At 36.9% G+C, this 71,927-nt stretch overlaps 4 protein-coding genes, 2 long non-coding RNA genes, 1 other non-coding gene and 2 pseudogenes across 7 annotated transcripts; 4 read left to right on the top strand and 5 right to left on the bottom strand.

The window, feature by feature from the left end:
• Window positions 1-20,612: 20,612 nt before the first annotated feature.
• Window positions 20,613-25,861, top strand: LOC107630805 (putative copper-transporting ATPase HMA5). The gene is made up of 6 exons (XM_016334047.3): window positions 20,613-20,975; window positions 22,566-23,960; window positions 24,045-24,299; window positions 24,415-24,537; window positions 24,609-25,085; window positions 25,224-25,861. Exons 1-6 carry the CDS (start codon window positions 20,670-20,672, stop codon window positions 25,638-25,640), a joined length of 2,973 nt encoding a protein of 990 aa, XP_016189533.1. The 5' UTR covers window positions 20,613-20,669; the 3' UTR covers window positions 25,641-25,861.
• Window positions 25,862-25,949: 88 nt separating this feature from the next.
• Window positions 25,950-28,579, bottom strand: LOC107630806 (glutathione S-transferase T1). Its single transcript, XM_016334048.3, has 7 exons — window positions 28,269-28,579; window positions 28,100-28,173; window positions 27,876-27,936; window positions 27,500-27,553; window positions 27,173-27,252; window positions 26,790-26,998; window positions 25,950-26,538 (listed from the first exon to the last, which is right to left on the bottom strand). The coding sequence occupies exons 1-7, from the start codon at window positions 28,334-28,336 to the stop codon at window positions 26,326-26,328; spliced, it is 759 nt and encodes a 252-aa protein (XP_016189534.1). The 5' UTR covers window positions 28,337-28,579; the 3' UTR covers window positions 25,950-26,325.
• A 1,292-nt stretch (window positions 28,580-29,871) lies between these two features.
• LOC107633485 (uncharacterized) lies at window positions 29,872-31,544 on the bottom strand. The gene is made up of 3 exons (XM_016337105.1): window positions 31,460-31,544; window positions 30,639-31,261; window positions 29,872-30,546 (listed from the first exon to the last, which is right to left on the bottom strand). Exons 1-3 carry the CDS (start codon window positions 31,542-31,544, stop codon window positions 29,872-29,874), a joined length of 1,383 nt encoding a protein of 460 aa, XP_016192591.1.
• Window positions 31,545-32,723: 1,179 nt separating this feature from the next.
• Window positions 32,724-34,658, bottom strand: LOC107630804 (uncharacterized). Its single transcript, XR_001618401.3, has 3 exons — window positions 34,317-34,658; window positions 33,886-34,023; window positions 32,724-33,564 (listed from the first exon to the last, which is right to left on the bottom strand). It is a non-coding gene; the product is annotated as an uncharacterized LOC107630804 (long non-coding RNA).
• Window positions 34,659-40,644: 5,986 nt separating this feature from the next.
• LOC107633482 (uncharacterized) lies at window positions 40,645-41,043 on the top strand. The gene has a single exon (XM_016337103.1). It carries the CDS (start codon window positions 40,645-40,647, stop codon window positions 41,041-41,043), a length of 399 nt encoding a protein of 132 aa, XP_016192589.1.
• Window positions 41,044-42,339: 1,296 nt separating this feature from the next.
• On the bottom strand, window positions 42,340-43,208 carry LOC148572175 (uncharacterized; annotated as a pseudogene).
• An 8,653-nt stretch (window positions 43,209-51,861) lies between these two features.
• LOC148572174 (small nucleolar RNA R71) lies at window positions 51,862-51,969 on the top strand. The gene has a single exon (XR_015909055.1). It is a non-coding gene; the product is annotated as a small nucleolar RNA R71 (small nucleolar RNA).
• A 6,708-nt stretch (window positions 51,970-58,677) lies between these two features.
• LOC148572173 (uncharacterized) lies at window positions 58,678-59,223 on the top strand (annotated as a pseudogene).
• Window positions 59,224-64,749: 5,526 nt separating this feature from the next.
• On the bottom strand, window positions 64,750-66,784 carry LOC110269774 (uncharacterized). The gene is made up of 3 exons (XR_015907143.1): window positions 66,724-66,784; window positions 66,562-66,618; window positions 64,750-64,793 (listed from the first exon to the last, which is right to left on the bottom strand). It is a non-coding gene; the product is annotated as an uncharacterized LOC110269774 (long non-coding RNA).
• Window positions 66,785-71,927: the final 5,143 nt, after the last annotated feature.

Below are 71,927 nucleotides of genomic sequence, written 5' to 3'. Positions count from 1 at the left end.
ACTAATTGAGGTTTCAGCTCAAAGTTGTTTGCTCCAATGGCAGGGATGGAGATGCTTCTTCCATGTAAATTGGAATTAGGTGCAGTAAAGTCACCAAGCATCCTCCTTGCATTATTATTATTTTCGGCTGCCATCTCCTCTTCCTGTTCAAAAATTCCTATAAGGTTGTCTCTGGATTGCTGTATTTTAGCTTCTCTTAGTTTCCTTTTTAGAGTCCTTTCAGGTTCAGGATCTGCTTCAACAAGAATGTTCTTGTCCTTGCTCCTGCTCATATGACAAAGAAGGGAATAACAAAGAAAATATGGAATCCTCTATGTCACAGTATAGAGATTCCTTTGTGTGAGTAGAAGAAGAAAAGAATGTAATGTAAATAAGAGAAGAGGAAAAACTCGAACACAGAGAGGGAGGTGGTGTTCGAATTTTTGGATGGGAGAGAAGTGTTAGTAGATGAATAAATAAATAGAAGGAGATGAGAGAGAGAATTTCAAAATTTAATTAAAATAAAAATTAAAATTTAAAGTTAGATTTCGAAAATTAAAGTTGAAATTAAATTAAAATTAAAATAATTAGTTAATTAAAAAGGAATTTTGAAAAAGGAGAGAGAGAATTTTCAAAAATAAGAGAGAGAGGATTAGTTAGGTAGTTTTGAAAAAGATATGATTGAAATTTAAAAAGATATGATTGAAACAAAAAGATAAGATTTGAAAATCAATTTTAAAAAGATAAGAAGTTAGAAAAGATTTTAAAATTGAATTTGAAAAAGATTTGAAAAGAAAATTAAAAAGATTTGATTTTGAAAACTAAAGTTGATTACTTGACTAACAAGAAACTAAAAAGATATGATTCTAGAGTTTAAAGATTGAATCTTTCTTAATAAGCAAGTAACAACTTAAAATTTTTCAATCAATCATATTAAATGTTAGTAAAGATTTTGAAAATTAAGAAATAAAATAAGAAAAAGATTTTGAAAATCAAATTTAAAAAATTTTCGAAAATATGAAGGTAAAATGAAAAAGATTTGATTTTTGAAAAAGATTTTGAAAATATAAGATTTTTAAATTGAAAATTTGATTTGATTCATAAGGAACAATTAAATTTAAAAACTTTTTGACTAAATCAAATCATATTTTCGAAAATTTTGAGTAAAATAAGGAAAAGATATTTTTTTTTTGAATTTTTAATGAAGAAAGAGAAAAATATGAAAAAGACTCATAACATAAAAATTATGAATCAAAACACTCAATGCATGCAAGAACACTACGAATGTCAAGATAAACACCAAGAAAACTTTGAATGTCAAGATGAACACCAAGAACACTTTGAAGATCAAGATGAACATCAAGACTTATTTTTGAAAATTTTTAAGAAAAGAAAAACATGCAAGACACCAAACTTAAAGATTTTTAATTTTTTAGACATTAATGTTTCAAGAATGCATATGAAAAACAAGAAAAGACACAACACAAGAAAATATGAAGATCAAACAAGAAGACTGGCCAGGAACAACTTGAAGATCATGAAGAACATATGCATGAGTTTTCAAAAATTCTTGAGAAAAAAAAAAAGAAACACATGCAAGACACCAAACTTAAAAATTGACTCTAGACTCAAACAAGAAACATCAAAATATTTTTGGTTTTATGAATTTGTAAAAAATTTTTTTTGGATTTTTCGAAAATAAATTTTAGAAAAACAAAAAAGAAGAAATTTTTTTGTATTTTTCGAAAATAAGAAATAATAAAAAAAACTTAAAATTAAAATAAAATTACTTAATCTGAGCAACAAGATGAACCGTCAGTTGTCCAAACTCGAACAATCCCCGACAACGGCGGCAAAAACTTGGTGTGCGAAATCGTGATCATTCCATTCCTTGGTAACGGCGCTAAAAACTCAATACGCACGTTCATGATCTTATATCTATTTCACAACTTCGTACAACTAACCAGCAAGTGCACTGGGTCGTCCAAGTAATAAACCTTACGTGAGTAAGGGTCGATCCCACGGAGATTGTCGGCTTGAAGCAAGCTATGGTCACCTTGTAAATCTCAATCAGGCGGATTAAATTGTATTAAGAAACTATAGTGGATGAAAATAAATAAAATATAAAATAGGATAGTGGTACTTATGTAATTCATTGGTGAGAATTTCAGATAAGCGTATGGAGATGCTTTCGTTCCTCTGATCTCTGCTTTCCTGCTGTCTTCATCCAATCAATCCTACTCCTTTCCATGGCAAGCTTTATGTAGGGCATCACCGTTGTCAATGGCTACATCCCATCCTCCTGTGAAAATGGTCCAATGCGCTGTCACTGCATGGCTAATCATCTGTCGGTTCTCGATCATACTGGAATAGGATTTACTATCCTTTTGTGTCTGTCACTACGCCCAGCACTCGCGAGTTTGAAGCTCGTCACAGCCATCCCTTCCCAGATCCTACTCGGAATACCACAGACAAGGTTTAGACTTTCCGGATCTCAGGAATGGCCATCCATGGGTTCTAACTTATACCACGAAGACACTAATAACTCGGACTCGGTCCCCTGTATTAGATATCCAAGAGATATCCATTCAATCTGAGGTAGAACGGAAGTGGTTGTCAGGCACGCGTTCATAAGTTGAGAATGATGATGACTATCACGATCATCACATCCACCATGTTGAAGTGCGAATGAATATCTTAGAAGCGGAATAAGTTGAATTGAATAGAAAAACAGTAGTACTTTGTATTAATTTATGAGGAACAGCAGAGCTCCACACCTTAATCTATGGTGTGTAAAAACTCTACCGTTGAAAATACATAAGTGATAAAGGTTCAGGCATGACCGAATGGCCAGCCCCCATAAAGGTCTAAGATAGCATAAAACTAATCAAAGATGTAAATACAATAGTAAAAAGTCCTATTTATACTAAACTAGTTACTAGGGTTTACAGAAATGAGTAAATGATGTAGAAATCCACTTTCGGGGCCTACTTGGTGTGTGCTTGGGCTGAGCTTGAAGTTTACACGTGGAGAGGTCATTCTTGGAGTTGAACGCCAGTTTGTAACGTGTTTCTGGCATTGAACTCCACTTTGCAACTTGTTTCTGGCGCTGAACGCCAGACTGCAACATAGAACTGGCGTTCAATGACAGTTTGCGTCATCTAAACTCAGGAAAAGTATGAACTATTATATATTGATGGAAAGCCCTGGATGTCTACTTTCCAACGCAATTTGAAGCGCGCCATTTGGAGTTTTGTAGCTCCGGAAAATCCACTTTGAGTGCAGGGAGGTCAGAATCCCACAGCATCTGCAGTCCTTCTTCAACCTCTGAATCTGATTTTTGCTCAGGTCCCTCAATTTCAGCCAGAAAATATCTGAAATCACAAAAAAACACACAAACTCATAGTAAAGTTCAGAAATATGAATTTTAATTAAAAACTAATAAAAATATACTAAAAACTAACTAAATCATATTGAAAACTATGTAAAAATAATGTCAAAAAGCGTATAAATTATCCGCTCATCAGGCTGGGTCTGGTTCTGCTATTGATAGGAAGGGTTTTGCTGATTTCGGTGCTGCTGATTGTTATTATTATTCCACCTCTGATTTTCCTGGTTGTTTCTATCTCCTCTATTATAGTTGTCCCTCCGTCCTTGGTTGGAGTTGTCTTGCCAACCTTGGTTATAGTTCCCGCCTTGGTTATGATTGCCGCCTTGTTGATAGTATCCTTGATTTGGGTGGTCATAGAAGTTATGAGTAGCTGCCAAGGTGTTGTCTTCTTGTTGGAGCTGCGGACACTCATTAGTGTAATGATTATAATCGGCACATATCCCGCACACTCTCTGAGGAACCAGTTGTTGACTATGTTGTAGTGAGGGAGGCTGAGATTGTTGTTGATTCAGTTGGAGCTGCTTCAGTATGTTGGTCATCTCTCCTAGAGTCTGTGTGAGAACAGCAGTCTCACTGCTAGAGGAAACCTCCGCAACAACCTTGGGATGATTGGTCCTATGCCTAGCATTCCGGGTAGATTCAGCTAGATCGGCGATAAGTTGCCACGCTTCTGTCGCCGTCTTGTACTTCTTCAGAGAGCCATTACTTGCAGCATCTAATGTAGTCTTATCCTGAGGCTTCATGCCTTGTGTGAAGTAGCTGATCAACACCATCTCATCAATCTTGTGGTGGGGGCATGAATCTAAGAGGTTCCTGAAGCATTCCCAATACTCATAAAGGGTTTCTGACTCTCCTTGGATAATACAGGAGATCTCTTTCCTTAGTCTATCTGTAACTTCAACTGGAAAGTATTTGTCCAGGAACTCCCTTCTGAGAAGATCCCAGTTGGTAACGACTGCTTCCGGTTGAGTGTAGAACCACTCCCTTGCCTTTCCCTCAAGAGAAACGAGAAGGCATACAGCCAAATAGTAGTCTCTTCTGCACCATGACTCCTAGTAGTAGAGCAGACTGTCTGAAAATCCCTAAGGTGCTTGATAGGCTCTTGAGCAGGTAAGCCATGAAACTTAGGCAGTAAGTTGATTAGCGCAGTCTTCAGTTCAAAATCTGCAGCCAGATTTGGGTGACGCGCTTGATACGGTTGCAGTGTAAAGTCTGGAGCTCCTGCCTCTTGTAGTGTAATCCTTCTGGGCTCCGCCATATTACCTGCATGTGATTTAACAGAATTAGTAGAAAAGGAGCTTGTTTCTTCCTCAGATGGCGCTTCAGATTCGCCCTCTGATGAAATTGGTGAATTGGCGAGAACCACTTCACCACCCTCAGAAGCTAACCAACACCGAGCTCACCTAATACGTGAAATAGTTCTTTCAATTTCAGGATCAAACGCAGCTAAGCTTGGGTCAGGCAGTGAACGCGTCATTCAATGAAAGAAACATACAGCTCATGGTAATAAAATAAAATAAAATAAAATATGCAAAAATTAAAAATATGTACACTAACTAATAATTTAGCACACAATTGCAACTCCCCGGCAACGGTGCCAAAAATTGATGCAGCGGAAAATGGCCGATTAAGAAATTAATATAAGAAATACGTTGCAAGTACAGTTCTTAACCGACAAAAATCCGCTTATCAATTTAGAAAGGGTTGTCACAAACTTTAGAATAAAATACTGGGAGTATGGATCCCAGGTCGTCTCCCAACGAGTTGACAAAAGAGTGCTATTTTATTAGTCAGGGGTTTTTCCGAGAAATTTTAAGAGTTGAATAACAGAAAAATAAAGGATTGTGAATTAAAGTAATGTAAATTAAAAGAGATTTATATAATTAGAATAAAAGCCTTGACCGGGGAATGATTAATTGGAAGTTCTATCCTTGTTGGATTTTCCCAAGTGTAATATTAAGAGGTTGTTATTCTACTTAGTCATCCCTTACCTGATAAGGGAAAGTCAAGTAACTAACTAACCAACTATAGACCTCAGGTCCTAATCCTCTCCCCAAGGAAGGATTAGAGTTAGAGACTAGAGAGCCAGCCAACAGCTTCCAATTAAAATTAACACTTAAGTATTCCAACTCAAGGGTCTCCTTTTAATCAATCCCCAAGTCAAGTTAGGAGTCTACTCCATTGACATGAATATAACGTTTACAGAAATATAAGAAGAAGACATGATAAATAAAATAGGAATTGAAAATTAATTAGAAGTAAAAATGGTTCTTTGCATTAATAAATCCCTAAATGCAACATACGTATCTGAACAGGGTTAATAAGTAGTCAAAAGAGTAAAGGAATAAGAAAGCAAACTAGAATGATAGAGACTTCAACGGAGGTAGTGATTCTTCTCAATATCCAAAGTAAAAGTATAAAAAGCATAAAACTAGAACTATGAATGTGAAAAAAACCTAGAGGAAGAGTGATTTTCTCTCGAAGATTCCAATCTAAAACTAAAAGCTATGCGAATGAGAATGTGTGTTGAGTCTCTACTTGTCCCCTGACTCTAGTCTGTGTATCTGGGCCGGAAACTGGGTCAAAACTCGGCCCAAAATCGTCCCCAGCGTTTTCTGCAAATTCTGCAGGTAGTGCATGTCACGCGTACGCGTCAGTCACATGTACGCGTCGCTGGTCATCTTCGCATGTCACACGTATGCGTCAGGCACGCGCACGCGTCGCTTTGCAAAACTCCAATTCACGCGCACGCGTGAGTTATGCGTGCGCGTCGCTTCTCGCTGGTTATCTCCTTTATTTCTTGTGCTCCTTCCATTTTTGCAAGCTTCCTCTCCATCCTCTAAGTCATTCCTGCCCTATAAAGCCCGAAAACACTTAACACACAGATCACGGTATCGAATGGTATAACGGGGAATTAAAAATACACTATTTAAAGGCTTAGGAAACAAGTTTTCATTCATAGAACAGAATTAGAAAGGGAATTGTAAAATCATGCAAATTATATGAATAAGTGTGCAAAGACTTGATAAAAACCACTCAATTGAGTACAAGATAAATCATAAAATAGTGGTTTATCACGGTTCTTACAGAGACCGTGCTTACTATCGTCGGCAGCAAGAAGCACTTCTGGACAAAGACGACAAAAGTCCTCTTGAATTTCAGCCGGTTCTCCTCCCCTTCAACACTCATATCAATGATAGATTTTGTCAAAGATGCCAAAGTAGCACCTTTCAAGCTGTCAATTATCTTCTTCTGTTCCTCACTCAGTTTGATGTACTCAATTTTTTCAAAAAAACGATCTCCTACAATATTTTAATATAAACAAATTAGTCAAAAAGGCTCAGTTTCATTTTCTGTATTCAAATGAACCTAAAATAAAGCAAGGAATGAACCGAGATAAATTAAGGAATAACAAAAAGATTAAAAAAGGAAAAATACAAATGTAAAAGGTGAAAAGTATAATACCGCCTAAATTTAAGCACATCTCTTATCTTGGTAGGGGTTATGTATATTTTTTCATAGAGAGTGTTCAAGCATCCATGATAGGCATCATAGCAATGAATCAATTCCCTTAAGAGCTTGTGAGAGATGTTCATTTCCAGGATATGTGCCAGCGCACCAAATCCCATTTCTTCCACAATATTTTTCTTTTCTTCACTCATTTCTTTGAGCATCCTAGCTATTGATTTTGTTTGGCATCTTAGATCGTGAATTTTCTGCAAGAATTTGAAACAATATGTTATGATATATTTATAATACAAAAGTAGAGTTTATTTAATGTGTATATGCTTACGTTATAGTGCGGCTTCTCCTTTTTTGTGACCGTCATCTTTTTTAATTTTGCTGTAAGGACAAAAAAATTTGGTCAATATTTAACAGGTGAACTTCACTCAATTCACAAATGAACCAAATTTTGTTTGAATTTGTTGAACAGTTAACCGTAGAATCAAGTGAACCTAACTCAATTCCCAAATGAACTGAATTCGATTCAGATTTGAACAAAAGGTGATAAACATTCAATCAACAAGAAAATTACATTTCAAATCATTTTGTTTACAAATGAACTCAATTAAACTAAGGAATAACAGTTTTGGTGAACAGTTAACAGGAGATTCAAGTGAACCTAACTCAATTTTTCAATGAACCGAATTCTATTCATATTTGAACAAAACGTGATAAACATTCAATCAGCAAGAAAGTCACATTTCAAATCATTTCTGCTTGCAAATAAACTCAAGTGAACACTTAACAATAGAATCAAGTGAACCTAACTCAGATCCGCAATGAACCGAATTCTATTCATATTTGAACAAAACGTGATAAACATTCAATTAGCAAAAAAAATATTTCTGTATGTAAATAAACTCAATTAAATTAAGTGATGAACCGAATTATTTATCAGAACCAATAAACTAACAACACATTTTCATTCTTATGTCCTAGTTATGGAGAAAAAATGGAATTAGAAAAACTCGATCTACTAAACGAACTAACTCAATCTACAAAACCTTAAATCGAACTAGGAGAAACGCGAGATTTACGAGAAATTAAATGAACATAATAACAATAATTTTTTTCATACCTTGCGGATCGGAGTCTCTGTTTTTGTTTTTTTTTTTTTTTTTCTTCATATCGAAAGCTTCACGCGAATTTGTAGGAGTTTCTACAGAGAATACGATCGAATTTTAAGAGATTTTGAGAAAAATTTAAAATCCACCAGTAGCAGTTTCGAGTGTGAAAAAGAAATATTTTTTTATATTCAAACGTAAAGTGAATTAGTAATATTTGGAGAGTTTTCGTGAGTGTAATATCCGTTCATTAATGAGATTGAGTTTTATTTGGTATTAGACCTACTTGATTGAACTTGAATAGAAAATTATTTAAATATGTAGTGTAATATAAAATTTAAAAGATTATAAACATAAAAAATTTTAAAGTCGGGCAGAAGGGAGCGGAGAGGGATTGCCCCTCTTAGAACGTACGAGGTTCCGCCCCTTATTGAACTGTGATGCTAACACAAATTTAATTTACGATGCTAACTCGTCATCCCTAATAATATTATCGGATATGCAGCCAAATCTAGCCACCTGTATGTATCATTATATTTGTTTATTATATTGCGTGATGATAGTAACATATAGCAACGCCGCCGAGCAAATAAGACAAGCCATGCATGTAATCATCAGATCAACCTCCCCCAGGTATCTTGAGACCAGTTGGTACATAATTTTAATCATAATAACTAGCTACGTGCCACCACAATCTTTTAAGTTTTAATTATTAGCGGCCCACAAAAAGTTATTGAATAACTTATCTACCCAATGATATAATTTAGTACAATAGATTAAATCTTCCAAACGATAAACTATCCCATTTTCAATTAATTGTCCGCTTGTAAATTGGTATAATGGTATATTAATTTACTAAGTGAATATATAATTATTTATAAAAAAAGCGAAAAGTTAATTAAAAACCAAATAGAAATTACAAAATATACTTATCATTTCAAATTAAAAAATTATCTGAACAAAATAATAGAAAATAGATCAAAAACACAAAATTGTCATAATTCTTCTATTCCAAATTTTTAATATCTCAAATTTATCTTTTTTAATAGTAGAGATACTTCATACTTGCAAAAACTCCAGTACTTAGCATAAGTTGTGAAAGGCACTAAAATAAAAATTATATTTATACACGTATTTAGAATGATACATATACTACGAAGTTACGATGTTATGAAATTTCTTTTATATGAATCACCCTTTTTCATGTGCTTCCATTTTTATAAGATTCTCTTTTTCTCTTTTGTTTGATATCTTGTTCGTGGAATCAGATCTATATATAATTATTATTGTAATATTTTTTTTTAATAGTAGAATTATACTTATAATTTAGTAGTTAACTCATAAATTAAATTATTAAGTATTAAAATGAGTGATGAATAGTTAGTGTTTTTTTTATATGTCGTCCTTAAAATTCAGAAAAACTAATTATTATTCAGTTTCTTAAGACTTCTTATGCTCTTAAACTTGATTTTTGGTATTAAACTTAAAGAAATAGTTTAAAATAATTACAATATAAGTTAACAATTAAACTCATAAAATTGTGTTATTAAATATTAAAATAAATGATAAAAAATTATTGTTTTTTTTGTAATGGCGTCTTTGATATCCAAAAAACCTCTTAATCAATAACTAGTGTCTTAAAACTTCTCATATTTTTTAACTTGATTCATATTATTGGGTTTACATATAAATCATACAATAATAATATATTCACTTGATCACTAATATATAAAAAATTTGATAATACTACATGATTAAATTATTTGGAGAACTAAATTTAACTAAATTAATTTAATAGTTTATCAACATAATAAAGTCCAACTGAAGAAGTAAGAAGCGTATAAGAAAAAAATTTAATTTAATTTAATTACAAAAATAAGTTCCCAGAATTTGTCTAAAACATTCAAAACTAAAAGTCAACAACAGATTCAAACAGTGCCCGCGTCAGATTGACCATCACCTGCTTGTCTCCAACGCACCAAGGTTTGGTATTGCAACCGACCAACAGCAACATTAATTAATCTCGAATTATATTTGCGGCTATTGGTTTAGTTAGTTATAACTTATAAGAGTAAAAATTATTAGCATTGACTTTTTCTGTTCACAAGACTCAAAAATCATATTTTATTTAACTATAAAGCTAGTTTCCTTTTATGTCATGAAAACGGGACGTGGAGTCGTGGACAAATAATATATACATACTACGTCTCAGTATTATTTTTTGGAGCGGTAAAGATCAGTAAATTTTGTATTTTATAGTTATTAATTAATTTATTTTATAATATATATAATTTAAATACACTCTCTTTTTTCTTTTTTGTTATTCTGGTTTGCAATATCTGATTTTTTTAACTTCAAAATTTGTTATTAAAATATACATTATATTAGTATTTTGTCTGTAATAATATTTCGAGAATATAAATCTTTTAAAATAATATCGGTTTTATTTTTATATTATAGATTATGGCACAAAATTTATTGAATCAAATTACTTTTACAAAAAGATCATAAGGGATAAAGTCTCCATCGACTAAGAAGATCTACGATCTTCGTAATAAAAAAAATCAAATAATAAACGTTTTAGTTGTTATTTTCACGTAAAAGAATTTAAATTTTTACTAATAATTAATTTTAACATTTATTATCTAAAATTTAAAAAAAATTAATATGTATACTTTTATATTTGATTAGGTGTATGTTAGGTTTGAAATAATTGAATATTAATTCTAATTATTAATCACAACAATAGTATTCTCTCTAAATTATATGTAATAAATATTTGAAGGGAGAGAAGTAAAAATATAAATAAAAAGATAAGCAGTGAAAATTTAAAACTGAATAAAAAAAATTTAAAAAATATGCATATAATAATAATATAATTTTTATATGAATAATATTACGAGATTATTTTTTAATTATATTTATTATAAATTTAATGTATTCTTCTTAATTTTATGAATTTATTTAAATTATATTATTTTATTAATTTTATATTTTGTACAATAGAAAAATAAAGAAAGATAGAAAATGAGAGAGAAAGATAAAAATATAAAAAAGAGAACAAAAATTTATTAATTATAGAAAAAAATATTTTATTTTAATTGTAATGAAAAATATTTTGTAACATTTTAGTTTATCAAATTAATAATATAAAATATAAAATATAAGTTATATATAGAGTGAGAAGGATAAAGAGAAGAAATAGAAAAGGAAAGAAAGGTAGATAAAAGGATGGAGGAAGGAAATTTATTAATTTTGGAGGAAAATATTTCATCTCAATTTTAATGAGAGAATGTCATATGATATATTTTATTTATTAAATTAGTAATATAATATAATTATATTTTAATTTCAATTTTAATATTTTACTTTTAATTATAATTTAATTTTATTTGTAATTAGAGAATATCATGTTATACATTTTGATTATCAAATTTATAAATAGTTATTGATAATGATATATAAGAGAGATATATCACTACAAGAAAAACATTGTATCATCGGATTTATCGTCAGATTTAGCATCGCATATTAGCGTTGAATTTATCGGCAGATTTAACGACGATTTTGGTATGAGGTTCATCATGTCAAATCATTATCGGAAAGCCGTTTCCGATGGTAAATTCCCCACTAATAATTGGTGGAAAAACAAGAAAAATAGGCGCGAACTTTAACATCGGATTTACCGTCGAAAAAATCCGAGGGTAAACATTTTAGTGGAACTCTGCATTTTGGCGACCCGCACCATATTACCGTCGGATTTATCTCACGATAATCGTGCCCTAAATTCGAACCATGAACCCTCTTCTCTTCTCTAACCTCTTGCCTTCCTCTTTCTCTCTCTAACCTCTCACTTCCCACTCTGTCTCTAATCCTTTCATCTCTTTTCTCCGTTGACATCCTCCTCTCCAATAGCCCCTCCAACCGCACTCTCTCACCATTGTGCTGTCGTTACTACTGCAAACGCTTCTGCTCTTCTTCTTCTCGGCGTCGACGTGAGGTTAGAAGCTCCTGCTATTCTTACTTGTTATTAGTTATTATAAAATATGATTTGTATTAATTATTGTTGATTTGTGTTGATTATTCAAGTTGTTTAGTGAAGTTTTCATTATATATATTTTTTATTATTGTTTATTTGTTCTTAATCTTACTTGAAAATTATTTTTTGGTGTTTTAATTTCCTTTTCAAGTTACTTGCTACTTCAATTAGATGATAATTTAGAATCAATTAGAGAATTTATAAAAATTGGTTTGATGATGAAGAAATTAAAATAAATTATATGATTTAAGGTTTGTTTGTTTTACAAATTTATAATGATTTGAAAGTTTAGTAAATGTGTATTTGAGTTAATTAGTAACAATAATTGAAAGTTCTTGGTGGGTGGATTAGGATTTGAACTCTCGTATATTGTCTTAATAATGATTGAAAAAATTAAAACAGAACAAAATTTAAAGTTACATAACTTTCTCATAAGATGTGATATGAGTCTGAAACGTGTTTTAAATCAATCTTGAAGATGTCTAGTATGACCAAACCAAAATTTAAGAGCAATGAGTTAGAATTGAATTTTTCATGATTTTTTAAAATTTTGTTGCTTGCTGTTTTTTAGAAATTGCTAAGACAGGGGCTGAACTTTAAAATTTTGTACAAAATTGAATTTTAAAACGATTGCAATGAAACTTAATGTAAATTAAAGCTTCCGATCCCTAGAATACCTCCATTAAAAGAAATAGCGCGTGCGTGAACTTTTCGCAATGTGTTTCCACCCCATAAGAATATAAGACGCTGTGTTGAATAATGTATTTCTTTAATTAAGTTTAAGTTAGTTTATTTTGATTAAGCATTTTGAATGATGTTGTGAATATGTTTAGCACATTTTTAATTGGTATGCTCTTCGCAGACATGACGACAGGTAGAGGTGTTACGGATAAGCCTAGTGGTCGTAGTCATAGTCGTGGTAGAGGGAGAGTTTCTGCCAGTACCCCTAGAAATTTTGGATCCTCTCCCTCTAATCCAACTACCCCGGTGATGTCACAAGTTGCGGCTACATCGGAACAGTCGTTCATCATGGTGTCTAACCCCAACTATGTCCCTGCATCGACGGCGACGATGCTACCTCTATCCACTCAGCAGTCCACTATCTCGGCGACGCTACCTCTAGTGATGAACACCTCGGTGCCAGAATTCTCTCTGGAAGCCAGCCAACTAATTCTCCTCCACCACCTCCCATCGTACGGTTGATGATCTGGCCTGATGGCGAAATGATGTAAGTACTATTTTAAGCCTTTTATAAGCTGAAAGTGTTTGATATATCTTGATTATTGATTCTAGTTTTAGTGGATTTAAGGTTGTAGGTTTGAACTGCTAAAAGTATTTGATATATCTTGATTACTGATTCTGGATTATTGATTCTAGTTTAGTGGATTTATAGATTTTTCTTCTTGATTATTGACTGTTGTTCATTGATTATTGACAATTGGTGTTGTTTAAGTTAATTGTCGATGAATAGAGTTTGTGACGCATTCCAGTTATAGATGAAACTCTACTGAAATTTCTAAAATAATCTCTATATATTATGGTTATTTCCTTCTAAAATTTTAATTTATGTTGCCATATTGGTTTGTTTGCGAATTGTTGATAGGTTTGTGCTAAACAACAATGCATGTACTCAGGAGATGACCAACGTCATCAAGCTGATGTACGACTATCCATGGCCGAGCTAAAAGAAGATCTCCTTTGAGACCAGAGAGCGATGATTTCAAAAGTAGGCGGTAAAAACTCAATATAGTCAGACCTTATTAGTTAGTTTATATCTTCTATTTTGTTTAATACAATATATTTTAATTAACTAATTTTAAAGTTTCTGTGTGCAGCTTCTTTTTATATGGGACAAAGAGCACGATGCCCTCATCAAGAAGATATACGACCATCGAATGGGTAGGTGGATGCAACAGATGCTGGAGAATGTACATGAAAGGCGCGGCCACCTCACTACATGGATCTGCCTATAAATAAAAAAGGCTCTGTAAGTTCACTAGGAGATTGATGAGGAGTTCAAACATTGGTGTCTTACAAACAGAGCTAACAAGACATCGACCAGATCGTCCAAGTATACTGGCGGCTCAGAGACCTTCATGAAGACTAAGGCCAGGTTGGTATGTAGTTAAATTCTTTGATATATCATTAGTAGAACAAAGTCTTTCAGCGACCTTTAGCAACCTTTTTCTAATTTTGTTATTAGCTTGGTTAAATTCTTTGAGATATCATTAGTAGGCATCCTAATGTATTGTTTCAATGCAACATGTATAGTCGAAGTCGTTAGATCGCGATGCGATATTGGCAGAGACCTTCAAGTACACCCCCACTTTGAAGGAGAACAAAGAGAGATTTGCTTATCAGCGGTCGGCGAATCATTAAGTGAGTAACATCTGATCTTGTGATATAAAATTTTTAATTAATTGTACAGCTATCATCCTAATCATAATAACATGTGTTTCACAAAAGTCCTACGTGCAAAGACTAGATGCCGCAACTCAACAAAATCTCAACAAAGTGGGAAGGACACCAATAGCTCTGCTGCTTTAGTCGTCGATCCCGATGCAGTTTGACACGAGACCACCTCAGCGCTATACAAGAACCACGTATACAGGTTGAGGTCATTCTTTGCCAACAGCCTCTGCACTTCTACGTTGAGTCCATCGTCCATTTCTACCACCAGTCAAGTCGTCGATCCTGAAGAAGACATTGATTTGAGGCTGCATGTGCAGGAGTTCACTCAGATCCTTCACGAATAGGATCAGGAGCTGACCAAGACTCGGAAGAGGTATCAGGAGATTCTCACATGCATGACAGACACAGATGACCTCAGGCTAGAGCGGAGGGATCAGCTGGAGCTAGTTTAGCAAATGGAGCAGCAGATGGCTATGTACTAAGCTCAGATGTGTATTGGTGGTAATGGCCTTGCTGGTGGCAGTAGTGCTACTGGTGGCAGTGACGAGCGGATTTCTGCTAGTAAAGAATTTCACAAATAAATCCTCGTTGCTAGTATAGTTTCTAAACTAACAGAGAATCCTTTCGTACAAAAACTTGTTTGTCACTAAAGCAAACCCAATAAAAATAAACCAAAGTATTTAACCCTCGGGTCCTCTCTCAAGAAATTGTAGGGAGGTGTAGTTATTATTGGTTATGGAAAATTATCTTTTTGGGTTTTTGAAATAAGGAACAAGGAAAGTAAATGACAAGAAATTAAATTAATAACTAAGAAAACTCTTGGAAAGGTATGAAAATTAGAAGTCCTATCCTAGTTATCCTTACCAATTGTGATGAGAATTGTCCATTGCTCCCACTTGGTTAACCTCTAACTATGAAGGTAATTCAAATGGATAAATCAATATGAATCCTCAAGTCCTAGTCAACTCCCAAGGAAAGACTAGAGTTAGTAGAATTCAAGTCAATTAGCAACTTTCAATTATCAATTAACAAAGGAGTTTGATAACTCAAAAGTCTCTAATTACTCAATTCAAGCTAAGAATGTAAAAAGCTAAATTAAAATCATAAATATGAAATACCTCAAATTTTATTAAATAGAAAATCAAATTAAACATGAGAATTCATAAACCAAATAGCAACATAAAGTAATCAACAAAACAAATACGTAAACTAGAAAGCTAGAACAATTAAGAGTAGAAGAGAAACTAAATTAAAGGAACATTGAACTTAGAATTGAGAAGAAATAAATATAAAACTAAGAGAAATCCTAAAACCTAGAGAGAGGAGAGAGTCTCTCTCTCTAGAAAACTACATCTAAACCTAAAATTATGTGAATGAAAGTTGTATGAGTTGTTCCTATGTTTCCCCCATTCTGCAGCTCTTATTTTGTATTTTTCGGGCTTGGAACTGGGCCAAAAGAAGCCCAGAAATCGCCCCCATCGATTTCTGCAACTTTCTGCACGTGGCGCATGTCACGCGTACGCGTAGGTCACGCGTGTGCGTCGTTTGGCGAAATTCCTTGTCACGCGTACGCGTCGCTCGTCTTCTGCGCTAGGCACGCGTACGCGTCCCCCATGCGTGCGTGTCGCTGCCAGCTTCTCAAAACTTCATTTTTCACATTCCTTCCACTTTTGCATGTTTCATTTCCATCTTCTAAGTCATTCCTACCCTATAAAGCCTGAAAACACTTAACGCACAGATCACAACATCGAATGGTAATAAGAGAGAATTAATAATTAACAATTTTAAGGCAAAAAAGAAGCATGTTTTCAATCATAGCACAGAATTAGGAAGGAAAATGTAAAACATGCGAATTATATGAATAAGTGTGCAAAGACTTGATAAAAACCACTCAATTGAGCACAAGATAAACCATAAAATAGTGGTTTATCAGGCAGCAGTGCTGCTGGTGGGACACATACATCACCACTTTTTTTGCCGCCTCAGTAGGAACATGAGAATGACGACAACAACGACTACCAGGATCTTTATTGATTAGGGCTTTATTTTTTTGTTTCATTGTACTTATTTGATTTATTTGACTTGTAATTTATTTGAACATTTGATATTTAATATTACATAATTGGTTTCTATTTTTTGTAATTTGACCATTAATTGTGTGAAAAATAAATTTAAAAAAATTAAAATTAAAAAAATTATTTCACAATATTTTTAAAACAATTGATAGTACCGTTGAATTTACCGAGGGTATAATCCGATTGTAATAGTACAGAAAACAAAATATTGTGATGCCAACGTTACCGTCGAAAAAATTTGCGGGTAACCAATTAGTTTTTCGAGCAGGTAATCCGTCACAAAATCCGACGGTAATTACCGTCGGACAAAAAGATCTGACAGTAACTGATTATCGGCAAGGTTTATACTGTCAGATTTCTTCCAACAGTAAATTCTTCGGTAATTAACTTACTGTCGGATTTTATTCTGACGGTACTCAACGTTTATGTTGGGTAAAGAAATGAGAGAAATATAAAAAGAGAGAGAGGGAGAGGAATCTTTAATTTAAAAAAAAAAAGGTTTTAATTTTAATTAAAATAAAAAAATGATATGTGATATATTTTAGTTATAAAATTAATAATATATGAGTTAGTTTGGATTGACTTTTGAAAAAAGTACTTATTTTTTTTATCTTTTTGAAAAAAAATCTTTTTTTTAACAGACAAAAATTATTTTACATTTGGATAGGCTTTTTAAAAAGAGTTTTCAAGTATTAAAAACGTCTTTTGTTTCTACTGTTTTTAAAAGCAAGGTATTGTTAGCTTTTAGAAAAAGTAAATAATTTATTTTTTAATAAAAGTATTTTTTTAAAAGGCATGGCTAAATAGGTTTTAATTTGAATAAAAATACTTTATTTAAAAAAAGGTACTTTTTTAATTCAAAAAAATCAATCCAAACTAGCACATAAAGGATTTGTTTGGGTGAGTTTATAAGAAAATATCTTTTTTTTTTAATTATCTTTTTTTAACAAGATCTTTTAGAAAAGTAAAAGCAATTTTATATTTAGATATTTCATATAAAACGATCTTTTTATTTATCAATTATCTTCTTTAAAAAATTCTTCTTTAAGAAAAAAAATTATTTTAAAAAAAGATGTAAATTGTAACTTCTCAAAAAATATATATTTTTTTATTTTTCTAATACTTTTACTTTTACTACTAAAAATTTACAAAATACACTAAAATTAAAAAAAAAATCATTTTTTATTAAAAAATATATTTTTTATCAAGATAACAATACCCAAACAAATACAATAAATTCTTTCTTTAGTTGCAAAGTTAGTAAAATTCTTATTCTGCAATTCTCCCTTCATTAATAATGTATCTTTAAATTACTTTTGATTTTAATATCCTTAATAAATGCATTTAATGAAAATAATATAAAAAAATAAAAATATTATATGCCTTGTCTACTTGTCATAATTGATTCATTATTAAGAGGAACAATTTTTTTTTAGTTTTCTAGTATAGCTTTTAATTCAATAAATTAATGAGCAATGTACCATAGATTTAAGGTTTTTTCGTTTAAATAAAATAATTCCATTCTAAATTTACTTGATTCTCTTAAATTCATCTTTTAAATGTGAATATTCTTTTTCTAATAATATATAAATCATTCCAGAACCTTATAGCTTATATAATACGTTAATCACTGCACCTTAGGATAATTTATGTATGAATGGCTTGTGAAATAACACGTAAATCATTCTAGGATAACAAACTTTACCAATTTGTTAATAAATCGTCTCAAGATCATTTGTTTTACATATTTCAAGACTAAATTACAGCCTAGTACGATTTACTTGCATTTCCTAACTCTAAGCAGGGTGTCACAATTTATGTTTAATTTGACACACCCTCAATAACCAACCACGATTTACCCTAACTTAATAAAGCTTATGACCCAAAACGATTTATAAAGAGTATGAGTCTATAAATACACAAGAATGGTGTAAATGGATCAAACATAAAATTTATTGAGTTTGAGAGAGATTTGAGAGAGATGTAATTTAAAATATTATATACATCTATATCTTTTGTTGAGATAGGTCATATTTAAATTAAAAAATTAATACGAATACATTGATTTTTTTAATTTAAGTAGGGTTAGGAGATGCAAGTAAATCGCGCCAGGTTATTGTGGTTTAGTCTTCAAATACGTAAAACAAACTATTTTAGAACGATTTAGGTAGGGTTGACAATTCATACCCTACCCGTGAGTACCCAATCCGGTCCAACCGTTCGGGTAGGGTAGACTACCCGATCCGCTGCGGGTAGGGTAGGGTACAGTCTGGATATGCCTGCGGGGCCCTACCCTACCCTACCCTACCCGCACCTCATATATAACACATATTTTATTACAAAATAGGTATATAATGAAGGAAGTGAGAGTTGAACCCACAATCTCCCTTATGTAATGACTTACTGAACAACCACTAAAATAGTTAATTAATTTAGTAATTTAGAGCATTAGTTTTTTATTTTTTATGTTATTAATATGTATAAAATTTAAAATGATTGAATTTTATATTTACTTTGAAAAAAATTGATATTTCTGCGGGTATGGTAGGGTAAGGTAGGGTTTAGAACTTTAGGGTGCGGATAGGATTAGGGTTGAGAGATTTTCAACCCACAAGTAGAGTAGAGTAGAGTTTTAATAAAATTTTCAACCTGCAGGTAGAGTTAGGATAGAGTCCAAATTTTACCATACCCTATCCATTGCCAGCCCTAGATTTAGATGTTACTCTTCACAAGTCATGCATAAATCGTTTTAATAAGGTGCAGTGATTAATATATTATATAAACTACAAAATTTTAGAACGACTTATATATTATTAGAAAAAGAATATTTAGATCTCAAAAATAATTTTAGGAAAATCAAGTAAATTTAGAATGAGATTATTTTATTTAAGTGAAAAAATCTAAATTTAAGTTCCATTTAAAATTTATTACTTAACAATAAATGATCAGATACACAAATATAAATACTTGATTAAGTGGTTTAATGCAATTCTGTTAAGATACTAATTACAATTGGTTAGAGTCTACATCAATACAATATATTCAAAGTAAAAATAAAATGGTCAGCTGCATCTACATCTTGATAATAATATTTTTCAATAATTAACATGTATCTTCTTATTTTATTTTCTAAAAATAATTTAAATATTTTTTATACAAATAGACGAATATTAAGAATTTAATTTTGATATACTTTTTTTTATTAAAGATAGAGAGATTCAAATTCGCGATCTTTTAGATGAGTATGAAAAAATTATGCTATTATATAAAATAATTTTACATATGCATCTAATAATATAATATCACATTATAAAAAATTATTATTATTTTTATTAACTATATGAATAATCATTTAAGTAGATGGATATGATTGTATAACTATAAACTATTAGCATCAAAATTAAACTAAAAATATTAAGGGGATGCTCCCATAAAAACGCAAAAAACGTCTTTTTTTAAAGATATTTTTTAATAATTAAAATTTAACACATATAATCACTTAAATTATGTTATTTTTGTCAAAATTAGGTCAGACAAATTAATTTAACCGAAAAATAGTGAATCAAATTTTAAATTCGTCTAAATTAATATTATTTTTTTATAAAAAATGACTACAATATCCTATTATATAAAATGACTAAAATACTCTTATTATATATATTAATTTTGAGAATTTTAAATTCTAGCCCTTTTCTTCTCTATCGTTAGGGATATTTTAGTTGTATTTTATAATAGGGATATTGTAGTAATTTTTTATAAAAAAATATTAATTTATACTGGTTTAAAAATTTAATTTATTAATTTTTTTGCTAAACTGATTTGTCCAGTCTAATTTTAATAAAAATAATACAATTTAATTGATTATATGTGTTAAATTCTAATTTTTAAAAAACACCTTTAAAAAAAAAATATTTTTGACATCTTTATCTAAGTGGCTCCCAAATATTAATATTATAAATGAGGCAGGAAATATTTATTTATTAGATATAATATGGAAGTCTTGTCGCTGAATTTCATGAGCCCAGCAGGGTTTATCACCGTCTGGAGCAATAAAGGGAAAAAGAAAATTGAATTAAGAACCAAGCCAAGATTCGAGTATAAATAGAAGGGATGGAAAGCAGATAATGATACTGAACCTTTAATTTGAAGTTACGCATTTTCTGCTTCTATCTTGTTGTTACGTTAGTTATTGTTCGCATGCCTCCATGGCTAATAACTTTCTCGCGTTAGCTTGCGTGTGCAACGATGGAGGCTCGAGTTCCGGCCACCTTTCGCCGCGACCACGCTACCCTTCTATGCCGAGGTATCCAAAGGGCGTCTCGGCGGCAGAAGGGAGCAGCATGGACACTATGGTCTTGGCAAAAGCCTATTTCTGCGTCACTGGAATGACTTGCTCCGCCTGTGCCGGCTCCGTCGAAAAATCCATCAAACGCCTTCCGGGTATTCGTGAGGCCGTCGTAGATGTTCTTAACAACCGTGCTCAGGTCCTCTTCTACCCCACTTTCGTTAACGTAAGTACACCATTATTAAACTTTACTAGTTATTGCTAACCCTAGCTATCATATCTTACGTGAATGTGTATATATGTGATTTCAAGGATTTTGCTTCCATTGATTATTGTACTATGCAGAACTGAATGAACAATGGAGATTGTGATGCTCATACACGTTTGACAATTCTTTATCCGGTTTTGTGACTAATTAATCAATTATATGAACATGAAATTATCAAGTTTTACATCCAAATTTTTAATTAAGTATTTCTTTAATAACAATTATTCTTCCCTTAGTCTTATTTTAGTATTGTCTTATCATACTATATTCTCGTGGAAGTAATCCATTCCTACTGCACAGTTGAACTCTAACAACATTGATGTTGATTTATGAAACCCTAAAAAAATGAATAGTACATCATTTTTTATCTTTTATTTTTATATAGGATCATTCTAGTATATGATTATGCTATAATGAATACGGTGGTTATAATTTATTTTTTATATATTATTTTAAAAAGTACTTTATTTAATGATAATAAAAATATACTAAATTCGATATATCTATACTTCTATATTATTCATATAAAAAAAATTAATACACAGTTTTTTTTTTTTGAAGTACTCTTATATATATGAATCCAAATGTAGATACCCACTTACATTTTTTTTGTCTAAACATGGAAAGAAACAAAGCAAATACTATCTTATATTCGAGCGAATGATTTGCTGGAGATCAGTACAAGACTCAAACCAAATAACATGATTAGAGTTAATCTTGACACCATATCTAGTCATCCAATAACCTTGTCACGGAAAGAAATCTTGGAAGTCACCCTAGAACTAAGGTTGCCCTTACTTGATCCCTCCTTCACACCTAATGCAAACCCTTTCACGCTCTCCCCCTTATCTCTTTCGATGGCATGACCATTTTTTTCACCGTGTTTCACTTTCAAATGCTCTCTCCCGCTCTCTCCTTCTCTCATTCTCCTTCTCTCATTCTCCCTGAGTACAGAGTACGTACTCTTTTTCTGCTAGGGTTTTCTCCGTTGCTAGTTGCTTCTTGATCTTATACCCACTTACATATTCAAAACATATATAGCATACATAAAGAGAAGAAGAGAGAGTAAATAATATTTTTGTGGACCTCCCTTTTTTTTTCCTATTTAAAATATGTACTTATGTATGCTATGTTGTATAATTTGAATATGTACGTGAGTATCACCAAATTCAAAATTTCTTAACTAACTTATAAATCACTTACTTGTCATCTCAGTTAATTATATTTTTATTATTTTTATAGATAGTTAATAAATAAAAGAGTGTAGTCATTAGTTAATATAATACAAAAAGTGAGTCAATCAAGCTTTTTTTTTTAATAATTAACATTAAAACTCTCGTAAAATTGGCAACTAGAGAATGGATCAAATTGTTTGAGCATGCATGAACTTCTTTGCTGTTTTCTTACTGAATTTGAGCCTTTTTCTGTTTTTTTTTTTTTAATTTTAATATTTGGCTCACGCATAGTTTCAGACTTTCCGTTATCACTGTAGTAGTGGCATCATTAGTAGATGTGTTAATTTGCTTCTTCATTGATTGATATTCTTAGGAGGAGACCATTCGGGAGGCCATTGAAGATGCTGGTTTTGAAGCCACCTTAGACAGAGACGAATCCAATGAGAGAAATGTTCAGGTATGCCGGATGCGCATCAAAGGAATGACTTGCACCTCTTGTTCCTCCACCGTTGAATCTGCTCTTCAAGCTATTCAAGGTGTGCTCAAGGCTCAGGTGGCTTTAGCGACCGAAGAAGCCGAAGTTCACTACGATCCGAACCTCATTAGCTACAATCAAATCTTGGTGGCCACAGAAGACACTGGTTTTGAGGCCACACTCATCAGCACCGGTGAAGACATGAGCAAGATATACCTTCAAGTTGAAGGTGTAAGAACTGAGCGTTCCATGAGACTCATTGAAAACTCTCTTCAGGCACTCCCTGGAGTACAAGGCATAGAAATACACCCTGAGTTCAACAAAGTATCTCTTTCTTATAAACCGGATTTAACAGGGCCAAGGAATTTCATCAATGTCATTGAGGAAACCGGCTCGAGGCGTTTCAAGGCTAAAATATTCCCTGAAGAAGGAGGAAGAAGGAACACTCACAGAAAAGAAGAAATCAAGCAATACTATAGATCATTTCTATGGAGTTTACTGTTTACTATTCCTGTTTTTTTAACTTCTATGGTGCTTATGTATATCCCTGGAACTAAGCATGGACTGGATTCAAAGGTTGTCAATATGCTTACTGTGGGGGAGATCATAAGATGGGTTCTTTCCACACCAGTGCAGTTCATTATAGGCCGGAGATTTTACTCTGGCGCATACAAAGCGTTGCGCCATGGCTCTGCTAACATGGATGTTTTGATTGCCTTGGGAACAAATGCAGCATACTTCTATTCAGTATATTCTGTTCTTAGAGCTGCTACCTCTCACAGTTTCAAAGGAACTGATTTCTTTGAGACCAGCGCTATGCTTATTTCATTTATTCTGTTGGGAAAGTATCTTGAAGTTCTGGCCAAGGGGAAGACATCCAATGCAATTGCCAAGCTGATGAACTTGACTCCTGACACAGCAATCTTGTTGTCACTTGACAGTGAAGGGAATGTTATTGGTGAACAAGAGATTGATAGCCGGTTGATTCAAAAGAATGATGTGATTAAGATTATTCCTGGAGCAAAAGTAGCTTCAGATGGATTTGTCATATGGGGTCAGAGCCATGTGAATGAGAGCATGATCACAGGCGAGGCGCGTCCTGTTTCAAAGAGAAAGGGTGATACTGTTATTGGAGGGACGGTGAATGAGAATGGGGTGCTGCATATTAAGGCCACCAGGGTTGGCTCAGAGAGTGCTCTTTCTCAGATTGTTCGACTAGTCGAATCGGCTCAAATGGCCAAGGCTCCGGTGCAGAAGTTTGCTGACCGCATTTCCAAATACTTTGTGCCTTTGGTAACCTATTCATGACATGAGTTCTTTAAACTGATTATTTTCTAGACAGATTTTTGGTTTATATAAAGGGGTATGTTTATGCAGGTCATTTTGATCTCGTTTTCAACTTGGCTTTCTTGGTTTCTAGCTGGAAGATTTCATGCTTACCCAGAGTCTTGGATACCATCTTCAATGGACAGCTTTGAGCTTGCTTTGCAGTTTGGGATTTCAGTCATGGTCATAGCCTGCCCATGTGCCTTAGGATTAGCAACACCAACTGCTGTTATGGTTGGCACTGGAGTTGGTGCATCTCAAGGTGTGCTGATCAAAGGAGGACAGGCATTAGAAAGCGCTCACAAGGTCAGGGTTTCATATTAGAATACTCACTAGAGCTTCTTTTTTTTCCTGTCACTACAATCATTTATATATAAATACAACATCCGGATTTATGAACTATGACTTTTTGTTTTCGTAGGTGAACTGCATTGTTTTTGACAAGACAGGTACCCTTACTATTGGAAAGCCTGTGGTGGTAAATACAAAACTTTTGACAAATATGGTACTACAAGAATTCTATGAACTTGTGGCTGCTGCTGAGGTAGGCATTTTATTATTATGGTTATTCATGAATAAATACTCATTACCTTATATGTTACTTGCCTATTTTAGGTGAATAGTGAGCATCCACTGGCTAAGGCCATAGTTGAGTATGCCAAGAAACTGAGAGATGAAGAGAATCCTGTTTGGCCAGAAGCAAGGGATTTTGTCTCCATTACTGGACATGGAGTGAAGGCCACTGTTCGGAACAAGGAAGTAATAGTGGGAAACAAGAACTTGATGGTTGAACACAATGTTGTAGTTCCTGCAGATGCTGAAGATATACTAGCAGAAGCTGAAGAGATGGCTCAAACTGGGATTTTAGTATCTATAAGTGGGGAAGTAGTTGGAGTTTTAGCAATATCTGATCCACTGAAACCCAGCGCACAAGAAGTCATTTCCATTCTCAAGTCCATGAACATAAGGAGCATCATGGTGACTGGGGACAACTGGGGTACTGCAAATTCTATAGCAAAGGAAGTTGGAATTGAAACTGTTAATGCTGAGGCCAAACCAGAGCAAAAGGCAGAGAAAGTCAAGGACTTGCAGGTACATTGTTTTGGTAGAAAAAAGTTCAGCATTCATTTGCATTCACTTATTAAAGTGCTATTTCAAAAAGATATAGATATTATAGTTGTTTCGAAACATATTAAGTGGACTTTTATTTACTTTTCTTTTTTCAAAAAGGCTTCTGGATGCATAGTGGCTATGGTGGGGGATGGTATAAATGACTCACCAGCACTTGTAGCAGCAGATGTAGGAGTGGCAATTGGTGCTGGAACTGATATTGCCATTGAGGCTGCTGATATTGTCTTGATGAAGAGCAACTTGGAGGATGTGATAACTGCCATTGACCTTTCTAGGAAAACATTTTGGCGTATCAGACTCAATTACATTTGGGCCTTGGGATATAATCTTCTTGGAATCCCAATTGCTGCTGGAGCTCTTTTCCCTTCTACAGGATTTCGGTTGCCACCATGGATTGCCGGGGCTGCTATGGCCGCCTCTTCAGTCAGCGTTGTTTGTTGTTCTCTACTATTGAAATATTACAGGAGACCCAAGAAGCTGGACAACCTTGAGATAAGGGGCATAAGCATTGAATGATGATAAAATATGAATCAATAGAATTTAGGGGATTTGCTTTAGCTATTGTGTGTTTACTTGAAGGAGTGGTTTGTTAAGTTGTTCTGAATTTCTGATCAATAAATTTGGATAGGAGTCACTTGTTAGACGACCATGAATCTGTAAATATGCTTGGATGATTCTGTTCTGCATGTAAAAAACTGTTTGTTGTGACGTTAGAATAATGTACAAAACGAAAAGCCTTTACCAGTCCTGCTATTTTTTCTTATACTGTCTATCTGCTGTAAGATTTTCAGCAGACTCTTCAGTTAATTTTCTTTGCCAAACAGGTGCTGATCAACATATGTTTGTATTCGTAGTATACAGTTCTCCACAAATCTGTTTCAGTAGGTACCACTCTATCCTGGCTTTGCATCCAAATTACACAAATCAAATCGAGGTGTTCATCAACCTTACAAGCACAAGTTACAAAATGTAACACTCAGCTATATGCTTGGATTGAAGATAAAAACAAAAGATGTGTTACCCATGTACAATCGCATCTCTTCTATTATTTCTGAGTCTTACACTTGCAAAATATGCTGCGGATACTCCATATATAGTGGTGTAGCATTCATATGAGACCTTTATTATAAGGCGTACAGGTATTCTGAAAGGAAAATCCAATTTATGTCACACTTCAGCAACAAAGATAAAGTCATCAGTTTCACATCTTTGAAGGTCCCCCCATCTTGTTGCTAGGATCAGTCCCCGTTTCAGCTGTCCTTGCACGCTGCTGTTCGAATTTCTTTTTAACTCTGTAAAGGATATTATGTACTTCTTCAAAATGAGGATTCGTTGCAGTTCTTGTATTCTCAATCCACTGAAGAACTTTCTTGTAAGGAGATAATATTCGACTGCGATCCCTCTCATCCAAAACCTGTGATAATTCAGAGTTCAATTAGAGAATTAGATATCTTATAGATTCATGCTAAAAGATATCACACATATTACCAACCACCATTGTGGTTCAACCAAAGATTTCAAGACGACAAGTCAATTGATAGCATCGTTTACAATAAGAAATTTTAAGCTCACAAATTGGGAATATAGCTACCATACTTACAAGAGCTATTTATCAGGTAATGAAGCATTCATGACAATAATAATGATCAAGTCATATCTAGTTACCTCAAGTTGCATAAGTTCACAAACCATGCTGAGATCAGCCACCGATGGTTGGGTGTTATCACACAGAAAGCCTCCATCATCTCCATTGAGCCAGAAATCCTCCAGTGCTTTCAGAGAAGATAATAAAACCTTTTCTGCTTCAGTAGCTGCTTTTGGATTCAGTTGACGGCCAAGGGCAGGTGCTAGTGTAGTATGTATTACATAATTCACTGCAAAGTCATACAACAAATGATGAATAATAACCACATTCCTGGATTTTCTTCTAGTAATTTGTTTAACAATCGCTAACTAGCATACAAGTCTAGAGAAAACAAAATCAACTGCACATGGCTAGTCACATTACTTAAAGGAGTTCAAACATGTTTAGATTTGAATGTATCTACCTGCTCCATTTCGTAAATTAGAATGATGCCAATCCATTACTGAGTTAATTTTGGCTCTTCTAGACAGCTCAGTTGGATACCTGATGAATCAAAATGGAAGATGTTATAATTTATCAAGTTATTTATTCTAATCTCTGTCACCCTATTCTGTCCTTTCAATGAACATACAGAAATGAGGGAAATGAACCCAAAATCGTGTTTTACTAATGGACAATGTAACAGTTCAATTCTGAAATCTAAGAGTTCCCAAGTAACGAGTACTCTATAAAGATTAAAACAATAGCAGTTCATCAGGTCACAAGAAGCAGATGAGATGGTTCTACTAACCAGTGGTCAGCAATTCCAGTAAAAGCAGAAGCAAGATATACTAGGATTGCATGGCTGCCAAAAGAAAACAAGATTAATTCCACCACTTACATAAGCATTGTAAAGAAACACAAATTCACGTATTTATAAAGTGAATTACACAAATTAGACTAACAAAACCATAAAGTGAACAGAATGGAGAATACTTAAATAAAATACATGTCATGTTTCAGATTTAAATTAGGATATCCCAACATATTTCCTTCATTTTGATAGTCATGATGTACATAAATAACCTTGACAACCCAGTGATAACCAACAGGTGCAATGGAGCACCGCCATAAGCATTAAAATAAGAAAGGAGGGTTAAAAAGCACGGTTTCTTATCAAGAATTACCTCTCGGAGAGCTTCAAGTTTCCATGAACAATAGCCGGAACTTTCTGCAGAGGGTTTACTTCTGCAAAGATATCAAACAACGCATTAAGTAGCAGAGCGGACAGCACCAACTATTGCAACCAAATCGTACAAGAAATATAAGACGTGTTAGATAGAAATTTGTTGAATCAGCAGAGCAGAGATAATAGACACCAACAAATAGAGATAGATAGATAGATAAGTACCCGTAAAGTCAGGAGTGAGGTGGTGACCTTTGGAAATATCTACCTTAATCTCCTCGAAGTCAATTCCATTAACCCTTTACAAAGAAGGGAGTTGTGCACAATCAGAGACTGTTTGATTGTATTATTAAAGGATGTCATGAGTGACAGAGTGAGAGTGAGTAGTGTGTACCTGCAGAAGATGAGGATTGCACGAGAAGGCTGGGACATGCGATCTGCATACACCTTCAGCTTCCCCATCTTCCTTTCCCTTTTGGCTTTTTGAGTTTTGATCCTCTCTGCCTTGCTAATTTGGAACTGCTTCTATGTCTAAGTTGAGAACTTGAGATGCGTAATGTTGACTTTCTTAAGCGGTAGCAGACACACACGCAAAGTCAAAAAGTCAAAAACACAACAGCTACTATGACTCTATGAATTTGAGTTTTTTGGAGCAATCTCTCCAAGTGGAACCATAGCGTAAGAAGGGCGCTTCACGTTGCCGGCAGCATCGATGAAGAGGTAAATTTTTTTATTTTTTTTGTTAGGATATTTACGTATATTTATGTATTATTTAGGATATATTAATTAGAAAACAAAACCTTAGTTTAGTTTAGAGTTTGAAAATTAAAATTTAAAAATAAATGTAGAGAATTTGAAGTTAGGTATTTAAAAATTAAGATCAAAATTTGAAATGTAAGATTTATGGGTTGATGTTAGTTTTTGAAATTATTATTTAAATTTTGAAATTTTAAATTTAAATTTTTGAAGGTATAGAGTTTACAATTGAAATTTAAAGTTTAAATTTTAAGTAAATAATGTAAGGTTTGTTGACTCGAAGCTAAAATTTAAGTTGCAGATGTGAAACTTTAAATTTTAGAACCTATGACTTATGGATGCTAAAGTTGGACAATCGTTAGTTATTATAATGTTCATATGTTCGTTGTGTCGTTCATATAAATGATGATACCTGTCTCTCTTTTTGAACAAAATTATAGTAATAGTGATTATAGGAGAACTATATTTAACATTTTAGTTAACTGATTCGATACATTATGTGGCCACCGTAGTTTTTGTTTTGATATATAAATTACGGTTTGGATCTGTAAGTATTAGAAATTAATCAAGTTTTTCTTATTTTTGTCACAATATGCAGCCAAGCCGGTGTGTTTATAGCGTTCGCAGGCAACAGAATATGCCATTGCATGATAGGATCATACCTTATTTGGAGAGGGCTGGTTTGTACCACTTGGCTAGGCTGAACACGCGTTGGTTCTGGCTGGATGAGCCTCTGTCGGTGCATTATTGAGATGTCGCGGTTACCAGAATCACAAACAACTCGAATCACAAACAACTCCGCAAGTCGACCGTATGTGGACGTCACTAGGGTGGTTACCGGAAGATTTCTTGTACCCTTCAAAATAGAGTTAACACACTCAGATATATTAGTCATCATGTGACCGAACCGTCTGCTGCCGTCCTAGTGCTGAGTTGACTTATCATACTCTATTCTTTTCGCCCAGTCACACATAGCTGGATTCTCAGTACACATGATATCAAACCAATAGTCAAACTCTGCCTCAGTCTTCGCATAAGCAGCGTTCACAAGTAAACGCTTTGCTCATTGCCCTTGAAATTGAGTGAGAAGTTACCTGCAACATGCCGAATACAAAATGCTCGATATGCATGAGGAGGTAGCTAGCCACTGTCAGGTGCCTCAAGTGCAGCCTTGATGCCGTTGTGCCTGTCCAAGATGACCAGTATCCCCTCCTGCGGAGTCACATGTTGGCGCAGGTTGGTCAGGAAGAAAAACCATGACTCCGCATTTTCCCTTCCACGAGGGCAAAAGCAATTGGCAAGATGTTGGAGTTTCCATCTTGCACGATAGCCAGAAGCAAAGTGCCGCCATACTTGCCATAAAGATGAGTGTCGTCTATACTTATCAGAGTCTTGCAATGTCGGAAAGTTTCAACACAAGGAGGAAATGTCCAAAAAAGACGATGAAAGTACACGGTAGAATCGTCAACTTGATCACCGACTCGAACCGGAGAAGTCTTCAATAACGCAACTGTTCCCTCCATGGTAGACTGCACACCAAGGATCGAACGGGGCAGCTCGGCATAGTACTCTTCCCAATCTCCGTAGATCTGTGCTACTACCTTCTGTTTAACCATCCAGGCCTTCCTGTAACTAAGCCTGAACCGATACGTTGCTTCAGTAGCTTCTTGCAACACATTTATCGAAACCTCCGCATCGGCTCGAACTAGAGGAAAGATCTTCGCATAAATGACATGATAATCAAGTTGTCGGTAGTCACTTGATATCGATGTAGCCAAGCAATTGTGTGGTCCGTTGTACCGTCGAACCTTCCAGGTACTCTTTTGCTGCCAAAGTGTGATGCGAATCATCCACGTGCAACCTTTATCAAACTCCTTGCACCTCCCATGATACTTAGATGATCCGATTTTATCACCCTATACTCAACACCACAGTGAATACTGTAATCCTTTACACTCAGAACAACTTCCTCCTTACTTTGGAAAGATTGGCCAATTTAAAATTTAACTGCAGCATTTCCCTCGTGCAATCCTTGACCCCCAAAGGTAGGACCTATGTCCGGCGGTTGGCTGATGGCTTCTAAGTTCAGGGTAGAGAAGTGTGGAGCATGTTGATATGTGCCGAAACTTGACGGTACCTGACGTGTTGTTGGGTTTGTAGGAATATCATCATCACTGTCCCCACCAATGTCAGCAGGCTCTTCATCCGAATCATCCTCTCGCATCGCATTTTCAACCCGATCCGGTTCACCCTCACATCCAACGTCTGCAATCGGATAGGCTGATATAACTACCCCAACTGCACCACATGGACGATTAGCCAACAAACAATCAGGTGCAACGACAGGCATTGATGTAGAAGCACCCCCCATCGTAGTCAATTGAGGATTTGGCACCGATGCCTCAGAACTATCGGTGCCGTGTTCCAACTTCGCAAACAACTCATGTATCCTCACTTCCGGAAAACTCTCCTGACAATGAAATAATACCTGCATATCTTCATCGGACCCTATCACGAATGTTTCATATTTCACGCCAGTTGACACAACCACAATAGGAATCTTGTAGAACAGCTTCTTCACCCACTTTGTCCCGCACACGCTCAATTTTTGCAATATATTTATTTTTAGATCTAACAGTGTATTAGATGACCTGATAAAAACACTCAGTGGTTCTCTATCGGTAAACTTTACACCGTGACTTTTACTCTTTTTTATTTTTTCAGAGCAATGACTAAGACTAAAAAACTCTCCTCACTCTCCATTCTAAGGTTTTGAATGAAAATGACACTCTACACAACTTGCTGGGTATATATAGGCATTTTTCAAACTGTCGCATTCTGAAGAAACCGCTACAGGGTCCTGCTGTTTCCTCATGCATGCCATTTCTTCATAAACCGCTACAGGGTGTAGCATTTTATGTAATTGCAGCATCTCAACGTAAACCGCGATAAGGTGTAGCGGTTTACGTGCAAACACTAATCCGCGTCAGAGTGTCGCGGTTTACATATAGTTAAGAAAGTTGCAATTGCGTCTGGTGTTTTATAAAGTTATTATTTGGTAAGTCCAAATATTTTAATTACGTAAATTGTCCTATATATATGTTGCCACTTGATGTATTTAATTTTCCACATATTATTCATATTTTCCAATGAAAATGTTATAGTCAATATTTTCAGTAAAAAAAATAAAAATAAAAATAAAAAGTTGGTTAATTTAAATATAAAATAAAAATAAAAGTATTAATTATCTAATATTTAAAAACAGACTCCGCTAAAAATTCAACTTGAGATATAGTCAATTATAACCAACTAGTCGAAAAACATGTTAGTTACATAAAAAAATAAAACAATTCTCCATTACTCTTATTCTTTAGAATTTTAAAATTACAAACAAATTATTATTTTTACCTGCAATTACATTACGGAAATATAAATCTTTTAAAACTATATCGGTTTTGTCTTGACATTATAGATTATAGCACAAAAGATTTATAAAATCAAACTATTTTTACAAAAAAGATCGTAGGAGACAAAAGTCTCCGTCGGCTAAAAAGACCAGGGTCTTTGTAGAAAAAAGATCAAATAATAAGATTTTTAGTTATTATTTTCATGTGAAAGAGTTTGATTTATTACTAATAATTAATTTTAGGTTTAATTACTCTGCAGGTCCCTATAGTTTTACCAAATTTTCAATTAGGTCCCTATACTTTTTTTCTTTTCAATTAGGTCCCTATACATCATTTTTTTCAATTTAGTCCCTGTTAACGTTAAACGTAAAAAAATGTTAATAAATTGTGAAATTACTTGTATACCCTTAGGGACCTAATTGAAAAGAAAATAAGTATAAGGACCTAATTGAAAATTCGATAAAACTATAAATATTCAATAAAAGATATTCCTATAATCCTTATTCAATGATTCTACGACATGAAAGATATTCCTATAATCCCTTTTATTTTGTCACTATCATTCTTTTACTTATTTATATACAAATTGTACCAAAAATAATTTCTTTTTATTTTTTTGACTTTCAAAATACAACATATAAAAAAAAGTAATGAATAAAATAAAACAGAAATAATAGTAAAAAGTATATATAAAATTCAATTTCCATCATTCAAGTATTTATTATGATCATGTAACATTTTACATTTGTGTAGATTCATGAAATATAGTTTGTGTCTTTATCATATCATGGTATACTATAGAAAACCACAAGGCTATGTAATTTGAAATCTAAAAATGAAAACCATAGAAAGCATAGTTTCAGTATAATACATAAAATCTGGAAATCAATTCTTGTGTTGCAGCCTCCGACTCTCTGAACTGGCATAAAGATCAACAATAACATTAATAACAACCGGTTCTGAAAGAGCAAACTTGAGTTCATCAGGTGTCCCAACAAGTTAGCTCTTTCCATCAAAAGCTTCAATCAAAGTCTGAACCAATGTCCGAATTGAAACCAATGTCACTATCACAAGGCTTTCTGCAGCAAAACCAGGGAACAGAGAAGCTAAGAACTCCAAAGGGTTCAAATTAGTATCATCCACGATTGCATTCTCAGCAAAGATGTCATCTAAGAAGTTATTGCCATTAATGTGCTGCTGAGATAATTCTTCCTGCTCATTGAATATATATCTACTTCCTTTAGAAGAATGAAACATCAAGCCTTCAATATCATCATGTATGGATAAGCCTGCTAAAGAAAGGTCATTAAGACCTTGGGACTCTTCTCTCACGACCTTGAAATCAGGGGTTATATCATCAGGGAGCTGACATCGTCGTTTGGGATACTTTCTTGGACAAGTTCATTATCAACTAGGATGTCAACAAAATAACTACATAGACTCTAACTAAAGTTGCAGTAATGTCCAATCAGCCTCACCTAAACCCTCAAAATGGATCAATTTGATCATGCTCATTGATCAGACAAGCTGCCAAAAGAAAGAACAGGGGAAAATAAATAGGTTCACACAAATTTGACACATCATGTTGATAAATGAATTAAAAGATGAACATGCCAAAACCACAACTCATTATACAACTCATTATCCTAAACATCCATGACGTATACTACAACATGGGCAAAGCAGTTGAGCTTAAGTTACAATAGAGATATAGCTAATTTTAGCATCACTGCAAAGAAAATACATGTAAAGCCAGTTCGAGTTTAGAAGCCGTGACTTGTATACCAAAAAACAAAAGATGAAGAACAGAGATAAATTGTTTCAGAAATAGGAAGACATAGAACGCACTGTTAAAAACTTCAATTGTTCGCACGATGATGACGACTCACCAAGAAACTCTGATCTTAGCTTCATCAATAAGCGACCAAGATAGTTTAAGCCTTCTCCATCTCGACCTCCACCCCGAAAGAAATCATGAGGCGAAGCCTCGACAAGAACAGAACCGGTGGTTAGAAGAAGCATGGTATTCATCACAGCAACAACCATCAACAATAAAGTAAATTCATAATCAACAAAATCAATTCATATGTCAATTCATCAATTCACAAAACCCTTACATATATATTCATATTGTAAACCCAAACTATTGTATCAAAAGAATTCAGAATTCAATTAAACAAATAGGTATATTAAATCAATTCAGAAATCAGAAAAATTATCATTTGCTTAAACCTGTTTCATTAACTTTAAAAAAACAAAAGAAAAAATTAACCTGTTACCTGTTTTGGAAGATCGACTTCAGGCAGCAAGGCGAGGTGCGGCGAGGTGTGGCGACGCGAGTAGCGGCGTAGTGATCCACGACGAGGGAACGCGACGGAAGTGACACACCACTAGTGGGAAGCAGAGTAGAGCAGACGCACGACCAGCGCAGAGCAGTGCAGCGCAGACCAAGGACGACGGACGATAAAGACGATGGACGCTCACGCCGCCAAGGACGACGACGACGTCGCCGCCGCTGCAGATGGAGGACGACACCATCGAATGGATCGGAGGAGAAAGGCAGTGACTTCAGAGAACAAGGGCTTACTAGGTTCTTTGTTTTTGGATAAAATGGCAAGGGTAATTTTGGTATTTTAAAAAAATAGAAGTGGGTTTAATTAGCTATTATAACTTAATTAGGAGAATATTCGATTTTTGAATAGAATATTCTGTTATTTTAAACGGTTTTGTCACGGTAGGGACTAAATTGAAAAAAAAATTTAACATCTAAGGACCCAATTCAAAAGAAAAAAAGTATAGGGACCTAATTGAAAATTTGGTGAAACTATATGGACTTGCAGAATAATTAAACCTTAATTTTAATATTCGTTATCTGAAATTTGAAATGATTTAACTTGTATACTTTTGATTAGGTGTTAAGTCTATTGTACAAATAGAAATAATTAATTTTTATGCTTGCTATTTAAAAATAATATTTTTTCTCCTTATATATATAAAAATATAATTAGATATTAGCATAAAAAAATTATATTGATAGTTATAAAATTAACTCAAAATTAAATTTTTTAAACAATTGAATCTTGATTTTAACTTTTAATCATAACATTAATATTCTCTCCAAATTATATTTAATAAATATTTAAAAGAAGAAAAATAAAAATATATATTAAAAAGATAAACAGTGAAAATGTAAAACTAAATAAAAAAACTAAAAAAATATGTATATAATAATAATAATAATAATATTTTTTATTTGAATTGTATTATTTTGTCAATTTTATTTTTTGTAGAACAAAAAGATAGAAAAATAGAAAATGAGAGAAAAGAGAAAGAAAGATAAAGATGAAGACTGAGAGAGAAAGTTTGTTAATTTTGAAAGAAAAAATTTTATTTTAATTACAATAAAAAAATATCTGATGGCACATTTTGATTTGTCAAATTACTAATATAAAATATAAATTACAAATTATATATAGAGTGAAAAGAGTAGAGAGAAATAAAAAAAGGGAAAGAGATAGATGAGAGAATTTAAGAAGGGAGTTTATTAATTTTGGAGGAAAATATTTTTTCTCAATTTGAATAAGAGAATGTCATGTGACATATTTGATTATTAAATTAGATAATAATATATAAATATATTAGAATTATATATAGAGTGAGAAGGGTAGAGAGAAATAGAAAAAAGGGAAAGAGGTAGATGAGAGGATTTAGGAAGGGAATTTATTAATTTTAGAAGAAAATATTTTCTCTCAAATTTAATAAGAGTGCCATGTGACACATTTTGTTATTAAATTAGATAATAATATAATATATAGATATATTTTAATTTTAATTTTTAATATTTTAATTTTAATTTTAATATAATTAAAGAATGTCATGTTGCACATCTTGATTGTCAAATTTATAATTAGTCCTTGATAATGATATATAAAAGAGATAGAGTGGTTGAAGGAATGAGAGGGATAGATAAAGGGAGAGAGAGGAGGGGAGAACTCTTTAATTTTGGAGGGAAAGATTTGATTTTGTTCTGACCTGGCCCAGGCGACCAGGAGCTCCGACCCAGCGGACGTCACCCACCCGAACTGCGGGTAATGTATGGAATCCCACTCCCTAGCAGCCAGCCTCATGATAGCTAGGCGAGGAAACTTCTAGGAAAGAGACCTATATCAAGTGGGACCCGTCCTACTGACAGGGCATATAAGGGGACGGCCTACCCCTCCCTTGAGGTACGTCACTAATCCCTTACCTTCACTACCACCTATACGATCCCTGACAAGAGCGTCGGCGTGTCATTGCAGGTGGCTCCCCCCTCTTCAACACCGCAGCTTGGGAAGTCGCCAAGTCTCCATCTTCCACTCTCCAACACCACAACTCGGGAAACCCATCCGCTCGTCAACCAGGTCCAGATCCCCCTCATCCCTTTCGCCCATTCCACTCACCTAACCCGTTCGGAACCCAGCAACCGAACATTTGGCGCCGTTTGTGGGGATCTGGTGTGAATGGACTTCCTGTTAGGTCCCATGGAAGGAGACGATGGAGGCGAGCCACGGAAGGAGGAAGTGGTTCCCCGAACCAGTGGAGTAGCCTCCTTGGCTTCCTCTCGTGAGCGCACGAGATCCCCCCTCGGAGAGGGGAGCCTCCCTCCCGCTCCCGGGAAAGGCGTCCCTTCGGAGGGATGGGGAGCGACTATCCTCGGATAATGCAGGAGCTGCGTCACAGGGTGCAGAACCTGGAGTGGGAGCTAGCGGGCAAAGAGCGCTACCAGCCTGCCCCGAGTCAACATCGATCCCGATCGCCCTTAAGGAGGGGGGAAACCAGAGCGAGAAGTCCCCGAAGAGACCGCTCAAGAGGCATACCGACCCCCGGTCTGACCCAGAAAGCCAAGGGAAATGCAGAGAGGTGCCGAGGAGACGGCAAGACCCTATAATCTACACCCGACCTCCAGCAAGACGCACCGAAGAGGAAAACCGAGAGGATAGCAGAGAAAGACCAAGGAGGCGACGACACCCCGTGATCATGGGGGCGACCCCTTTTCACCACTCCATTCTCGAGGTCCGGCTACCCAAGCACTTCGATAAGCCAACGGACATGAGATATGACGGTACCCAAAATCCTCAAGAACATCTAATGGCCTTCGAGGCCAGGATGAATCTGGAAGGTGTGGGTGATGAAGTGAGATGTCGCGCCTTCCCCATGACCTTAGTGGGGCCGGCGATCCGTTGGTTCAATGCTCTCCCCCAAGGTTCCGTGACCACGTTTACAGACATAACCCGAGCCTTCCTGGCTCAGTTTACCACACGTATTGCTAAGCTAAGCACCCGATCAACTTGCTAGGGGTGGCGCAGAGAAGCGGGGAACCGACCAGGAAGTACCTGGATAGGTTTAATGATGAATGCTTGGAGATTGACGGCCTGACCGACTCAGTGGCCAGTTTATGCTTGACGAACGGATTTCTGAACGAAGATTTCAAGAATCACCTTACCACTAAGCTCGTGTGGACGATGCAAGAAATCCAAAATGTGGCCAAGGAGTATACCAACGACGAGGAGGTTAGCCAAGTCATGGCAGCCAACAAGCGGCAGCCCACCTATAACCCTGCTCGTCAGCCCGGCAATGGGGAAAGGCCTAAAGAGCACTCTAAGGACGGAGGGCCAGCTAACGCCTTCAAGTTGTTCCCCCGGGTAGGGAAGTTTACTAACTACACTCCCCTAACAGCCCCGATCGTCGAGGTGTACCAGCAGATAGCCGACAAGGGCATCCTGTCGAAGCCCCGACAACTTAAGGATAGAACTGGAGGGAACAAAAACCTCTACTGCGACTACCACAAGGGCTTCAGCCACAAGACCCAAGATTGTTTCGATTTGAAGGATGCTCTGGAGAAGGTGATCCAGGAAGGTAAGCTGGCAGAATTTTCTCACCTCATAAGAGAACCTAGGAGGTGGGATCGTGACCGATCTGGTGACGACAGGATCCGCACCGTGAGACCAATGCAAGAGCCTGAGGAGGACAATGAACGTGGCCTCACCATCGTGAACATTGTAGTCGGGAGAGACGTCGCCCCTAGGTCGAAGTCGGCATGCAGGAAAGATACCAAGGTCTTGGCCGTGTCATCGTCTAGTCCCGCGCTTTCCCCCAGGAGAGTCCCGTCAATATCATTCGGACCAGAGGATCGGTGGTTCGACGACTTGCCGGAGAACCCTCCTATGGTGATCACGGTAAGAGTAGGAACTGGTCTGGTCAGGCGAATCCTCATGGACACCGGAGTCGATTCGAACATCATGTTCCGTAATGTGTTTGATGCTCTGGGCCTCCGAGACACTGACCTGAGAACCCACCAACATGATGTGGTCGGCTTAGGCGATAACTTTATCAAGCCTGATGGAATAGTCTTCCTACCAGTCTCCATAGGAGGAGGTCGAGGGAAGAGGTCGGTAATGGCGGAGTTCGTTGTTCTAAGGGACTCCACGGTCTACAACCTTATCTTGGGAAGGAAAACCGTCAATGAGTTCAGAGCAGTGATCTGTACCAAGCTATTGATGATGAAGTTTGTTGCTGATGATGGGTCGGTTGGATCCATTAGGGGAGATTTGGAAACGGTGGCCGCGTGCAACAACGTCAGTCTTTCCCTAAGAAAAAAGTCCAAAGAGGCATCCGGGGTCTTCCTAGTTGACCTAGACGCCAGGGTCAATGACAGGCCAGAACCTGAAGGAGACCTTGAGAAGTTCAGGGTTGGCGACTCGGAAGAAAAGTTCACCTTCGTAAATAGAAACCTCCCTCATGACTTGAAAGAACTATTGGTGGAAATGATCTGGGCAAACGGCAACCTGTTCGTCTGGACACCAGCCGACATGTCAGGGATTGACCCCTAGTTCATGTCACACCACCTAACTATGAAGGCAGAAGCTAAGTCGGTGACACAGAGAAGAAGGAAAATGTCCCAAGAAAGAGCTGACGAGGTGGCCAGGCAAACGGCCAGCTTACTAGAAGTGGGGTTCATCCGAGAACTGGACTACTCGACTTGGCTGTCGAACGTAGTCCTGGTCAAGAAAGCCAATGGAAAGTGGAGAATGTGCGTGGATTACTCCGATCTCAATAAGGCCTGTCCCAAGGATTCTTTCACCCTCCCTATCATTGATGCTTTAGTAGACGCGGCTACAGGGTATCGGTTTCTGAGTTTCATGAACGCATACTCTGGCTACAACCAGATACCGATGCACCGGCCAAACAAGGAGAAAACAGCGTTCATAACACCAGGGGGTACATACTGCTATAAGGTGATGCCGTTTGGACTGAAAAACACATGAGCTACATATAAGAGGCTGATGAACAAGGTATTTAGCAGTCTTACCAGCAAGACGGTGGAAGTATACGTAGACGACATCCTGGTGAAGACCACCCAAGCCGAAGACCCCATCAGTAATCTAGAGACCGTGTTCACATCTCTTCGGCGGCACAACATGAGGCTTAACCCTCTCAAGTGCGCCTTCGCTATGGAAGCCGGGAAGTTCTTGGGTTTCATGATAACCCAAAGAGGAGTGGAAGCCAACCCGGAGAAATGCGAAGAAATCCTATGGATGATGAGCCCGGGATGTGTCAAAGATGTACAGAGACTGGCGGGAAGACTCACGGTGCTATCCCGGTTCCTCAGTGCGTCGGCTGCCAAAGCTCTTCCGTTCTTTAACTTGATGAAAAAAGGGATAGTGTTCGAATGCACCTCAGCAAACCCAGGAATGGAGAGACGTTATTCTTGTACTTAGTAGTAACTGATGAGGCTTTGGCGAACGCCCTGGTACGGGAAGAAGGGAAGATCCAGCAACCGGTCTACTTCGTGAGCAAGGTGTTGCAGGGGGCAGAGATGAAGTACAGTAAGCTGGAAAAACTAGCATATGCGCTCCTGACCTCCTCCCGTAGGCTGCAACAATACTTCCAAGGACACCAGATAATTGTCAGGACGAACCAAGCGATCTGCCAAGTGCTGCAAAAACCCAACTTGGCGGGTAGGATGATGACCTGGGCAATTGAGTTATCTCAGTATGACTTGCAATACGAACCCAGACATGCAATCAAGGCCCAAGCAATGGCCGATTTCCTTGTAGAGGTAACAGGAAACCCTCTCGAGACACTGAGCACACGGTGGAAACTCCATGTGGACAGAGCCTCCAACCAAACGTTCAGGGGAGCGGGGATCATCCTAGAGAGCCCAACTGGAGTCGTGTACAAGCAATCGGTCAAATTCGAGTTCCCAGTGTCCAATAACCAAGTAGAATACGAGGCCCTTCTTGGCGGCCTTCTTTTGGCAAGAGAGGTTGGGGTCACCATAGTGGAAGTATGTAGTGACTCTCAGGTCGTCACATCACAGATTAATGGACATATCAGGCTAGGGACTCACTGCTACAAAAATACTTTGAGAGGGTAAAAAAGCTGAGCGAGGAATTCGATGAGGTCACGGTGCAACACGTTCTAAGAGAGAGGAACACCTGAGCCGATCTCCTATCCAAGCTGGCAAGCACAAAGCCAGGAACGGGGAACCAATTTCTGATCCAAGGTTTAGTGAATGAGCCAACAGTGACCTTGCATATAACACAAGCACCCGACTTCCACTCCTGGATGGATCCAATCATCGACTTCTTGGAAAACGGCAAGCTCCCTGATGACGACAAGATGGCAAAGGCATTGAGGAGAGAAGCAGCCAAGTATACAATGATACAAGGCCAGCTATTCAAGAAAGGGCTGACCCAACCTCTACTGAAGTGCCTGCGCCCGGACCAGACGGACTACGTGTTAAGCGAGGTCTACGAGGGGTGCTGCGGCCATCACATCGGGGGAAAGGCCTTAGCTCGAAAGCTCGTCAGGGCCGGCTACTATTGGCCCTTAATGATGTCGGACTCCCAAGAGTTCATGAACAAATGCAGGAGATGCCAGAAAAACGCCAACTTTCACAAAGCTCCAGCAGCTGAACTAAGCCTACTGATGGCCTCCCAACCATTCTCTCAATGGGGGCATTGATCTGCTAGGACCCTTCCCGGTCGGACCTGGGCAGGTCAAATACCTAATTGTTGCCATTGACTATTACACCAAATGGGTGGAGGCCGAGCCGTTGGCCAGCATATCTTCGGCAAATTGCCAAAAATTCATATGGAGGCAAGTAATAGCCAGATTCAGAATCCCAGAGGTCGTCATCTCAGACAACGGGACACAATTTGCCGATAAAAAGTTAGGGGAATTCCTCGCCAGTTTAGGGATAAAGCAGAAGTTCTCATCCGTCGAGCACCCCCAAACTAACGGCCAAGTCAAAGTAGCGAACAAGATCATCCTACAAGGCCTTAAAAAGCGATTTGACCAGAAGAAAGGAGCCTGGGTAGACAAGCTAGCGTCGGTCCTCTGGTCCTATCGCACAACGTAGCAGTCATCTACTGGGGAGACGCCCTTCCGACTCACTTATGGGGTAGACGCGATAATACCCGTGGAGATTGGAGAACCGAGCCCGCGACTACTCTTGGGGGGAGTCGAAGAAGCCGTGGAGAAGGACTTAATGGATGAGACTAGAGAAATGATCCACTTGTCGGAGATGGCGTTGAAACAAAGGATGGCCTTGCGTTACAACGCAAATTACTAAAAAGAGATTTCGAGTCAAACGACATAGTCTTACGGCGCAACGACGTAGGGCTCCCGACACCAGGAGAAGGAAAGTTGGCAGCAAATTGGGAAGGCCCACACAGGGTAAAGAAAGTAGTCAGCAACGGAGCTTATAAGCTGGAATGCCTGGATGGCAGGGAGGTCCCGAGAACGTGGAATGCAAGAAGCCTAAGAAGGTTCTACTCCTAGAAGCCAAAGCACAACTAGAAAACAAGCGGTTTCACGGTCTAGTAAGCCCCGAGTTATTTTATGTTCGCATTTAGCATTATCTCCCACTGGTTGTTTGCGTGAATAGCAGTTTATCATGATATAATCGTGTTTAGATTACACTAATTGTTTCCTTCTCGTTTTATGTTTTAATGCACTGTTCGAATTGTTTAAATTACTTCGCCTTGAAAATTAACCGGTTCAATTACAAAGCGGAATCCCGAGACTGATCACCCCGGGAACCATGGAAGACGCGAACGCTACAGGAAACGGCTACTAAATAAGGCCAAATTTCAAATGCTTAAGCAAAAAAGCCACAACTCGGCTTCATTTTTGTCATGACATTGTTTTAAAGTTAAAAGATTACACACAAAAGCCCCGAGACGGCTTCAAAAAATCAGAACGGTAGAACGGTAAATATTGTCCCACAAACTACCAAAACAAACAAATACAAAGAATTCATTTCTTCAGGATATCAACGATCTTGCCATCCTTAATGGTTTTGAAAATGCTGATGGCTGAGATGTCAAAGTCAGGAGCCAACAGCTTCACTTGAGCCTTGATCGCCTCTTCAGTCGCCATAATATCATTCCGGCTGTGCTTCACAGTTTCTTTGTATTTTTTCTTCAACTCGGTAGCCTCAGTTTTAGCCGCAGTCACCGACGAGAGGGCACCATCGCGCTCCTTCTCCAGCTCCTTCACCCAACCTTGAGCAGCGTTAAGTTGGCCTTCCAAAGTGAGCTCTCGCTCAGTAAGCCGCGCAACCGCTGCGTCAGAAGCCTTGGCTTTCTCTTCGGAGGCAGCTAGCTGTGTCTACAATGACTTCACCTCAACCTTGTACTTTTCGTTAGCTTTGACGGACGATTGAAGCTTATTTTCCAAGGTCCGAGCCCCCGCCAAGACGGCTCCACCTTCCGTGCTATGGCAGCTGCCCGGAGAAGGGTGCGATACACCCACTTAGCTTGAGAAGCAAGATCCCCACCATGGAAGAAGTCCTCCGTGCCAGGCAGGAGCTGCAAATCAATAAAGTTTCTGGTGTCAAAGTTCTTCTCCATCACCATGAGGAACCCCTCAGGGCTGGAGGATGGTTTCCTTTTCCTTGGGTTGTCAACAACGATGACCTCAGGTCCTCCATCCTCCACTTCTGCCGCCGGTCGGGGACTCGAACCAGTGCTGGTCCCAGCCACCTCCCCTTGGGCGAGCTGGGACTGTGCCTCAACGATAGGAGAAAGCGGCGCCTCGTTGGAATGGGTGGCAGAACTGTCATCGTCGCGTTCAAGCATAAAAGTGTTAAACAAAGCGTCAAGCCCAACTTGCTCGCCAGCCATTGATACTGAAACAAAATACGAAAGCTTGTTAGTCGTTAAACCGGTTGAGTAAACAAGGGACAATAACAAACACGAATATGCGACTAGACGACTACTCACATATATAAACCCTTGCCATTTCACGGTCACCCATGAAAAGGTGTGGGTTGACACTATTCCTACCAAAAATAGCCAGTAGGATGTCGACAATATTTTTATTTTGAGGGGTCAGGCCTTTATAGGTCACCTTCGTAAACCATTGGCCCCTGCCCCAAAGCTCCAGTAGGTCGGGATGCCGACTGACGTCGGTGTTTTTACAAGTAAAGAGATTCATAGAAACATTTACGTTGTAGATATAGTCTCTAAACCGACAAAAATTCCTTCGTACAAACGTGTTGGGTGTCACAAGTAACAAACCCCTTTAAAAATTGTTAACCGAGTATTCAAACCTCGGGTCGTCTTCTCAAGGAACTGCGAGGAAGTATGTTCTTATTATTGGCTATAAAGGTTGTAATCGGGGTTTAGAAGATGAGAAGCAAGTAATTTGAATGACAAGTAAAATAAATGGCAATTAAAATAAATAAATACTGTAAAGCAGACTTTTGGCAAGGTAAGAGAAGTTGGAGGTCCAACGTAGTTATCTCTCTCAACTATAATGAAAGTTGAATCTAAACTACACTTGATCAACCTGTACTAAGGCAAAGGAAAGTCAAGGGACTAATTAAATTAACCTTTGAATCCTATTTATTTCCTAAGAAAAGGTTGGGATTACTTAAGTTCAGCTCAATTAGCAAGATAATGATTATCAGTTATGTTGAGTTTAATAACTGTTGAGTTACTGAATTCTTAACCAGGACCAAAAGGGGAAAAAGTAAAATTGCTGGAATAATAAAAATATCCTTAGATGGGAAGCAATGGTAACTTAAATCAAAGAGAATAATCATAAACTGAAAATACCTCAATTATCATTAATTCAAATAACAGTCTGCAACATGGAAGAATTCATAGATTCAATTATAAAGGTAAATAGCCAACTCAGATACTGAAATAAATAAATAAAGTGAAAAGGAAGTTTAAAACAAAGAAATATAAAATCTGGATTGAGAGTCACTCTTAAAATAAGAAGAAATCCTAAATCCTAAGAGAGAGAGAGAGAAGATCTCCCTCTCAACTAAATCTAAATCATTGAAAAGTAAAATATGCGAGCTCTCTTTGAATGGGTGCATTCCCACACTTTATAACCTCTGGTCTATGCTGTCTGTACTTGGATCTGGGCCAAAAAGAGCTTCAGAAATCGCTGGGGACGCATTCTGTAAATTCTGATACGTGACCTCTGTCACGCGTCCGCGTGGGTCACGCGGTCGCGTCATTCGGAGCTTTTCCTTGCCACGCGGTCGCATCAGTCATGCGGCCGCGTTGCTGCTGATTCGTGCTTGGCACGCGATCGCGTCATCCATGCGATCACGTGGATACCAGTTTCCTTAAAGCTCCGTTTTGCTTTCTCCTTCCATTTTATATGTTTCCTTTTCCATCCTTTAAGTCATTCTGCCTTAGAAAATCTGAAACTACTCAACACACTAATCACGGCATCGAATGGAAATAAAGGTAATTAAAATAATTAATTTTTTAAAGCTTAGGAAACATGTTTTTCACAATATGACATAATAAGGAAGGGAAAGTAAAACCATGCAGTTAATATGAATAAGTAGGTGGAGGATTGAATAAATCACTCAAATTATGCACAAAAGAACTCATGAAATATGGGTTTATCAACCTCCCCACACTTAAACACTAGCATGTCCTCATGCTAAATCCAAGGTAAATAATTAAGGTTAAAGTGATGGAATGTCATGCAATGCAACCTAATTTAAATGCAACTACCTAAATGAATGATGCATCATGCAACTCTAATTTATTCACTCATTTATAAAGCTTACATGTAGCCAAGTTAATTCACATTCTCAAGGAGTCATGTATATATATATATATAGCCAACCCTTAGAAAATAAAGCATTTTAGCAAATGAGATGGGAAATAAAACATTGTACAAACTTGCAAAGCAATTAGTAAATTAAGTACAGATATATGTTGATGAGTTATTGAACCCTCACTGGATTTTGTGTTTACTCTCTAGTCACTCAGTGTTTATTGGGTTTATTCACTCTATTTTTCTTTTTATTCTTACTTTCTATAGCTTTGTTCTTCATCTAACCAATCAACAATTATAGAATATAGTCATACCAAAAAGTCATGAGGTCTTTAATTGAGGTTGTAATGGGGCCAAGGTAAAGGTAAGGATTTATGTATAGGGTCAAGTGAGCTAATAAGTGAATCCTTAATTAGACTAAGATCTCACCTAACATACATATTTAGTAAAACAAAATCTCTTTACCTATTTTCCCATATTATCCCACTTATTGTTACATGCTCATGTTTCACTTTTTATTTTTATCCCATGTGCATTGTTTTTATTTTGCATTGGGGAATTTCTTTTGTATCCCCTTTTATTTAAATGCTGAAAAATAACTTTCTCTTTTCTTTTTTTTTAATGCACATGGTAATTGAATCGCTTAGATTTTCTCATGAGCATGCTTCCCAATTTTATTTTATTCCTTTTAACTTTCCTACCTTTTGTTTCTATCATCCATGTTCCCAAAAGGTTTTCCACATTTAACTCTATTCATGATTTTTTATCTTAAGCTAACCAAGGATTCACTTGAGATTTTCTTTTATTTTTCTGCTTAAGGCTAGTAATTCGGCTAAATAGAATAAAGGGGTTTTAAAAGGCTCAAGGGGGCTAATAAGGGTGATGTAAAAGGTAGGCTAATTTGGGGTGAGTGAGCTAAAATCAAATGATGGCCTCAATCATTCTCTTGGTATGTATCTACATTCTATATTCTATAATTGGACATATAGATTAAAGCAAAGTAAAGAACATCAGAATAAAAAGAATTGAAACACACAGAAATGAAATAATGGTTTGAATGCAACCATACAATTAACCTCAAGACTCACAGGCTGTGTGTTCTCTAACTCAAGCATCATATATCATTTATATATTGTATGCAAGTTTAGCTAAAAATTCCCATTATTCTCATAAAAAAATTATTTAGGGTAGCTTTTAAAGTTTTAATGTTCCTCCTTGATGAAATGTTGTCAGCTTAACTACATCATGTAATGCTATATATAAGGTTTATGGATTTAAATCTGATATGTTCAATTTCCTAGCTTACTTCCTTTTTATATTTTTCTATTTAAACTATACTATCTTATGCTAAAAAGGGTAAACTATACTAATTAATCCACTAATAAATTAGAATTGCAAACTAAACTAAATAACTAAAATAAACTAAATGGCTAAAATATGAACTAAAGATGCAAAATGCAGAAAATAGAGTAAAAATACATAAAAGCAATGTATAAGTACTCAGAAAATAACAGTGAAAAGAAAAATATAGAAAAATATCCAAAATAAAAGAAAAAGTATGTAGTGGTTCACCAAAATGAACGCCAGAGATGGCGGCCTCCCCACACTTAAAGGGAAGCATCGTCCCCGATGCTCAATCAAGTCTGGTGTGAAGGAGTGTCATCACTGGGAGGGATGGTAGCTGGAGTCTCAGTGGTGGTGGTGGGCTGAGGGTCTGGCTGCTGTGGAGGAGGTGCTGACTGGATCGGGATCTCAATATCCGTAGCCTCAATCTGATGTGGGACCGCTGCCTGTGGTGCGGCTGGTGCTGCCTCTCCCTGGGGATGGGTCTCTGCCTCGGGCGCATCCGCTTCCTCCTCAGATGCCTCGGATGGTGTGTCAGGCTCGGAGGAGATGTCACCGGATTGTATCATCAGCTTTAGGTGCTCATAGCGCCGCTTGTTGCGACGCTCCATCTGGTCAAGTCGTCGGAACAAGCGGTGCACCAGATGATAGATGGGCTCTGTGGCAGGTGGAGGTGCAGTGGTGGTAGCAGGGGTAGGTGGTGCAGCAGTGGAGGAAGAGGGTCCAGCAGACGGTGGGGCTGTCGTATCAGTAGCAGTGAATGGTGGTGGTCTGTGGCCCAAGGCTAAGAAGTTCCGGCTGTGCGGAATGATCATCCTGCAATCCGCCGCTGGTGGTCTCTCATCGGCATCCTCCCATGGCACGTCAGCTCGACGGCCAAGCTGTGTAACCAGATACGGAAAAGGGAGGGTTCCTTGGACGTGGACCCTGGCCATATAGTGCCGAATGAAACGTGGTAGATAAAGGTCCTTACCCTCCAGCACACACCAAAGGAGGGTGATCATAGCAGCCGGGATCTCCGTCTCGTGAGTACTCGGCATCACATAATTACTCAAGATCTGATGCCATAAACGAGCCTCATCGTTTAAGTATGCTCTCTTGATCCCTCTAGGCATGGTAATGTCCTGACCCATCTCCCAAGGAACTATCGGGTCGAGAGCTATCCGTACCTTTACGGCATCCCAATCAAACTGCATCTGACACATGTCCTCCTCAGCCTTTGAATAACCATCAGGCTGATCGGACTTGGCTGGGAGCCGGAGAATAACCTCTAAGGCCTCTTCAGTGACCAGAATTTGTTTTCCTCTCAGGTTCACTGCATCTAAGGTAGTGAGATAGTAGTTACAGTAGAATTCCCGTACCCAAGATGAATTGACCTCTGTCAGTGTTCTTTCCAGAAAGAACCAGCCCCTTTGCTTGATTTGCTCAGTGGTGTACTGCTGGAGTACTTTTGGAATCTTCAGAGTTCGTTCCAGGTATAGATTTCTGAAGTTTGCAAAAGCCGGGTACTTCAGCTCACAGTACCGGTTTGCAAATTTTATAGGATCATTCGCAGGGAGCAGTTGGTCAGCTTTTTCCTGCTGTGTGAAGTTCTTCTCCCGCCATGAAGAATCGTGCATTAGAGCAATGATGGACTGGGAGGAGTCTCCTCGCTTGCGCTTGCTAGTAGCCTTGCCTTTACCTTTCCTCTGTGAGGCAGACATCCTGAAAAACAGAAAACCAGGATATAGATAAAATAGGAAAGTAAATAGGCAATTAAACAAAGGAAGCTCAAAGCGGAAAAGGAGAAGTAAAATAAGGAAAATGAGTAAATGAACTATGATTGAATTTATGTTAAATGGAAAAATAATCAATATGCCATGGTTAGAAAGTTAGAGGAAAGTGAAAATAATCAGAAAAGAGATCAAAAGGGTTAGTATGGTTAGAATTTGAAAAAGAAATTAGTAAATAAAATTAGTGAATTAGTAAAGTGCAGGTTAAAGTAAGTGGCATAGAAAAATTCCATATAACAAGGATTCACAGGTAAGAATAGAAGTACTCATAATCGAACAAGGAAAACAGGGTGATGCTGATTCGAATAGAAATAAAGAAAGCAAAAATTGGAATCAGTGAATCACAAATGCAGTTTATGAACCAGGAAATCAAAGAGGATAAGAATGTCTGCCATAGCATTCATGAAATGGTTTGGGTAAAGCGGAGTAAAACAGAGTTCAGAAGTGCCAAACCAAAACTTGAATGAAAACAATTTTAAAAAATTTGGGCAGTATTCCAGCTAAAATTGGATTGTCCCGGAAAATAAATAGCAATCATAGCAGTTCATATGAATTAAAAACTTGCTGCAGTTACTAGTAATGTATAGAAACAGGAAAATTTGGAGTAACAAGCAGCAATTGCAAGAAATCATAGCATATGAATGAGGTCACAGGAACAGCAAAATTGTAGTTATGATTAAAACATAAACAGGGACAGTGCAAGTAAACAGACCTAGATCCACTAACCACAGCCTAAGCTACCTAACAACCTAAAAATTCCACTACAGCATGCATATCTATCTATCCTAATGATGAACAGAAACGGAAAAAAATACAGAAAAACGACGAACGGATAAAAAAGGGGGTTGCGTTTTGCGGAACCTGGTAGGCGGGAGGGGTGGAACGGGGAAGAAGGTGGCTGCGGCGGCGTCCGGCGTGGTGGCGGGGCACGGTGTCGCGGTGGCGGCTGATGGGGAAAGGGGATAGGGTCTTAGGGTTAGGGATAGAGGAAGGGGGGTTGTGGGTGGGTGGCGGAGGAGGGGGGCGCGGCTGGAAGGCCGACGGTGGGGGCGGTGGTCGCGGAGGGCAGTGGTGGAGAGGGGAAGAGAGAGGAAGAAGGGAGAAGAAGAGAGGGGAGGGGGTTGCGGCGGCGGCGTCCGACGTGGCGGCGACGTCTGGGTGGTGGCGCAGTGGCGGCTGGGTGGTGCTGGGTGGTGGTTGGAGGGAGAAGAAGCAGAGAGGGAGAAGAGGGTTGGGGGTGGGGGCTGTGCGACTGATAGGGTTCGCGTGGCTGGGGGGTTATACTTTCGAATACACGCGGCCGCGTGGGGCACGCGGTCGCGTGGTTTGGGGTGAAAATGGAAGTGACGCGATCGCGTGGGGCGCGCGATCGCATGAGAGGGGGAAAGAAGGTTGACGCGATCGCGTGGGTCGCGCGATCGCGTCGCTGGAATTCGTGCTAAACGCACGACTCCAGCGCCGTTTTAGTGCAACTCTCTGTCTCCTCTTGGGGTGATGTGCAATCCATGCGACGCGATCGCGTCGCTCACGCGGTCGCGTGGGATTAGTATTGTGCAAGTGACGCGATCGCATGAGGCATACGATCGTGTGGGCCGATTTGTGCGAAACGCACAAGGGCCGCACGATTCCAGCCCAACTTTGTGTTCGTTGGATCCTTACGCCGATATATATATCACGTGGCCGCGTGGTTCACGCGGTCGCGTGGGTGGTGTTTCTCACAATATGACGCGATCGCAGGGGCATGCGGTCGCGTCGTGCACCCCTTTTTTTTTTAAACTGAAAAATGCAGAATGCAATGATTAACATGAATGCTATGCAAGATTCCAGGTTTAATAAATTAAAATGAAAAAAAAGGAAAAATGGAAGCAATTAACGAGAAATAAATTGAAAAAGAAGCGACCATACCACGGTGGGTTGTCTCCCACTTAGCACTTTTAGTTAAAGTCTTTAAGTTGGACATTGGAGGAGTTTCCTGTTATGGTGGCTTATGTTTAAATTCGTCCAAAAATCTCCACCAGTGCTTGGAATGCCAATAGCCTCCGGGGTCCCAAACTAGGCACGCAAAGCTTCTGAGCAGCTTTAAATATATTGTTAGGCTCCCAGGATGACAAATGTCAGAATAAACTCCAGGATTCCAAGCCTTGCTTTTAAATCCGCCTCCGTCTTGATCTATATGTTTCCATCCGGGCGTTTTAAAAAGTAGAATCTCACCGTGGTGACCAAACGTTTTCCGTGATCCATGTAATTGAGCATGGTACCAATCTATGTACTTGGTGCGCAGAAATTGTGATTACACTTTGATTATGTAAAATTCATCGCTCTTTCTTTCCCTGGTAATGGCACCAAAAACATGATGCCAATACCATGGTTCACAACTTCGCACAACTAACCAGCAAGTGCACTGGGTCATCCAAGTAATACCTTACGTGAGTAAGGGTCGAATCCCACGGAGATTGTTGGTATGAAGCAAGCTATGGTTACCTTGCAAATCTCAGTCAGGTAGGTTAAATGTGATTGGATTAGATAATTAAAAGATAAATAATAAAGGATAGAAATACTTATGTAATTCATTGGTGAGAATTTCAGATAAGCGAATAGAGATGCTTTTGTTCCTCTGAACCTCTGCTTTCCTGCTATCTTCATCCAATCAGTCTTACTCCTTTCCATGGCTGGCTTTATGTGATACATCACCATTGTCAATGGCTACTTTCGGTCTTCTCTCGGGAAAATGATCCAAATGCCCTGTCACGGCACGGCTAATCGTCTGGAGGCATCACCCTTGTCAATGGTTTCATCTTATCCTCGCAGTGAAAATGGTCAACGCACCCTGTCACGGCATGGCTATTCATCTGTCGGTTCTCGATCATGCTGGAATAGGATTTACTATCCTTTTGCGTCTGTCACTACGCCCGGCAATCGCGAGTTTGAAGCTCGTCACAGTCATTCAATCATTGAATCCTACTCGGAATACCACAGACAAGGTTTAGACTTTCTGGATTCTCTTGAATGCCGCCATCATTCTAGCTTACACCACGAAGATTCTGATTAAGAGATCTAAGAGATACTCAGATGGGTTCTGCTCAGAATTCTCTGTCTGTTGCTGAGTGGATGATGGAAAAGGCTTGCTATTGCTAAACCTGTTTCTTCCACCATTATTAAAGCCTTGTTGAGGCTTTTGATCCTTCCATGAGAAATTTGGATGATTTCTCCATGATGGATTATAGGTGTTTCCATAAGGTTCACCCATGTAATTTACCTCTGCTATTGCAGGGTTCTCAGGATCATAAGCTTCTTCTTCAGAAGATGCCTCTTGAGTACTGTTGGATGCAGCTTGCATTCCATTTAGACTCTGAGAAATCATATTGACTTGCTGATTCAATATTTTGTTCTGAGCCAATATGGCATTTAGAGTATCAATCTCAAGAACTCCCTTCTTCATAGGCGTCCCATTATTCACAGGATTCCTTTCAGAAGTGTACATGAACTGGTTATTTGCAACCATGTCAATGAGTTCTTGAGCTTCTGCAGGCGTTTTCTTTAGATGAATGGATCCACCTGCAGAAGTATCCAATGACATTTTAGCTAATTCAGACAGACCATCATAGAATATATCCAGGATGGTCCATTCTGAAAGCATGTCAGAAGGACACTTTTTGGTCAGTCCTTTGTATCTCTCCCAAGCTTCATAGAGGGATTCACCTTCTTTCTGTCTGAAGGTTTGAACATCTACTCTAAGCTTGCTCAGCTTTTGAGGAGGAAAGAACTTGGCTAGGAAAGCCTTGACCAGCTTATCCCAAGAGTTCAGGCTATCCTTAGGTTGAGAGTCCAACCATACTCTAGCTCTGTCTCTTACAGCAAAAGGGAAAAGCATGAGCCTGTAGACTTCAGGATCTACTCCATTAGTCTTAACAGTATCACATATCTGCAAGAATTCAGTTAAGAACTGAAAAGGATCTTCAGATGGAAGTCCATGAAACTTGCAGTTCTGGTGCATCAAAGAAGCTAATTGAGGTTTCAGCTCAAAGTTGTTTGCTCCAATGGCAGGAATGGAGATGCTTCTTCTATGTAAATTGGAATTAGGTGTAGTAAAGTCACCAAGCATTCTCCTTGCATTGTTGTTGGGTTCGGCTGCCATCTCCTTTACTTGTTCGAAATTTTCAATCAAGTTGTCTCTGGATTGTTGTAATTTAGCTTCTCTTAATTTCCTCTTCAGAGTCCTTTCAGGTTTTGGATCAGCTTCAACAAGAATGCCTTTTTCTCTGTCCCTGCTCATAAGAAAGAGAAGAGAAAACGAAAAGAAGAGGAATCCTCTATGTCACAGTAAAGAGGTTCCTTATTGTTAGTAGAAAAGAAGAAGAGAAAAATCTGAACTCAGAAAGAGAGAGAGAGGGTTCGGATTTTTGGTGGGTGAGGGAGAGATGTTAGTAGATGAATAAATAAATAGAATAAGATGAGAGAAGGAAAATTTCGAAAATAATTTTTGAAAAAGAGTTAGTGATTTTTGAAAATAGTTTTTGAAAAAGGTTAGTAGTTTTTTGAAAATTCAAATAAAAAAAATAATTAGTTAATTAAAAAGAAATTTTTGAAAAAGGGGGAAGATATTTTCGAAAATTAGAGAGAGAGAGTTAGTTAGGTAGTTTTGAAAAAGATAAGAAACAAACAAAAAGTTAGTTAGTTAGTTGAAACAAATTTTGAAAATCAGTTTTGAAAAGATAAGAAGATAGGAAGTTAGAAAAGATATTTTGAAATTTTTTTTTTTAAAATAAGATAGGAAGATATTTTTGACAAGATATGATTGAAATTAGTTTTGAAAAAGATTTGATTTTTAAAATCACAATTAATGACTTGATTCACAAGAAATCACAAGATATGATTCCAGAACTTGAAGTTTGAAACTTTCTTAACAAGTAAGTAACAAACTTGAAATTTTTGAATCAAAACATTAATTATTATTATTATTTTCGAAAATTTGATATGAAAATAAGAAAAATATTTTTGAAATTTTCGAAAATAACTAAGAAATTTGAGAAAGATTTGATTTTTGAAAAAGATTTGGAAAAAAGATAAGATTTTCAAATTGAAAATTTGATTTGACTCATAAGAAACAACTTGATTTTAAAAATTTTTGAAAAAGTCAATCCAAATTTTCGAATTTGATGAGAGAAAAAGGGAAAGATATTTTTTTGGTTTTTGAAATTTTTTTATGATGAGAGAAAGAAACATGAAAAATGATGCAATGCATGAAAGTTATGGATCAAAATAATGAATGTATGCAAGAATGATATGAATGTCAAGATGAACACCAAGAACACTATGAATGTCATGATGAACATCAAGAACACATTTTTGAAAAATTTTTAATGCAAAGAAAACATGCAAGACACCAAACTTAGAATTCTTTAATGCTTAGACACTAAGAATCCAAGAATGCATATGAAAAACAAGAAAAGACACAAAACATGCAAATGCAAAGATCAAACAAGAAGACTTACCAAGAACAACTTGAAGATCATGAAGAACACTATGAATGCATGAGAATTTTCGAAAAAAAAAAATGCAAGATGCACATGCAATTGACACCAAACTTATAACATGACTCAAGACTCAAACAAGAAACAGAAAAATATTTTTGATTTTTATGATTTTCTAATTTTTTTTTTGGATTTTTTTTTCGAAAATTATATGAAAAAGAAAAAATAAGGATTCCAAAATTTTTAACATGAATTCCAAGAATCTTGCATTCTTAGTCTAAAGCTTCAGTCCAGGAATTAGACATGGCTCACTAGCCAGCCAAGCTTTCAATGAAAGCTCCGATCCAAAACACTAGACATGGCCAATGGCCAGCCAAGCTTCAACATGTAAATCAGGAACAGCAGTAGGTGGATTAGCAACAACTAGCTTGCTCTTGATAACAAATTGCAAGCCTCAGTCCAAATGAATTTAGACATGGCTTTACAGCCAGCCAGGCTTCACATGCTTCATGAAACACTAGAATTCATTCTTTAAAAATTTTGAATAATTTTTTTTTTTTGAAAACATTTTTATTTTAATTTTTTTTTTCGAAAACAAAGGAGAAAATTTTGAAAGAATTTTGAAAAATTTTTGAAAAGAAAACAAAAAGAGAATTACCTAATCTGAGCAACAAGATGAACCGTTAGTTGTCCAAACTCGAACAATCCCCGGCAACGGCGCCAAAAACTTGGTGCGCATAAATTGTGATTACACTTTGATTATGTAAAATTCATCGCTCTTTCTTTCCCTGGTAATGGCGCCAAAAACATGATGCCAATACCATGGTTCACAACTTCGCACAACTAACCAGCAAGTGCAATGGGTCGTCCAAGTAATACCTTACGTGAGTAAGGGTCGAATCCCACGGAGATTGTTGGTATGAAGCAAGCTATGGTCACCTTGCAAATCTCAGTCAGGTAGGGTTAAATGTGATTGGATTAGATAATTAAAAAATAAATAATAAAGGATAGAAATACTTATGTAATTCATTGGTGAGAATTTCAGATAAGCAAATAGAGATGCTTTTGTTCCTCTGAACCTCTGCTTTCCTGCTATCTTCATCCAATCAGTCTTACTCCTTTCCATGGCTGGCTTTATGTGATACATCACCATTGTCAATGCCTACTTTTGGTCTTCTCTCGGGAAAATGATCCAAATGCCCTGTCACGACACGGCTAATCGTCCGGAGGCATCACCCTTGTCAATGGTTTTATCTTATCCTCTCAGTGAAAATGGTCAACGCACCCTGTCACGGCACGGCTATTCATCTGTCGGTTCTCGATCATGCTGGAATAGGATTTACTATCCTTTTGCGTCTGTCACTACGCCCGGCAATCGTGAGTTTGAAGCTCGTCACAGTCATTCAATCATTGAATCCTACTCGAAATACCACAGACAAGGTTTAGACTTTCTGGATTCTCTTGAATGCCGCCATCATTCTAGCTTACACGACGAAGATTCTGATTAAGAGATCTAAGAGATACTCATTCAGTCGAAGGTAGAACGGAAGTGGTTGTCAGGCACGCGTTCATAGGGAATGATGATGATTGTCACGTTCATCACATTCAGGTTGAAGTGCGAATGAATATCTTAGAAGTGAAATAAGATGAATTGAATAGAAAACAGTAGTACTTTGCATTAATCTTTGAGAAACAGCAGAGCTCTACACCTTAATCTATGGAGTGTAGAAACTCTACCGTTAAAATTACATAAGTGAAAGGTCCAGGCATAGCCGAGATGGCCAGCCCCTCTAAAACGTGATCACAGGATCAGGATACAATCCAGGATCCAGGATGTCTAATACAATAGTAAGAGGTCCTATTTATAATAAACTAGCTACTAGGGTTTACAAAAGTAAGTAATTGATGCATAAATCCACTTCCGGGGCCCACTTGGTGTGTGCTTGGGCTGAGCTTGAGTGCTGCACGTGTAGAGGTCCTTCTTGGAGTTGAACACCAGCTTTTGTGCCAGTTTGGGCGTTCAACTCTGGTTTTGGATCCTTTTCTGGCGCTGGACGCCAGATTTGGGCAGAGAGCTGGCGTTGAACGCCAGTTTGCGTCATCTAAACTTGGCCAAAGTATGGACTATTATATATTGCTGGAAATCCCTGGATGTCTACTTTCCAACGCAATTGGAAGCGCGCCATTTCGAGTTCTGTAGCTCCAGAAAATCCACTTTGAGTGCAGGGAGGTTAGAATCCAACAGCATCAGCAGTCCTTCTTCAACCTCTGAATCTGATTTTTGCTCAAGTCCCTCAATTTCAGCCAGAAAATACCTGAAATCATAGAAAAACACACAAACTCATAGTAAAGTCCAGAAATGTGAATTTAACATAAAAACTAATGAAAACATCCCTAAAAGTAACTAGATCCTACTAAAAATATACTAAAAACAATGCCAAAAAGCGTATAAATTATCCGCTCATCAGTACTTCAAGGTGAAGCGTGGAACCTTATTGAACCTTGTGCACCAACTCTGAGTACGAGCCATTTCCCTCTTACTCTTAAAGCCGCAGAGAGCTCTAAGCTGGCCATCTGTTTCAAGCAAACCATATTCAAGTGAATAAGTAAATTTAAAAGTTAAGGATTGTACCCACTTGAAGCTTGTATTAGGTGGTAATGGCCTTGGGATAGGTGTTTTTGGTGGTTCTGCAAGTTCCATATCTTTGTGCTCTTCTGTGAATTTCTCCACTTCTTTGCAAAGGTCTTCAATTGTATCTGTGTCCTGGTCAAAGTCTCCTGTGTCTTCCTCATCACTTGAGTCATAGATTGGAGGTTGAGAGAAATCTACCTCTGCATCATCTTCATATTCACTTGGAGAAGATTCTTCGAGCTCAGAGAATTCACTTGCGGATGCAAGTTCATCACCAAGAAAGCTAGACTTGTGACTATCATCATCAAGGGAAATTGCTTCTTGGATTATTCCGTCTGATTCTTCATAAACGACTTGCCTTGGAGAAATATCCTCCTTAGCATCAACTGTAGCATCCTGGACAGAGTTTTCCTCAATTCTGGATTCCCATGAAAGTTCAGCATCTCCCAGGTCTTCAACCAACTCTTCTTCTTGAACAATGATAGCTTCTTCTAATTGTTCTAGTACAAATTCATGCTCTGTCTTGTCCACTGGAGTTTCTGGCAATTCCTTCATGCTCTGCTCTTCATTGAGTTGTCCACATGGGGATGTGGCTAATCCTTGTGTATTTGAGCACCTAGAAGCCCATTGAATCATTGCTTGCCCCAGTTGTTGAATGGTTGTTTGAAATTTAATTACTGTTTCCCTTAGGCGATCCTCTGCTTCTTGGGTTGCTGGACTTGGACATGATACAAAGGAAAGTGGTGGTGATTGGGAGTAATTAGATTGGTATTGGGGTAAGGAAGGATCATATGGTGGCGAATGGTGAAGAGAAGCTTGTGAGTGTGGTGGTTCGAGGTTATGTTGAAAGGATGGTTTATATGCATGGGGTGGGGCTTGTTGGTAGTTACAAGGTTGTCCACCATGTCTTTCAGCTGGGTATGCACTGTAGAATGGTCTTTGTCCGGGATATCTCGGAGGGTGTTGCTGCCAAAAGGGTTAATTAGATCCTCTTGGTTCCATCCATCCTTGATTGGTCTGACCTTGATGCACATTCCTGCTGTAACTTCTATTTCCCTTAACAACATTAGAACCAAACTCAAAGCGAGAGGGGTGAGAGTTCATAGTAGCAAATAAAGATAAAAAGAAAAAACAAAAATAAATAAACAAGCAAAAGAAAAATATTTACAATAACCAATAATAAGGCACACGTTAGCAGTTCCCCGGCAACGGCGCCATTTTGACGTCGGTGTTTTTACTAGTAAAAAGATTCATAGAAACAGTTGCGTTGTAGATATAGTCTCTAAATCGGCAAAAATCCCTTCGTACAAACGTGTTGGGTGTCACAAGTAACAAACCCCTTTAAAAATTGTTAACCGAGTATTCAAACCTCGGGTCGTCTTCTCAAGGAACTGTGAGGAAGTATGTTCTTATTATTGGCTATAAAGGTTGTAATCGGGGTTTAGAAGATGAGAAGCAAGTAATTTGAATGACAAGTAAAATAAATGGCAATTAAAATAAATAAATACTGTAAAGCAGACTTTTGGCAAGGTAAGAGAAGTTGGAGGTCCAACGTAGTTATCTCTCTCAACTATAATGAAAGTTGAATCTAAACTCCACTTGATCAACCTGTACTAAGGCAAAGGAAAGTCAAGGGACTAATTAAATTAACCTTTGAATCCTATTTATTTCCTAAGAAAAGGTTGGGATTACTTATGTTCATCTCAATTAGCAAGATAACGATTATCAGTTATGTTGAATTTAATAACTGTTGAGTTACTGAATTCTTAACCAGGACCAAAAGGGGAAAAAGTAAAATTGCTAGAATAATAAAAATATCCTTAGATGGGAAGCAATGGTAACTTAAATCAAAGAGAACAATCATAAACTGAAAATACCTCAATTATCATTAATTCAAAGAGGTAACTACCAAATCGGTACCCGGAAGATTCTGGCGCTTACAAAATGGTACCTGACTTTTGTTATTGACAAAATAGTCCCTAAAAGATTTTAAAATTTGACAAGCGTGTCCCCGAGCTTGCCGGAGCAAATCTCCGGCAAGCACAATGCTGACATGGCCACCGTATTTTGGTGACCTGGCAAGCCACCTCCCAAACCCTAATTCCTCCTTCCCCAACGCAGATTCCCTTTCCTCTTCCTCCCCATTGCAGCCCCCAATACACACTCCCCCCTTCCCTTTCCTTCCCCATCAGCCCTCTTCCCTCTCCCTCCCTCTCATATCATCTCATCTCATCTCATTTCTGCAACGAAGAAGAACAAAAATCTGATACCTCAAAATCACATCCCTTCACAGCATTCACAAACCAAAATGAGAATTTGAGAAGAAGAAGAAGAAGAAGGAATAATGGATCTAGCACTAGAGGAGCTGCAATTCCTGAACATCCTAGAAATCTTGAGAGAATCAATCTCAATTTCAAAAAGATCACTGAAGACGTTCTACCTCATAACCCTAACCCTAATTTTTCCTCTCTGATTCGCAATCCTCGCACACTCACTCTTCACACACCCATTTCTCACTCAGTTTCAGAACCCTTATCAGGACTCTTCCCAGGCTAACCATGAATGGACTCTTCTCCTCACAATCCAGTTCTGCTACCTTCTCTTCCTCTTCGCATTCTCTCTCCTCTCCATTACCGCCGTCGTCTTCACCGTCGCTTCCCTCTACACCAACAAAAATGTCTCCTTTTTCTCCACCGTCTTCGCAATCTCCAAAGTCTTCAAGCGTTTTGTTCATCACTTACCTCTGGGTCACGGTTTTGATGTTCATCTATAATTTTGTCTTCGTGATTTCCTTGGTTTTTCTTATTATAGCAATTGATATCCTTCTCTTTCTTTGCTGTTTTTTGCGGTTATTGTGAATGTGTTGGTCATTGTGAATCTGGATGTATGATCAAAAGAAAAAAATTTGGGGGGTTTGTAACTGAATTTTTTTCTTCTTTTTCTATCTGTGTCTTTATATGATCTGCGATGAGAGGAAGAGGGAAGGGGGGCTGCGATGGAGAGGAAAAGGGAAGGGAGAGTGTGCGTTAGGGGGCTGCGATGGGGAGGAAGAGAAAAGGGGGTTGCGATGGGAGGGAGGGGGAGGGGGTTGCGTTGGGTAGGGGGTGGGCTGCGATGGGGAGGAAGAGGAAAGGGAGTCTGCGTTGGGGAAGGAGGAATTAGGGTTTGGGAGGTGGCTTGCCAGGTCACCAAAATACGGTGGCCATGTCAGCATTGTGCTTGCCGAAGATTTGCTCCGGCGAGCTCGGGGACACGCTTGTCAAATTTTAAAATCTTTTAGGGACTATTTTGTCAATAACAAAAGTCAGGTACCATTTTGTCAGCGCCAGAATCTTTCGAGTACCGATTTGGTAGTTACCTCTTAATTCAAATAACAGTCTGCAACATGGAAGAATTCATAGATTCAATTATAAAGGTAAATAGCCAACTCAGATACTGAAATAAATAAATAAAGTGAAAGAGAAGTTTAAAACAAAGAAATATAAAACCTGGATTGAGAGTCACTCTTAAAATAAGAAGAAATCCTAAATCCTAAGAGAGAGAGAGAGAGAAGATCTCCCTCTCAACTAAATCTAAATCATTGAAAAGTAAAATATGCGAGCTCTCTTTGAATGGGTACATTCCCACACTTTATAACCTCTGGTCTATGCTGTCTGTACTTGGATCTGGGCCAAAAAGGGCTTCAGAAATCGCTGGGGGCGCATTCTGTAAATTCTGATACGTGGCCTCTGTCACGCGTCCGCGTGGGTCACGCGGTCGCGTCATTCGGAGCTTTTCCTTGCCACACGGTCGCGTCAGTCATGCGGCCGCGTCGCTGCTGATTCGTGCTTGGCACGCGATCGCGTCATCCATACGATCGCGTGGATACCAGTTTCCTTAAAGCTCCGTTTTGCTTTCTCCTTCCATTTTATATGTTTCCTTTTCCATCCTTTAAGTCATTCTGCCTTAGAAAATCTGAAACTACTCAACACACTAATCACGGCATCGAATGGAAATAAAGGTAATTAAAATAATTAATTTTTTAAAGCTTAGGAAACATGTTTTTCACAATATGACATAATAAGTAAGGGAAAGTAAAACCATGCAGTTAATATGAATAAGTAGGTGGAGGATTGAATAAATCACTCAAATTAAGCACAAAAGAACTCATGAAATATGGGTTTATCACCGACCTTCGACGGGGTGAACCTTAAAGTATTTGTTTTTAAAACCGTGATAGGAATCATTGAACAGACCAAAGATCCTCCGACCTTGGGCTGATCGAAACGACATGAATCCCTTCTTGGCTCTTCCCTCCTTGGAAGGATTTGTTAGGACAAAAAGAAATAAGAAGACCTCCATCGAGGCTGATAGCTCTAAAAACTCGCAAACCATCTCGAAACAGCGGATAGAGATCCAGCTGTTCAGATGCAGTTGAGACGGCGCTACGTCACATCGGTTAAGCAGCGCAATTTGGAAGGGGGAGAAAGGAATACGAATCCCCAAGTTGGTGAACATTGCCTTGTACATCCAGATCCAATCGGCGACCCGGGGAGTGTGTAAGTTTAGATGAAATATCTGTTTCTGGTCAGCGGGAACAAACACCTCGTAGTTAGCTTCCTCAGGGCCTCCCCTGCAGAGGTATTCGGCTTGTCAGAACCCTGTAAGTTCCTCTAAGGTCATCTTATTGGGGGTGTCCTTCACGTCTGAGGTCACCCAGGCATATCGGTCGTAGGGTGCTCTCGCAACAGGAACCCTCGTGACGGGGCGTTGGGCCATACCTGTAACACCCTAACTTTTAGCACCTCATGATCGCACTAAAAGTCCGAGCGCTATTTACCTCTATTCCTTTAATTATATACTATGTTTATTTAATATTGAGCCTTTGTGAGTACGAATTGAAGGTTTAATTAAGAAAACGGAAATGTTTTACTTTTAATCACTTAATCACTATATATATATATATATATATATATATATATATATATATTCACATAGCATTATATACATAGACTTATTTCAAGATTCTCAAATACAAGTCCTATCCCCTCTAAAAATAAAATACAATAAACGACGAGGGAAAAATAAAAATTAAGAACTTAACTCGTGAGTATAATCTTCTATGCTCCTGAAACTCTGCACTAAACCTTCGCACCTGTAGCTGAAAGGGGTGGAGATAGGGGGTAAGATTTGGGGAGTTCTTAGTAGGGTCAGGGGTGGTTAGTTAAGTTCGTTTTATCGTGTTCTCAGTAAATAACAATAGTCAATAAAGTACAATCCAACTCAGCAATTACAGAACATCGAATCCAATCACAAGCACACACAATCATAGAAAACACAATCACAAACAAACATGCGCAAACAAGGATGATGCATATCTAGTCCTATCGCAGGTAATGAGCTCATTTGTTGGTTTCGACCCGCACCCGACGCAATCCGACTCGCAAGTCAGATAAGGCATTCCAGCGGCATAACCTCTGCAAGGTTTCAACCTATTGCAAGCGCTGATTCTCCAGCTGAAGTATGCCGAACATGACCTCTACAAGTACTTGCAGGTGCTGATTCTCCAGCTGAAGCATGTGCCACTTTCTCCTAAAAGTCATTCCATACACACGGACATACCCGTACAATTACTCATACAAGCCCACGGCTTAACATTTTCACATCAACACCATAACTATTTTCTTTCCGTCACCCTTTCGTGACCTTTTAATCATTTCGTAAGCACACGTGCCGATCAATCTTTTCTTTTTCTTTTAAAACCAAAACCAACCCCCTCTCATTCTTAAAACTAATTCTTTAACTTTTTCCAAAATATCACAAAATGAAATCATTCAACAAAAATGCAATTACTTTTAAAGTTCACTAAAACTCCTCCAAATAAAATCCTTGTGTCAAATTCAAAATATAAATCCTTTTCATTTTTAAATCAAACTTAAACATAATACTTTTCTTAAATAATTTAAAATCGTAAAATAATTCTTTTCTAAATAAATCGAACTCAGAATATCTACTTTTCTTAAATGAATTAAATCCGACATATAACTATTTTTTGAATAAATTGAAAATCAAATAATACAATTTCGCAAATCCAATCTTTTTCTTCTAAATAAAATTTCAAATAAATTCTTAAGGTTTATAACAAAATTCCGGCGGCATCTCCTCTAAAACCCGGACTCAGCCACCCTTCTCAAGTTCCATCCAAATAATTTTTCACACTCTTTTCAAATTATTTTCAATAAATCAAAACCATTTCTAGTATCAAAATATTTATAAAATCAGTCCAATTAAAAATCCAACCGCTTCCAAAATAAAACCATTTTTATATCTCAAATCATGTCATTGATTCCTCAAAATACTACATCTCAACAGTCCCAAAACCATTAAAACAACCACCGCTGAGCTGTTCTTCGTAGCCAAACCAACAAATCACAAGCAACAATAATAATTCAATAAAGATTCACATAAACTTAATCAAACTCAAACAATAATCAATCAAACCAACATTCACTTATCAAATTCATATTTAATCATTATAAAATTACCAAAACCTTACCTCCGTATGAGGTCAAAAGAGTCGAAGCTTCGGAGAAACTTTTTGACTGCGCTGGTAAAGAAGAAAACGTCAGAAATCGGCTGTGCCTCTTAGAACTCCAATTGGTCGAACTCAAAGAGAAGAGGAGCTATGTCACCGTCAACTTCTACTGAACAAAACTAACACCAACGTATAGAGAAAGAGGATACAACTATTTTTACCGGATTAGATTTTTTTTATTAGAATTACAGATTGTAAAAAATTGAAACCAGAAATTTGGGAGTTTTCTCGGTTTCTCTCTTCTCTCTCGGTCACTCATTTCTCTTTCTTTCTTCTTTGGATTCGGTGGCTTATTGGAATGAAAGGTGATGATGGTAATTAACATATGTGTCACGTTATATATATATATGTATGTATGGATTCATTAGCCACGTTTGGCTTGTTTTCTTTCTTTACTGTATACATATAATGGATATGTAATGACCGGCCAAGGAAAAGAACAAAAAAACCAATAATAATAATAATAATAATAATAATAATAATAATAATAATAATAATTCTTTTATCTTTTTATTTTTTAAAATATTTCATTATAATAAAAATACTTTAAAATTTTAATAGATTTTAAATTTAAAGTATCATAAAATTTAATTTAATTACTTTTAGGAGAATAATTTTCTTTAAATAAAATTTTAAATAAAATAATAAATTATGAATAAATTATTATTTAATTTTCAAAAACTCGGGTTGTTATAATACCTACAGTGGGGGCACCACTTAGAGTCAATCTATAAGGCCCCACTTAGAGTCAATCTATAAGGTCGGAAAATCGGTACTAACACCAGAGACTACAGTTTGTCTATCCAGTATCTACAGTCAAGCAAGGACTAAATCTATAGTCAAAACGAAGCTAAACGAAGCCTAAAAACCAAAAACAACCTGTAATGGTTACCCCCCTAATGTGTACCTAATATTGGAACTACTCGAGCGTGCAATCCAACAAAATGCACAGTACACGCACAAAACCAAAACAGAAGAGAAGCGGCATAACTGCAAGGTAGCAGAGAGTGAAAAAGCAACTTACCAGAATGATGATGATGATCGAAAAAAGCTAGAAAATTTCGAAGATTTGGGCGAAACGGACGATTCACTGCAGAGAGCTTCAGAGAATGTGGAAGGAAAATGAGAAATGAGTGATTATGGTTTGAGAAAGCTGAAACGATGGGAATTGAGTAGTAACTAACGCATAAGAAGTGCGAAAGACAAGGGCAATGTGCACATTTCGCGCAGGGTTCAAATCACCCATTAAGAGCATTAAATGCTCGGCGCGAAGAACGATGCGACAAAAGGCGTTCCTTCAAAGCGACGAGCCTCACTCGCGCGTAGAGGGCTCGCCCCCACGACAACCGACGATGAACCGGCCAAGCGACGAAATTGCTGAAGGCGACGGAACGCGCCACCCACGTTGCTCACAACCCTAGCTGGCGTTGGGGGCACTGTTCTAGCCCGGCCCAGGCAACCAGGAGCTCCAATCCAAGTGGCCGACCCGGCGAACGTCGCCCACCCGAATTGTGGGTAATGTACGGAATTCCACTCCCTAGCAGCCAGCCTCATGATAGCTAGGCGAGAAAACTTTCAGGAAAGAGACCTATATGCAGTGGGACCCACCCTACTGACAGGGTATATAAGGGGAGGGCCCTACCCCTACCCCGGGGTACGTCACTAACCCCTTACCTTCACTACCACCTATACGATCCCTGACAAGAGCGTCAGAGTGTCATTGCAGGTGGCTCCCCCCTCCTCTTCAACACCGCAGCTCTGGAGGTCGCCAAGTCTCCATCTTCCACTCTCTAACACCACAACTCGGGAAACCCGTCCGCTCGTCAACCAGGTCCAGATCTCCCTCATCCCTTTTGCCCATTCCATTCACCTAACCCGTTTGGAACCTGGCAACCGAACAGATTTCAATTGCAATGAGAGAATGACATGTGGCACATTTTGGTTGTAAAATTAGTATAGATGAGAGAAGAATTCTTTAATTTTAGAGGGAAAATTTTGATTTTAATTGTAATAAGGGAGTGACATATGACAGATTTTGGTTGTAAAATTAGTAGGAAGGAGGATAGAACTCTTTAATTTTGAAGAAAAAAATTTGATTTCAATTGTAATAAGAAAGTCATATGTGACACATTTTGGTTGTAAAATTAGATATATATAATAAACAAGAGTTAACTGAGTTAGCTTATGCTGCAGTTGATTCCTAAATTTTTCTATACAAAAATATTTGTCATATTTTAATTATATGTATTTTTTCTTAAATAAATACCGTATAAAAGCGAAAAGCCTTATGCATTGGTTGATTTCATAAAAATATTTTCTAACTAATATATAAATAATTAAACTTTAAAATTAATATTCTTTATAGAACAAAAAAGATGTTCACCATGCCCGCGATTTTTTTGTCTAAATTAGGTGACTTCAAGCAGACACAGGTTTATGCAAAGATTGAAAATATAGAGGTAAGATTTTCTATATGCTTTGGAAAAAAATTTCTCTAGTTTCTACTTTTATGACACAAAATCAGTTTAGTTTCAATTTTAAATGGTTTGTAACAATTTAATTTGCTGTAATTTTTTTATTTGAAAATTCAGTTTTGTGAGAATTTTAAACCGCCACAAAAATTTTAAAAAATTGCTAAAAAAATTCAACTCAAAATTTCTACAAAGCAGACAAAAAATCGCTATAAAATTATGTTTTGGGGATTCTGCCAAACCGCTACAAATAAGCTCGTGGCACCTCAAATTTTGGAGATTTGAAAAATTCTCACTAACCTTTTGGCGGGGTTTCAAACCCCCACAGACCAGAAAAAAACCGCCACAAATCAAATTAAACTTTGTAGTACTACCATCTTGTTCTCACTATAATAATAATAATGAGAGACTTCATTAGCTTTTTGTACAAACCACCTTAATGGAAACATATGTATGTTGCTTTTAGAAGTAGAAATATTTAGACAAATTAATGTAGAATCAAATTAGACATGTTTTAATTTAGTTATTTGTGAATTCTAATTACCTCACCAACCCACTACATCTTAGCCAGCTAGTTTCTTTATCATATTCATAATAAAATACAATATATATATATATATATATATATATATATATATATATATATATATATATATATATATATATATATATATATATATATAGCTAGTAGGTGTGTGTATTTAGGGAATAATAAAACACACGTAGAGACCTAAGAGCTTAATTGATTAACTTTACACAATGCTTGCTAGTAGGTGTGTGTATTTAGGAAATAATGGAACACATAGAAACCTATCAGCTTAATAATTAAGTCTATTAATTTCTAAACAAAAGTGTATTGTAATTTCTCAAATCTAATAATTAAAGTGACGAAACCTAACTATTTTATTGATTCATCATATCACAACATTTAGAGGAATTTTCTTCTATAATACTATAGTAGTTAAGCTCACTTTCTTGTTCATACTTGCTCCACTTTAATGTATCGAGCTCACTTTAAGTATGCGAGAGCTACCTTATTCAATCTCAGGCTTGATATGCCTTTCAACTTCTTGACAAAGTGAAGTTCTACTACCAACCATTGCACCAATTCTCAGTTTCACAATAAACAAAAATAAAAATAAGAATCTAGCTGAAAATTTAAAAAGATGGAAAATAAGGGTACCTGGAGTTACATAACGGCGTCGAGAGTGCAGGTCAAGTAGAGGCGCAAGACGGTGACCTGGAAAACGATCAAAATGAAATTCGATTAAATTGAAGCGAAGAGGTAATAATTGAAACAAGTGTTCACCCAAATCCTGAAATCCAAGTATTTGTAAGTGCGTACCATGGGACTTTGGTGGCGGTTGCCTCCGGAATCGGAATCTTCAACAAAATGAAAACTGAAAGTAGTAGTGAGAAGGGATTGTGAAAGCAACTGAAATAAAATCAACTATATATTTTGAGTGGAGTGGGTAAGGAAGAAAGATCCTTTTGTTAGGCTTGGTCCCACATCAAAGGTGTCATATATTCAGAACTATTGGTCAAAGAGTTTGTTAACTAATTATGATTGATAGCTTGTAAGGTGGTGTTTTAGTTGCTGTTCCATGTTCCATAATAGATAAATCAAATAGTGAGAACTTTAATAGATGATACCATTTTTTTTTAAAGAGAGAACATGTTTGATTCCTTCAGATATATAGCTAGCTTCAATTGATTTAATCCTTCAAAGAAAGTTTTACCGATTTCGTCCCTCAAAACTTCATTAGATTCTGGATTAACCAGAAAAATAATCATTACCAAATGCTGCCATGAAAACACTCCCAATCCTAATGCTTCGTATTCATCTACACTTCATTCTTGCATCTAGCCACCATGAAATCATATAATGAAGTCTTCAGACCCCAACAAAGCAATGTACAAAGGCATTCACCTATACAGCCAAACAGAATAAGTATCATTTTTCATAGACATAGAAATCATATTTGAATCATAACCAATTGTAATATCGAATTTATTTAAAAATCTGATAATTTGTTCTTTTAAGAAGAATATACCTTTGCCTTTAGTAATCAAGAGTCGGCGAAGCGAGGAACTTGCTACATTTTGAAGCTCAAAGTGTTCCAAGAATCACTCTGAAGCACCGCTACAAGAGCTTCGCCGTTTGCTTTTGGGAAGGTGGAAACCGTAAAGATGGAATGGTAAGGGTTTAAAAATGCTATGGTGGCGTTGTTCGGAGGCTTCTGCGATGCCGGAAGTCGGAGATGGTTTCCGCCACCGCGGTGGTAACGGTTGGTTAGCCGTACATTCGCGGGAAATTGTTTGGGCTGGAATAATAAGAAAAATTGAATATAAAAAAGAGAAGCCCAATATCAGGAATAATGGATCATGGTGCTCTCACATCAGACACCAAAGTCCTTTATATATTCTTTCGTCAGCTGTATTTGTTGCCCAATAGGGCCTATTTTAAGTTCCATGCTAACATTTACATTATAATTTTGTTTCGAATTGAAGCCCAATATGCAGTGTTAGCGTCAAAACACTGACACTTCAGCCTCAAATTCAAGCCCCATATTTATTCCAAAAATACCAGCATATTTTGTATCCAGTCTCTTTTTTTTAATTAAAGTAATATAATAAAGGGCAATTTACTTATTTAAATAAAATGGTCGAAACTTTTACCTAAATGTTCAAAACGGATTGTTGTTACGTGCATGTGCTTATTCTATGTAATCCGTGGCAACCCACCACGGTTTCTGAATTGTGCACTGGGACGGTTTATGGAGAAACTGAGTTGCTTGTAAACCGTGGGAGGTTCCAGCGATTTATGAAGGTGGCGTGGAAGGCATAAACCATGGTAGGTTACCACGGTTTATGAAGAAGGTGAACTGGTCATAAACCCTTGTGAGTTACAACAGTCGCGCGGCATGACTGTGTTACAATGGAGTATTAGGAAAGAAAAAACAAATATTTCTACCAATTGTTTTTAAAATAAAAAAGGTATATAAAAAATACAAAAAAAATAAATATAACAATTTTGATTTTAAAACCAAAAGTGCCTCACTATTCCTAACAATGGATTATGTGACAATGATTCTAGTAAAATCCCACCCAGAAAATGACAATAATCTTTTTGTGAAGAAAAGAACGCATCATGAATTAATAAGTGTCTTATTTTAATTTTATATGCACTTATTTTAATTTTATAACAGTAGAGAATTAAAGGTGGCTTCTAGGAATGATGACAAAAATCACACAAGGTCACAAGCGTCTCACCTATTTTTTTTTTCTATAATTTTAATTTTTCTTCAAGTATTTTTTTAATTATAAATTAAAAAAAAACAAGCCATATTTAACAATGGCAACCATTATTATAGTCTCAAAAAAATATACAGGTACACCGAAATAAATATTTAACAAGGATTTTTTTAATTATAAATTAAAAAAATAACTATTTCTCAAAAATAAAATACAACTTATTCCTGTGTACTCTTATGTATTCTGGAGACGATAATAATAGTTACTATTGTTAACTTTTCAATCTGACATATTTGAAGTGGATTATTTTTAGAAAATAGTTATTTTTTTAATTTATAATTAAAAAAATTCTTGTTAAATATGACTTATTCCGATGTACCTATGTATTTTTGGAGACGATAATAATGGTTGCCATTATTAAATATGACTTTTTTTTAATTCATAATTAAAAAAATCTTTGAAGAAGTCATGCTTGCTGTCTGTGTATTTTTTATGTACTCTTATATACTATTTGTAGATCTATAAACGGTGTGTTTTCTGGCCATAATTAAACCTACATAAACCGTTGTAACCCATGAGGGTTTATGACCAGTTCACCTTCTTCATAAACCGTGGTAACCTACCACAGTTTATGCCTTCCACGCCACCTTCATAAACCGCTGGAACCTCCTACGGTTTACAAGCAACTAAGTTTTCCCATAAACCGTCCCAGCCTGCCACGGTTTATGCACAATTCAAAAACCGTGGTGGGTTGCCACGGATTACATAGAATAGGGTTTTTACACATGCGCGTAACAACAATCCGTTTTGCACATTTAGGTAAAGAATTTTGTCATTTTATTTAAATAAGTAAATTGCCCTATAATAAAGCTAAAGAACTATCCCTCAAATAGTATAGTCTCTGCCTCTCTATCTAGAGGTCTCAGATTCAAGTCCCACCGGTTGTAACCAATCGAAAAAAAATTTTCTAAAAAAAATCAGAATTTAGGATCAACTTTTTAATTGAGTATAAAAAGACTATGCTATTTGAGTTATAACTCATTGGCGTTTGAGTTAAACTCTTGATAAAGTATAAAAAAGAGAATGAATCTCTTTCTTATTTGATTTTGAAAATGATCATATAAATACAAAAGCAATATGTTGACAATCAAATAAAATTTGACTCATGTAAATTCTATTTCACTAAAAATATTTTTATCGTTGAATAAAATTTTACAATTATTTATATAAGTTAAAGAAAATAAAATTATGCAAATTAAAAAAAAATCCAAAGAATAATATAATATATAGGTTATTTGAAAAAATTATTAGAAAATTATAATATATGAATTATTTGATCTATAACAATAAAATATATATAAATAAAATAATATTTTAATAAATAAAATTAATGATAACTTTTCTTAAAAAATAACTTAATAATGATATTAAATTCATTATTTGAAAAATAATGTCAATGGAGGTTATTTATTAATTTTATTATTAATATCAGTTAGAAGTTAATACTAGTAAATACTATTCAATTAAGAGGGATAATTAAAAAAAATTTAAAAATATATAAAAATTATAAGTTAAAGAAGAAGCTTACGTGACAATAGAGTAATAAATGAGATGTCAATTGCTAGTTTTGGTGAAACTTGTGACGCTAAAATTTTCTGCCAACTTCTATATAGATAAAGAGCAAGTTTAGGAAACCAACCAGGGTAACAACTAACTCTTGCTAACTACATTGAGACGCAACAAAAATTTCAGAAACACAAAAATCCCTAAACCTAACCCTAAAATTTAAAAATCAACCAGACATCCCTCCTTCTTTTTACACTCTCACTAATGTCGTTTTTATCTTCCTCTCCCACCACAACACCCTCCATCGCAATTTATAGCGCCGCCCTTCGGCCACCGTGCTCCCTCCTCATGTCGCACATCCCCGCTGAACACTGTAGCTTACTCCATCCTGACATACTGCGCCTCCCTCCCTCGCGTCGGTCGCCCAGCTGACCACCGCAGCTCCCTCTTCGCGTTGCGCATCCCCGTCAATTCGCAGCGTCGCTACCGCTGCAACACCCTCCTTCCCAATGTAGTGTGGCTCCCTCTCTCGCGTTGCGCTACCCAGCCGACCACTGTGACCCCCTTCCTTGCGTCGTGCATCACCACCTATTCGCAGCGCTGTCGACCACTGCAATGTCTTGTCACAATACGTTCCTGGTTTTCTTTTTGAATTTTTTTAACTATTTGTTGATGTTTTTTTTCAGTAAATGAATGTTTTTTTTTTCCAGAATTTCGGATGTTTCTTTTCCTGATTTTTTATGTGGATTATTGGATGTTTCTTTTTTAGATTTCGTGATATTTCTTTTTAGGGGTGCGTTCCTATTATTGTGTTTTTTAATTTTTTCTCTAACTGTTTTTTGTTTAATTTCTTTCCCATTAAATTGATGCAGGTTTCGTATATTTCTTTCTGTGGTTTTTTTTATGTGGGTTACTAGATGTTTCTTTCCTAGATTTTGGGATGTTTCTCTTCGAGGGTGTATTCATGTTTTTTTTTCTTGAATTTTTGTTGAATTGTTTTTTCAAATTTTTTTCGATTAAATGGATGTTTCTTTTACAGTGTATCAAATATTTTTTCTGTGTAAATAGATGTTTTTTATATGCGGTATTGGATGTTTTTTCTATGTTTTAGGATGTTTCGTTTCGGGAGAAGGACGGCATGCATGTTTTGATATTTAAAAAGTTAGCTGGTACCCTAATGGCTTACCTAGCGGGATTGATAGTTAAAATAGATTTTACAACTATCAGGTCTCTGCTCGGCAGTATTTAAGAATCTGATGAATCCAAAGATAGGAAAATCCAATGGAGCCATAAGCAAAGATATAGGAAACAAAAACATGTTCATCCAAAGTACATGTATTTATAACACAACTACTTTTTAGGCTTTTATTTATGTGGGTGTGTACCTTCGATATAAAAAATACTTACGGGTATAAATGACAAAAATATCATCTTTTTATGGTGGAAAAGTGCACACCACTCTTTACTGGATAAGACAACTTTAAGCTTTTTAAAACATCCTAAGTTTTTTATATTCTTGAATCATATACATATGGAAGAAATGAAGGACAAAATTTTAGTTTTTATACATTAATAGTTCTTCAGTTGTATCTGCACATAACACAATTGATAAGAAGGGTAATCAAGGGATCTGGACACAATACATCAAGCCCTTAATCATTATTTTATAACTAAACAAACTTTTCATATTAACTCCACAAAACAAACAAGTGAAACAAAATTGTGGTG

The sequence above is a fragment of the Arachis ipaensis genome, chromosome B3, assembly GCF_059453495.1.
Source record: "Arachis ipaensis isolate K30076 ecotype BB chromosome B3, ASM5945349v1, whole genome shotgun sequence".
Taxonomy (NCBI): domain Eukaryota; kingdom Viridiplantae; phylum Streptophyta; class Magnoliopsida; order Fabales; family Fabaceae; genus Arachis; species Arachis ipaensis.
This window is presented reverse-complemented; position numbering and strand designations above follow the sequence as displayed.

Bases quoted from the DNA above. Each gene is read 5' to 3' on its own strand.
- LOC107630805 (XM_016334047.3), top strand. From the start codon at position 20,670: ATGGCTAATAACTTTCTCGCGTTAGCTTGCGTGTGCAACGATGGAGGC. The intron at 20,976-22,565 runs GTAAGTACACCA...TGATATTCTTAG, and splicing joins TCTACCCCACTTTCGTTAAC to GAGGAGACCATTCGGGAGGC. The intron at 23,961-24,044 runs GTAACCTATTCA...ATGTTTATGCAG, and splicing joins CCAAATACTTTGTGCCTTTG to GTCATTTTGATCTCGTTTTC.
- LOC107630806 (XM_016334048.3), bottom strand. From the start codon at position 28,336: ATGGGGAAGCTGAAGGTGTATGCAGATCGCATGTCCCAGCCTTCTCGT. The intron at 28,174-28,268 runs GTACACACTACT...TTCTTTGTAAAG, and splicing joins GCAATCCTCATCTTCTGCAG to GGTTAATGGAATTGACTTCG. The intron at 27,253-27,499 runs GTTAGTAGAACC...TTGATTCATCAG, and splicing joins ACTGGAATTGCTGACCACTG to GTATCCAACTGAGCTGTCTA.
- LOC107633485 (XM_016337105.1), bottom strand. From the start codon at position 31,544: ATGCTACACCCTGTAGCGGTTTATGAAGAAATGGCATGCATGAGGAAA. The intron at 31,262-31,459 runs GTTTGAAAAATG...ATACACTGTTAG, and splicing joins GGTTTCTTCAGAATGCGACA to ATCTAAAAATAAATATATTG. The intron at 30,547-30,638 runs GTTAAATTTTAA...TGTTGAGTATAG, and splicing joins TGCACGAGGGAAATGCTGCA to GGTGATAAAATCGGATCATC.
- LOC107633482 (XM_016337103.1), top strand. From the start codon at position 40,645: ATGGATCCAATCATCGACTTCTTGGAAAACGGCAAGCTCCCTGATGAC.